The sequence below is a fragment of the Danio aesculapii genome, unplaced genomic scaffold, assembly GCF_903798145.1.
Source record: "Danio aesculapii unplaced genomic scaffold, fDanAes4.1, whole genome shotgun sequence".
NCBI lineage: Eukaryota > Metazoa > Chordata > Actinopteri > Cypriniformes > Danionidae > Danio > Danio aesculapii.
The window spans coordinates 1-63,017 of record NW_026613679.1 but is presented as its reverse complement, the minus strand read 5'-3'; the positions used below and the strand labels follow the sequence as shown (position 1 = coordinate 63,017).

The window sequence follows — 63,017 nt, the reverse complement described above, 5'->3', positions numbered from 1 at the left end:
CACTGATGCAACCCTTTTTCTTAACTCCAGTGATGTTGTGAGATGTTTCGATTAACAAATCTACGCAAGAAAGAATGAAAAGACGTGCATTTGAAAAGACATTGTGCCATAGTCCTATGCCGACCTTTATGTAGCTTAATCCACGTAATGTAATTGGGAAAACACGATTTTAATTATTAGTTGATTATGGATAGCAGCAGATTAACTGATTTTTTTTTTAACTAGACTATAAGTTATTCAGGCAACCTGGTGAAAGGGGTGGTTCTTTTTTTCTTAAAAAATTTTAAGCAGTATTTTTTGCTGGATTAGCTTGTACCAAAAACATTTCCTATAGATTTAGAAAAAAAAAAGAGAATAATACTTATTTTTTCAAATACAAATTTATTACATCACATATCATTAAAAAATATGCTGGTCAAGTTTTAAATTAAAAACTATTGTCATTTATTAGGCAAACACAAACCGACCAGCACATTTAACTTTCCTCAGTCACAATCAAGCAACAGCCAAATGAGGATTCCGCTTGGTCCTAAAGCCTTCCTCGATGGTTATTTTCACAATTTATTGTTAAATATATCAGACAAAATAAGACAAATAAGCCCGTGTATGGGACAAATTCTGGACCTTTGTCAGTGAAGGGTGGGTCTTTTGAACCACCCCTAGGTACGATTAGCCCATCAACTTTACTTTTTTGATGTAAGTCAAGGGCCCTTAAGCAAATTTTGACAGACTTTGTTTTTTTTTTATATTTATTTTTCACCGAAATTAATCGACGATGAAAGTGTGCGCTAAAACAGCCAAATTCGTAGAAACGCAACAATACGCTTCTGTGAACAGATTCGCTTTGACACTAAACAGGTTTTTTCACTTCTTACGTGAAAAAAATCATATGAGCACTAGATTAATTTATATAGTCTACACAGCTATAAACTGCTCTCATCTCGCAGGCTCGTAGCCAGGGGTGGTTCGAAAGACCCACCCCTCACTGAATTTGTACCATACATGAGCTCATTTTGTCCTAATTTGACTGCTATGCCATAATACTGTGACAATGGGCTGGTTTTTAATTTAAAACTTGAACAGCATCATTTTTTTCTAATGATATATGATGTAATAAATTTGTATTTGAAAACTATAGTATTGTTTTCCTTCTAAATATTTAGGAAATGTTTTGGTATCAACATTTGGTATCAAAAATGTGGTGGATGACCATTTGACAAGCTAATCCAGCAAAAAGAAATTGTGCTTAATGTATTAAAATCTCATATTTAAACAGAAAACTAGGTTAATAACTGCAAAAAGCTCTTTTAGGGAAAAAGAACCACGCTGTTCAACAGGTTGGCTGGTCTCCTCATATCGTTATGATCAGTTTTCCATTTGCTGCTTAGTGTTAATTATAAACCCCTATTCATGATTTTTCGAGCCTATTGCAACACAGAGCTCCCGTATTAACAAGTAATGCTTTCTTCCCTGTTCCTGGATTAAAAATTACAACACATGCCATACTGCAGTCTAATTCGACTAGGAAATGTCATTGTCAAAGACAGAAGAAAGTAATCTATCGAAAGGCAGGCATATTTTTATGTTTATTTCTTATTGTTAATAAACTATTATATATTATATATATATATATATATATAATATATATATATATATATATTATATATATATATATATATATATATATATATATTTTTATATATATATATATATATTATAGATATATATATATATTATTTATATATATAATTTATATATATATATATTTATATATTTTTTAATTCGTCTGTTTTTTAAAATAAAATTATTATATATATATATATATATAATATATATATATATATATATATATATATATATATATATATATAATATTATATATATATATATAAAATAGGTGGCTCAGTGGTTAGCACTGTTGCCTTACAGCAAGAATGTCGCTGGTTTGAGTCCCTGCTGGGCCAGTTGGTATTTCTGTGTGGAGTTTGCATGTTCTCCCCGTGTTGGAGTGGGTTTCCTCGAATGCTCCTGTTTCCCCCAGTCCAAACACATGAGCTATATGAATTGGCCATTGTATGAGTGTGACTGAGAGTGTATGGATTTTTCCCAGTACTGGGTTGCAGCTGTTAGGGCATCCTCTGTGTTAAACATATACTGTATAATTTTGAGGTTAATTTCACTGTGGCAACCCCTGATGAATAAAGGGACTAAGCCGAAGGAAAATGAATTGATAATAGTAATAATAATAATAATAATAATAGTAATATAATCAAGCAGCATACATTTTAATCAGCATTTTAAAATGTTTAAAACAAGATGAAACAATATTTTTTTATTTTTAATTTTTTTATTATGCATTAGTAATTTACAAATACAGCAAAAACAGGCAACAAACTAAATTCCAAAGATAATTATAATAATTACAAAAATAAAATAATAATAAATAAATAAAAACAAAAACAAAAGGAAGACATTTAAAGGACGCCAAAAACAGATTCATATAGCTTACAATTGACAGATGAAACAATATAAGAGCAGGTGCAGGAGTTTAAATGACGTATTAAATGCTTTAGAAAGATTCAGGGAACAATAGTGCGATCTACTGGCGAACTTGTAAAGTGCACTTACATGGAGTAAATCTCTGAGCAATTAAATAACGCCACTATGAAACAATATTAGTTTTGACCTTCCTAAATAAAATAACTTGTTACTTTATTTGCCAGACCATTTTTTAGTTAACAGTTGGTTTCGTTTTCTCATCTTCCCATTTTAGCATTTTCTCATATTTTGATGGTTTAATTTAACTAACTTAATTGTACAGTCATTTAAAGCAACTGTAAAAAAAAAAATTCTAAGGGAATGCAGACTCCCAGGGGCAAGATCCATTTTGTTGGGTTTTATTCACCAATGCCAGTACATGCAATCTCTCCACATGTTATCAGACAAAGACAGGAGCGGACTGCTATTCTGAAGCCACATTACTTAAAGAGCTGCTGGTTAGGGTGATAAGGTGCATAGGTCCTCAATGAGGATCTACAAACAGTGGGCAGAGCTTCAGTGAGCATGTCAGAGGGATTTTTACAGCAACCATTTTGCACTTGTCCCATTGGGACAAATATTTTGGCTATTGCTGTTGAATTACTCCTAATTGACTCCTTAATCCACAACACAATTCCCATTTACAAAATCTAATTCGTAAGTTCAAAACACGATTCAAAAATACACAAATCCAATTCGTAAGTTTAAAATATGATTAATAAATGCACAAACCCAAGTAGTAAGTTCAAGACACAATTCATAAACACACAAATCCTATTCATAAGGGTAAAACACGATTCATAAATACACAAGTCTGATTCCTAAGTTCAAAACAGGATTTGTAAATACACAAATCCGATTCGTAAGCTCAAAACACGATTCATAAATACACAAATCTACGGAGACCTGGTAGGGATGTGGGGTGGGGAAAAAAACAGGTGTAATAAAAAAAAAATTGGTTGAAGAAAAAAAACTGCTTGGGAGAAAAAAAACAGAGTGATAGGAAAACATATTTTGAAGTTTTTTTTGCATCTCGCAAAACTGTTTCTCCACAAACACTTCCTGTTTACTTCATTCATGTAAACCCTCCCGTTTTTGCCGAAATTCTCCTGTATTTTACCATTCTATCCCACTATCATCCTATCATTAAGTATTTTCCCATTTTTCTGATATATTTTTAATCTTGAATGCACGCTGAAATTAATATTAAAGTGTCTGCATTCACTTTCTTTACATTAAAGTTGTGCGCCCCTCACATTTCTGCAAAAAATTATTTATACCTTTTCATAGGACAGCACTGCAGAAATGACTCTTTGACACAATGAAAAGTAGTCAGTGTAAAGTTTGTTAAGCAGTGTAAATTTATTGTTTATATAATAACTATATAATTATAAAATAACTAAAAATACAGCCAATAATAGCTGAACCCCTGCCAACAAAAGTGAGTACACCCCTAAGAAAAAAATTGAAATGTTAATATTTTGTGTGGCCACCATCATTCTCCAGCACGGCTTTAATTCTCCTGGGCATGGAGTTGACCAGAGCTTCACAGGTTGCCACTGGAATCCTCTTCCGCTCCTCCATCACAACATCACGGAGGTGGTGGACATTTGACACCTTGTGCTCCTCCAGGTTCCTTTTCAGGATGCTCCAGATGTGTTCTATGGGGTTTAGGTCTGGAGACAAGCTTGGCCAGTCCATCACCTTTACCCTGAGCTTCTTTAGCAAGCCAGTAGTCATCTTGGAGGTGTGTTTGGGGGTCATTATCATGCTGGAACACTGCTTTGCGGCATAGTTTCCGGAGGGAGAAGATCTTGCTCTGCTTAAGTATGTCACAGTACATGTTAGAATTCATGTTTCCCTCAATGAAATGTAGCTCCCCGATGCCAGCAGCATGCATGCAGCCCCACATCCTGACACTCCCACCACCATGTTTAACGGCTGCCACACACGCTTGACACCATCTGAACCAAATAGGTTTATCTTGGTCTCATCAGACCACCGGACATGGTTCCAGTAATCTTGGTCCTTAGTTTGCATGTCTGCAGCAAATTGTGTGCGAGCTTTTTTGTGCAGAAGAGGCTTCCTTCTAGGACGGCAACCACGCAGACCAATTTGATGCAGTGTGTGCTGTAGGGTCTGAGCACATACAGGCTGACCTTCCATCCCTTCAATTTCTGCAGAAATGCTGGAAGCACTCATCCGTCTGTTTTTCAACAGCAATCTTTGGATGTGACGCTGAGAACATGCACTCAGCTTCTTTGGCTGACCATAGCGAGGCCTGTTCTGAAAAGAACCTTTCCTCTTAAAGCGCTGGATGGTCTTGGCCATTGTGCTGCAGAGTGTTGGCTATCTTCTAATAACCTAGGCCATCTTTATGCAAAGCAACAATTTGTTTTCAGGTCTTCTGAGAGTTGTTTGCCATGAGGTACCATGCTGAACTTTCAGTTGCCAGGTTGAGAAAGTGAAAAAGCTTTTATACCAAATTTAACTCACTAACTATCTGGTGACACCTGAGACTCTGTAACTCTGAGTCACATGACACAGGGGAAGGAAAATGACTGACTGTGCTGAATTTGTACATTTTCGCTTAGGGGTGTACTCATTTTTGTTGCCAGGGGTTCAGCTATTATTGCCTGTTTTTTGGTCATTTTGAGGGGACAGTAAATTTACACTGCTAAACGAACTTTACACTGACTACTTTTCATTGTGTCAGAGTCATTTCTGCAGTGTTGTCCTATGAAAAGGTATAAATAAATATTTGCAGAAATGTGAGGGGTGTACACTTTGTGACATACTGTGTGTGTGTATGTAAGTATGTATATGTATGTATATGTATGTATATATATATATATATATATATATATATATATATATATATATATATATATATATATATATATATATATAGATAGATAGATAGATAGATAGATAGATAGATAGATAGAATTTTCCTCCAGCTTATTCCCTTATTCATCTGGGGTTGCCACAGATGAATGAACCGCCAACTTATCCAGCGTATGTTTTACACAGCGGATGCCCTTTCAGCTGCGACCTAGTACTGGGAAACACCCATACATTCTCAGTCTCTCACACACATTCACTACGGCCAATTTAGTTTATTCAATTCATGCAACGAACATGCAATCTCCACACAGAAATGCCAACTGCCCCAGCCGGGACTCGAACCAGCGACCTTCTTGCTGTGAGGTGACTGCTAACCACTGAGCCATCACGCCGCCCATTATTTATATATACATGCACAAAATGTTTTATTTTTACACTATCATTTTATTTATCTATTAGCATTAATAGCAGCTACAATAGCATATTATAGCATTATTAATGATATTTTTTACTTTATCTTCAGTCATTTGTTTTTCATGACAGTAGCTATGTTTCCATCCACCTATTTTTATGCGCATTTTGCATATGCGCATAAAACCGGTTGATGGAAACGCCATGATGCGTATAAAATTTGAAAATGCGCATAAAAGACTTATGTGCATAATTGAGTAGGATAAACTTTTTATTCGATGAGAAAAGATGCACATAAACTACGATGGAAACACTTTTACGCACAAATTTCAGTATGCGCATTAAAAAAGGTCATGTGATTTTGTTATAAGAGATCATGTGATGATGAAAATGTGCATGAATGGACAAACCAGCAGGCTGAGCACACTGTAAACCATCTGAACTGTTGTTTTGGTCATTCTAAAACGCCTTACCGTTTAAGTATTAGTGTTATTATATTAATGACCTCCAGAATCAAGAGCGTCTGTGCTCCGCGTCTGACACCTTCAAAAGCCACCGCGCGTTCATTGCGTGTCAGGATTGCCTTCTGAGGCGCAAGTCATTTATTAGATGAAGAAAGATTGACTCAGCTTCTCCTACCGCAGTAAATTCAGTTTTACTGTTGATATTTGGCGCCAGTTAATCAGGAAATGACGATTTTGTTCACTTTGACTCGTTGGATGGAAACGCTGCTTTATTCGCCTGTCTTCAATGCCATAATCAATTTTTGCGCATAAAGTTCATTCGCATTTTTGGATAGAAACATAGCTAATTACAATTCTAATTAAGTCTATACTTGCATAAAAGGCATCTTTAATTTAAGTTAATTGAGTCCATTCAAGGTTTTTCTTGCACACTGTATTAGGAATTAGAGAATAAAAGTCAGTTTATGAAATAGAAAGGACTGAATGCTTTCTGACCTCATGTGAACTATACTTTTGAGCTCTTTTAAGAGATATACCTGTGTATACCCAGCAGAGGGCAGGATTGAATTTACTATGAGTTGATTACACCTACACAAGTTTACTTTCTCACATCAAAAATATGTGAAAATACACACCTGTATAAACCACATGCCCCTGTAATAATGGCACTAAAACAATGTTAACTCAACATCTGTAATTTCTTTCCAAAATCTCTGACTTTTTATATGGAGCACTTTACAGTTTCATCAGATCCATGCATTAACAAAGGACAGTGAATAAATTTAGAAATTTCCAGAAATTATTTTCATATAAATCCAGAAAAATAAATGTTGTAGGCCTAGTAAAGACATACTACTTTCTTAAAAAATCTCTTTACGCTGATCACAATGCAAAGCTGTTATAGCTATTATTCATCATCATCTGTTAGTATAATAAATTATAATGTGTAATAGTATAAGAAAAAGCTAAAAAGATCACCTAGAAGCCCCATTCAAAGAGCATTCAGAGAGATAAAGGGCTTCTAAAATTATCTGCTGTAAACATGATTGGTTGCGCAATGTTATTCAACAGCAAGGAATGTGACTGCGCGACATTCCTCTCATGGTGACATTCTGAAAATGGGCGTTTTATTTACCACTGATTGTATCTTCTTCAACTTGAATCGTTTTTATAAAGGAATCTGTCAGCACCGAATAATACAGAAGGCGTGAAAGCGGAAGAATGCTAAAATAGCAGTATCCCTCAGGTAGTGATTCAAAAAGTGTCAACACTACTAAGTTTTACTAAAAAAATGCTTTGGCAAAAGAAACCCTGCGTAATGTTACAGACAGAATTCATTTCACTTTTTACACTCTTGAACAATAAGATGACGTGCGTAGTTCTAAAAAGAAATGTAAGGTTATGTAAGATGTCTTCTGTCTTCATTCAAATGAAATCTCCTGTCATTTTAGACCACATGCATGATTATTGAAGGAGACCTATTATGCCCATTTTACAAGATGTAAAAAGTCTCTGATGTCCCTAGAGTGTGAAGTTTCAGCTTAAAATACTACACAAATAATCTTTTTTGTAACTCTGAAACTGCAACTTTTATGATGCGTTTAAATGTGGATAAATCGTCAAGCGCGAGTGAGCTAACTTGTAATTCATTCGCGCATGACGATTCATCCACATCTGGTGAATCATGCGAATAAAGCGGCGAGAGTTGAGTGTTTTGCACATTTGACAGGCTTAACACATGAATCACTCGAGTTGGAAAATCTGACCTCAAGAAAACATTCGTGCTGCATTAACCCACCAGGAGCTTTCTCTTGTAGGGGTGTGATTATGACATAGCACCTGTTGTTGGTGTCCCAAGGGGAAATCCTCTTGCCATCACTTGACAACAGCTCATCAAACTGGGCTCAGCTCAGTCGGAAGTCGGTTCATTATCGGACCGGTCGGACTCAGACATGGCGCTAAACCAATCTAAGCTGTGCCAAAAACAGCTACTATCTCAATAAAATCCATGTTAGCCAGTTAGCAACGAAGCTACAGTCACTGGGCAGACAGAAGCCCCGCCCATTATGCAAATCCGCATCTATTGTGAAGCAAATATGACGTGTGAATGAAGTGTGTAAACTCAATGTTCACATATTTATGCACTTATAGCGTGATTTATTTGTGCGTGCTGCTGCATCTGGTATGAAAACAGCATTAGGCTTTGATCCAAATTGGGCTGTTTTGGTGTATGTTGCTTTAAATTCAAATTAGATTGTGCTCTTTTAAAATGAGGACGGGGCTACAACTGTCTATGTGTCAGCATAGTGGCAGATTCAAAACAGGAATAACGTTATCTTTCTGAAAAGCTGAATAATGTTACTACTGACATCATCTTCAGCAGGTATGTTGTAAAAAATTCTAATGGCGTATGGCTGCTTCTCACTCAAGGCTGTTTATGCTAATGAGGGAGAGATTGTTACTAATGGACGGGTCTTTCCTCCTTTGGTGACACGTACAAACGGAGAATGTCAATGAAAGTGTTTCTGCAGACAGTTTTATACAGTGTATAATAAACACTGTGACAGTGTAATAATAAAGAAATAGAATTAATAATTTTTTATTTTACCATTAGAGTAAATATTTAAATATTGGTTATATTTAAACATTGCTGCCACACAACTGTGTTTAAACCCCTTGTAAAAGGGATTTTTGCATAATAGGTCCCCTTTAAAAGTAAAAACATCACCTTCAGTATAGGGCTGTGCAATTAATCGCAATCGCAAAAAAAATCGCGATTTAAGCACCTGCAATTAAGGTCTAAACCGCATAAGGCTGCAATTTTTATCTTTTATTTATTTCGAATTTTATTCAGAATATGTTCTTGTGCGCATGATTTTAATATGCTAACCAATCAGAGCTGACGCAGCGTACTGGGCAATTAAAGCTAAGCTGAGCAAGAGAAAGATGTTAACCAGCTCACTCCACGCATGACGAAGTTGAGTGGGATAACCGAATAGGTGAGCGGGAGGAAAGAACATAAAATATGGATGCAGGTCAAAATATAAATGATTTGGTGCCAAAGAGAAATTCAACGTCAGCCATTTAGGAGTATTTTGGATTCAGGAGAGAGGATGTGTCACTGAGCATGGTAATTTGCGAGACTTGTGAAATGATTATTCCAACAAAACGAAGCAATACCACAAATCTGTTTCAACTCTTAAAAAGCGTAATAGAATGAGCATGAGCAATACATGTTGACAAAGTCCATGGAAACAAACAAAAGCACACCTCAAAGCCAGTCCGAACAGACTGAACAAGTATCCATTGTTCAAGCATTTGCAAGCGCCGTGCCTTATGAGAAAGGGTCAAAACGGCCAAAGAAATTACAGACGCAATCACCTATCACATATGCAAAGATATGAGGCCTGCGCACATCGTCAGTAAGACAGCTTCCGAAGACTAAAACACTTGACAAAAGATATCAGCTGCCATCTCACACTCTTTTCAAACGATTTGGTATTCCCGAAATGTATGAGAAATGTAAGGGCATTCAACACAAGCTCAAGCAGGTTTACTGAATACTTCGCCATGACCACAGATATGTGGTCCAGCAGAACGAGCCGAGTTTAACGGTCCACTGTATTAATAACAACTTTAAAATGAAAAGTCGATGTTTGCAAACAGCATTCTTCCCAGAAGATCCAACTGGAGAAAATATATCTGAAGGTTTAAAAGAAGCTTAGCATCATGGGGACTTTGTGAAGAGCAACAAGTGTCTATCACCACATTTATTTTATGTTGTTTATTTTAAAGACAATTTTACTACAGTTTTGTTTATTTAACTGTTATTTCATTGTGAAATGTTTTATTATGCACTTCCTGTGCACTGAATACATTTGGAATGTATGTATATAGCTTGTATGAAAAAGCAAAAACACCAGCCAAAATCGCAAATAAAATCGCAATCGCAATATTCGTTCATAAAATGGCAATATGATTATTTTGTCCATATTGCACAGCCCTACTTCAGTACACTGTTTGCAATGTTTAATATCTTATTTTGATTATAGGGTGATTATTATGATTATAAAAGGTGACATTCAGAAGTTTTGTTCCATGTATTATTAACTTTAATTCTGATTGACAAGACTAAGTTGCATGTCATAAATCACAAATGACAAATCTTGAGGTTTCGAGTCAAGCTTGTAATGCAAACAAGCAAGAAAGACTGGTCACGGCAGTGGTTCAGCTTCACAGCTAACAACTCAAGTCCTACAGCAAATAAGTTCAAGATAGATAGTACTTAGCGGAGGTTATGTTAAAAGAAACACTATTTGATTCTGTTTGTTGAAAATAGCTTGCTTTTAAAATAAAGTAAGCCACTACAATTTAATTTTAAACATAACATAAAACATTTACTCAGAATGATATGCCAAGTATGTCTAAAAGAGAGTTTCAGCTAGGGCTGCATGATATTGTAGAAATCTGATATTGTATATTACATTTTTTCTGTGATAAATATTGCGATATGAAAACCGTTTGACAAGTAAGTTTTAATAGCGCTTGGAGTCCAACAGTATTCATGTGTTGAAATTGAATAACCACAATAGAATAAAAATGCTTTTCTTACTTTGTTTGGTCTTGTTTCCAGTCCAAATATCAACACTCTTAAAGCAAGTAAAAATTTACTTTTGTTTTCACCGTCAGAAGAATTAATTCACAATTAAGAGATTTTCCTTAGAACAATCTAAATTATTTGTTAGTGGGATAAGTGAAATAATCTGGTTTTCGCTTTGAAATGTTTATTACATTTCAAATTATATTTGGACTACAAACAAGACTTTTTATATAATTTTTTTTGCATAAATCATATAATTCTATCCAGATACAGAGATTAAATACAATTCTGTAGCTCCTGCTCAACTATAATTCAAACTCAACATTGGATATCTTTTCAATGTGACTATTGTGGTTGCACACATTGCGATATCGATGCTAAAATTATATATTGTGCACCTCTAGTTTCAGCCATCATAAAAGTATATTTGAAATATATTAAATTACATTTAAAATAAAAGTTTCTTTTGACATTAATGGTTTCATATTTCAGATTACTTTCATTTTATACATTAAAATGTGTCCTGTTTTAAGTTTTTTAATGATTATCATGCAATTTCATTGAACAAAATATGCTCACGAAATTAGTTTTGTCACGATACTGGAATTCGGTACCAATCTATACTGAAATTTTAAAATCATCCATTTCCTGCTAACGTTTGAGCGCTGTTGACGTTCTTAAGAGCCGCTGATTTGCCATTGTGTTCACGTGCTCAACAGAAATGACTGTGATTGGCTTTGAAGGTCATCAGTTCAGCCGTGATTCATCAGTGTATCGCTCGTATGTCAGCTTATAGACAAACCAGCTGATCAACGTGACTTTGAAATGCTCCAGTGTCCCTGTATCTGTGGTTACACTTCGTAAACAGCGATGAGTGCAGTGATATGATGACCTTCACGACCAATCACAATCATTTCTGTTGAGCATGTGAACACAGTGGCAAATGAGCACTGTTTAAGAACGCCCTCAACAGCGCTCAAATGTTCACTGGAAATGGACGTTTTTTACATTTTAGTACTGATAGGTACCGAATTCCAGTATAGTGACAACCCTACACTAAATGTAACTCTTCTTTATTTCCCTAAAAGTATCTCAGTCATTCTTCCACAGTGTACATGCAGTCACAACTCTAGCTTCTTGTTGTACATATTGAAGGGGGAGTTTAATTTGCTGTGAAAATGCCACAAATAATAGGCAGAATAATTATTGTTCTGTCCCATCCAGTTGTATTGTGTTCCAATAGCGTAAAAGCGTGTTCCAAAAGCAGTTTGGTTACTTAAGTGACTTTACTGCTAATTGTTCTTCTCAATATATTTATCTTTTTGTAAAACTACAACAAAGAGGGGGAAAGTATGTACATATTTACATTTACTTTAACAAATTAAATTCAACTGGCAGTGCAATTTAACTAATGTACATAGTTTTCTATGCAAATCTTATTAAGCATATGGGGAAAATCTATTAAATAATCGAATATTTTTATCGAATATTAGCAAAATGATCATATTTGTTTTACCACCAGCATAACATGTAAGGCAGTGTTTCCCAACCCTGTTCCTGGAGGCACACCAACAGTACATATTTTGGATGTCTCCATTATCTGACCCATTCATTTCAGGTTTTGGACTCTCTTCTGATGTTATGATAAGATGATTCAGGTGTGTTTGATTAGGGAGAGGTTGAAAATGTGGACTGTTGGTGTGCCTTCAGGAACAGGGTTGGGAAACACTGGTGTAAGGCATTAAAAAGTGTTTGTAGAACAAAATACAAGTGGAATAAAACTGATGATAATCAAACGCCCCTTGAATATTTACAAAAATACAGCTTTAGTAAAAACAGAGCACTTACATATATTTTAATGTTTAAATCAGCCACAGAAATAAAACGCCTATGTTACTCTCGACCGTACAGGGGGATATCAGAGCACCCGAAGGAAACCCACACAAACACGGGGAGAACTTGCAAACAGAGGCTTGAGCCGGGGCTTGAACCAGTGGCCTTCTTGATGTGAGGCGACAGTGTTAACTACTAAACCACCGTGCCACCTAAATAGATCAATCAAATTCATTGAAACCTTAAGATCAAGCTATAACAAGCCCTGACAAAGTATGTTTGCAAGGGAAGACATCATACGCAGTTTGAAATAACATTAAGATTTTATTTAAATTAACATAAATATCTTGTACATTTTGAATAAATATACATTCGTTTTGTAGCTTAACACCAACGTCATCTCCAAATTTCTTGTGCAAATATATATTAAATCCTTCATTTGTTTTTAAATAATCTCTGTTTTACACAATTCATGCCATCTCAATAAATATGTTTACCTGATTAAAATACGATCTCTCATTATTAACACATACTAGACAAAGAAGAGTTATAAATAGTCTTAAACCAGCAGACAGATTAATAAAAGCGATACATATAAAATACTTTCCTGAAAAGGACAACAGCATAACAAGCTGCTGTTAAATAAATAAATTGTGCTCTTGAGAATCAATTCAAGTTTTAAGCTTACATTTATATTGCAATTTCCTTACTTTTATAGCATGCTAAGAATTGTAATTAATACATAGAGATAAATAACATAACATGCTAACTAAATACAGTAGATTATGTCTTGCTGAACATGGAGCATAGTTGATTTATTGTTATGGCATCTAAAAGAAAAACCTCAATAATTTTGCCAATATAATGAACCATGTTACTTGTTGCAAGCTTGATTCAATCTTTAATCCGCTTGATGCTGTGGTTATAGCAGTTGTAGAAGCTGCGGTTGTAGCAATGACTGTAAGAAAAAAGATGAACACATTAGAGAAAATGTAAGGTCGGCTTTCCTTTCATTCCAGCCCAAATGCTATGTATGTTTGGAGACTTAAACTTACCTGAACCGTTGACGGAAACCGTTTGAGGATTGATGTTGAGTGGACTGACCACTCCCGTTCCCACTGCTGCCAGAAGGGTGTCTGATATCTCTTGAACTGTTGGGGATTGCTCAACTACTGTGGTGTTGAAGAGGAGTTGTGTGTTTGTGATGACTGACCCTCGGCTGGAAAGCATAAAAGAGTGTCAAACAGGATTCCTTAAAGGACTTATCAAAATAAGCTCAATATCACAGCAGGCGCAATGATAATACGCAGCTCCTGAAAATAGCCCCCAGCTAGGTAACTTCTAAATGTCTTTGTGGTTCAGTGCCATGCCGTGCCGTGCACAGACTCTCAAATGGGCAGGTGCTCATTCACGCTACATGGGTGGGGGGAGGGGGGGTTCTGCCTACAACCATGGTACATGGCAGCAAAGTTCATTAAATATCACACTGGAATGAAAGTATAGTTACTATTATTCTCAAACATAACTTTTAATCCACATTTAACCACAGAGCATCTTATAACTAGAGCATTTTGTGAGCAAAATATTTAAAATTAATAAATAAATTAAAAATACAGTCTTCAAATAATTGGTATTTTTTTAAAAAGTACGTTTTAAAGACACGATTCATCAGCGGACCGCTCGTATGTCAACTTATAGACAAACCAACTGATCTTCGTGGCTGTGAAACACTCAGTGTCCCTATATCTGTGGTTACACTCAGTAAACAGTGCTGAGTTTGGTGAACTGAGGACCTTCACGGTCAATCACAGTCATTTCTGTTGAGCATGTGAACACAATGGCAAATCAGTGCTGTTTATAAATGGACGTTTTTAAAATTTCAGTATCAATTGGTACCCAATTCCAGTATCGTGACAACACTAACAATTTATTAACCGGTTATTATTGAATCACTCCACGACATATCCAAAAAATATCGTTATTGTAATAATAGTATATGCGATATCCAGAGTTTTTATAAACTAATTTCGAGAGGATCACACGCTTACGATTGGGATGTAGATTGTCCCGCACTAACAATCCCATACCAATCATTGATAGATGAGGTGATTCTTCAAGATGAAGATGGTTAAGGTAATGAAATCAAGCTATTCAAATGTGTTTGGATTTATCTAATTGGCATATCGTGTGATTGTTAATGCGAGACCAGCCGTGGTCAATCAAAAGCTCTGAGAAACCAGGTATATCTTGTGCTGCAACGCTCTAGCTAATAGCAGAGCAGCACCTATGTAGGAAATGGGTTTAAGGATAGTAAAGGCCCATCTGATTGGTCAAATTTAAACAACCTCTGCATGCAACACACATATGCCTGGCTCATAAAATATATAAAAATAATAAAATATATAAATATTGGATTTATCTGATTGGTATATGGTGTGATTGTTATTGCGAGACCAGCCTTGGTCAGTCATAAGGATGTGAACCTCTAGAAATTAGTTTATAAAAAGCTCTCTGAGATATGGATATCGCATATACTATTATTGCGATAATGATATTTTTCTGATTTGTCGTGCAGTGATTCAATGAGCTATGCTAAGCTAAAAGGACTCCTGCTATGAGTCTATTTTCAAGAAGTGGAGTGTTCCTTTAAGATATATAATTAAAAATAATCAGGACAGCATAATTCTGCATTTACCTGAAACTTAACACAATCACTTCGATGAAACCGGGATATTTGGCTCTGTAGATTGGGGTAAGCTGTAACAGAATAAAACCTTAATGAGAATTCATTAAATTTTTTATTGATTGCTGTTGATTTCCGTATCGATTATAGGGGAAAACGAATTATGTCATTGTATTTAAACTTACCTCTGCTGTGACCAGCTGAACTCTCTTCTTGTAAACCTGAGAGGTTTTATCATCGAGTTCGACTGTATATACATCATAAGAGTGGAACACCAAAAATGTTATATACACCGGTATTATTGGTATAGATGTAGTAGTAGTCGTAGTAGTAGTAGTTGTAGATGTTGTAGTAGATGATGTCACTTTAGTTGTGGAAGTCGTTGAGGGTGTTTTTGTTGTTGCTGATGTAGTTGTTGTAGCTGTTGTTGTAGGTGTTGTTGCTGTTGTTGTTGCCACTGTTTTATTTGTTGTTGGTACTGTTGTTGATGTTGCTGGAGTTGTTGCTGCTGGAGTTTGTGTTGTTGTTGTATTTGTTATTGCTGATGTCATAGGTGTTGTTTCTGTTGTATTTGTTGTTGTTGCTGTTGTTGTTGTTGCTGTTGTTGCTGTTGGTGTATGTGTTGTTGCTGTTGTATTTGTTGTTCTTGCTGTTGTTGTCGGTGTTGTTGCTGTTTTATTTGTTGATGTTGCTGCTGTTGTAGGTGTGGTTGTTGTTGTATTTGTTGTTGCTGATGTTGTAGGTGTTGTTGCTGTATGTGTTGTTGCTGTATTTGTTGTTGCTGTTGTTGTAGGTGTCGTTGTTGTTTTATTTGTTGATGTTGCTGGTGTTGTAGGCGTTGTTGCTGTTGGTGTATGTGTTGTTGCTGTTGTATTTGTTGTTGTTGCTGATGTCGTAGGTGTTGTTGCTGTTGGTGTAGGTGTTGTTGCTGCTGGTGTATGTGATGTTGCTGTTGTATTTGTTGTTGTTGCTGATGTTGTAGGTGTTGGTGTATATGTTGTTGTTGTTGTATTTGTTATTGCTGATGTCATAGGTGTTGTTGCTGTTGGTGTATTTGTTGTTGTTGCTGTTGTATTTGTTGTTGCTGATGTTGTAGGTGTTGTTGCTGATGTTGTAGGTGTTGTTGCTGTTGGTGTAGGTGTTGTTGCTGCTGGTGTATGTGATGTTGCTGTTGTATTTGTTGTTGTTGCTGATGTTGTAAGTGTTGGTGTATATGTTGTTGTTGTTGTATTTGTTATTGCTGATGTCATAGGTGTTGTTGCTGTTGGTGTATATGTTGTTGTTGCTGTTGTATTTGTTGTTGCTGATGTTGTAGGTGTTGTTGCTGTTGGTGTATATGTTGTTGTTGTATTTGTTATTGCTGATGTCATAGGTGTTGTTGCTGTTGTATTTGTTGTTGCTGATGTCATAGGTGTTGGTGTAGGTGTTGTTGTTGCTGTTGCATTTGTTGTTGCTGTAGGTGTTGTTGGTGTATGTGTTGTTGTTGCTGTTGAATTTGTTATTGCTGATGTCATAGGTGTTTTTGCTGTTGTTGCTGCAGGTGATGTTGCTGTTGTATTTGTTGTTGCTTCTATTGTTGTAGATGTTGTTGCTGTTGGTGTAGGTGCTGTTGCTGTTGTTGTAATTGTTGTTGGTGCTGTTGTTGCATTTATAACTGTAAGAAAAAACAATCAAATTAATTAGACAGCCATAAGCCATATTCTCCATTGTCATTAATAGCAACTTAGATAAGCAGAGTTAAATATGTAAAAATTAGCGGAGTAAAATTAATACAGTAGTTACCAAATTCAGTATTTGGGACACATCACATTTTGAATGCACATTTTGTATATCATATTGACAATGTTTTAGTTGAAGTAGCTCTCTGCTTGCTATCTTAAATAAGATAATAAGACAAAATGTGAAGTGTGGTGGGACTTTAAGATATTATATATATATATATATATATATATATATATATATATATATATATATATAATTTTTTTGTATAGTCTTGTACTTGATCAACTCTAGTCATCACAGACCCCTATTCATATTCAAGTGTTTTCTCCAATTGGAGATGAAATAACTGGTGTTTGACAAATCATACATTTCTGGTTATTCATATTGCTATGATCAGCTGCTCCTCTGTCTTGACCGAGTTATCAGTGTTGTTTTGGAAAAATGTGAAGCTGATTTGACCATCATTTTCACATGATGCAACGTGTAATTGATACAACATGGTATTCTTATGTGTGGCACTATACTCATATTCATAAGACGAGCTAGATAAAATTAGCCTATACATTATATTAGATCTAGGCTACTGAGCAAATAATGTACCGTTTTGTCAGTATTTGCAATGCATGCCTTAAAACTTACCTGAACCATTGACTGAAAGTGTCTGAGGATTTATGTTCAGTGGGTTCACACTCCCATTTTTCACGGCTGTCATAAGAGTGTCTAAAATCTCCCAAACTGATGGGCCCGATTGTGAGGAGTTGAAAGCTAGTTGTGATATTGTGATGATTGACCCTGGCCTAGAATACATAAAAGATAGTTAAGATTTCTTAATGAACTAAATGGAAACAATCAGCACTGCAACATTGCATACATATTTACCTGAAACCTATGACAATCACTTCAATGAAGGATGGATATTTGGGTCTGAAGACTGGGGTAAGCTGTAACAAAGGAAAATTGGTTGTCACAACTATAAACACTGATGTTCAATGTACTCTAAAAAACTTTGTCTTAGGGTATCTCACCTGGCTTTTAACAAGATGAACTCTGTTCGTGTAATTCTGAGAGTTTGAATCATTGAGGTCAGCTGTATATGTGTCATAAGAGTGGAACACTAGATCTGTTAGATACACAGGTATTTTTGTAGTTGTGGTAATGAGTGCTTTAGTTGTGAATAATCTTGTGATTGTTGTTGTTGCATTAGAGATTGGAGTAGTGCTTGAAGAAGGAGTCACTGAAGCAAAAACAGAAGATGTTCTACTTGATTCTGTGCCTATTCCACCACTTGCGAAAGTTAAGGTGGTTGCTGACAATTCCTTTGTAGGTGATGTGGGCATTGTAGCTGTAGTAAGAGTTTTATTTTCGAAGGCTGTTGTGAACAGAGATGCCAAGGTCAGAGTAGTTGTGGTGGATGTTTCACCAGTAATGGATGAAGAGGGCTGTGTTGTTGTTATAGAAGATACTTCTACAGTAGTGTTATATGTTTCAACTGTGGAGGGCTCTGTTGTTGTTGTAGATGTTACTTCAGTAGGGGTGTATGTTTCAGCAGAAAATGTCATAGAGGACTCTGTTGTTGTTGTTGTTGTTGTAGTTGATGTTAATTCTTGAGTAGTGGTGGATGATTCAGCTGTTGTTGTGGAGGGCTCTGTTGTAGATGTATCTGCAATAGTGGTAAACATTTCTGTAGCAGAGGTTGTGGAAAGTTCTGTTGTTGATGTAAGTGTTACTGCTTCAGTTATAATGGATGCTTCAGCAATAGTTGTTATGTAGGGCTCTGTTGTAATAGCTGTTACTACTTCAGTAGTGGCAAATGTTTCAGCAGGAGTTGTAGTGGAGGCCTCTGTTGTTGTCAATGTTACTACTTCAGTAGTGGTGGACATTTCTGTAGGAGAGTTTGTGGATGGCTCTGTTGTTGTAGACGTTACTGCTTCAGTAGTGGTATATGATTCAGCGGGAGAAGTTATGGAATGCTCCATTGTTGTAGTAAATACTACTTCATCTGTAGTGATGGATGTTTCTGTAGGAGTAGTAGTAGAGGCCTCTGATGCTGTAGATGTTACTTCTTCAATAGTAGTAGATGTTTCAGCTGTTGTTGTTGTGTATGTTTTGGCAAGAGTTGTCATTGAGGCCTCGGTTGTAGTTATATCTTCACTAGTTGTGAATATTTCTGTAGGAGAGGTTATAGAGGGCTCTGTTGTTGTACTAGATTTTACTGCTTTGCTAGTGGTGGATGTTTCAACAATTGTTGTTGAGGTTACTGCTTCAGTAGTGGTGGATGTTTCAGTAGGTGATGTTGTGGAGGCCTCCATTGTTGTAGAAGAAGCTACTTCTTCAGTAGTGATGGATGTTTCAGTAGGAGTTGTTGTGGAGGCCTTTGATGTTGTAGATATTACTTCAATAGTGGTAGATGTTTCAGCTGTTGTTGTGGATTGCTCTGTTTTTGTAGTAGACATTACTTCTGCAGTTGTAGTGTATGTTTCGCTCAGAGTTGTCATGGGGGCCTCAGTTGTTGTAGATATATCTTCTTCAGTAGTTGTAGAAATTTCTGTTGGAGAGGTTGTGGAGACCTCTGTGGTTGTTGTAGATGTTGTTGCTTCAGTGGTGGTGGACATTTCAGTTGTAGTTGTTGTGGAGGGCTCTGATGTTGTAGTAGACATTTCTTCTGCAGTTGTGGTGTATGTTTCGGCAAGAGTTGTCATAGAGGCCTCTGTTGTTGTAAATGTATCTTGTTTAGTAGTTGTGGACATTTCCATAAGAGAGGTTGTGGAGGCCTCTGTTGTAGTAGATGTTACTGCTTCCATAGTGGTGGATGTTTCAGCAATTGTTGTTGGAGTAGATGTCACTGCTTCAGTAGTGGTGGATGTTTCAGCAGTTGTTGTAGTGGAGGGCTCTGAAGTTGTAGTAGACATTACTTCTGCAGTTGTGGTGTATGTTTCGGCAAGAGTTGTCATAGAGGCCTCTGTAGTTGTAAATGTATATTCTTCATTAGTTGTGGAAATTTCTGTAATAGAGGCTGTGAACGCCTCTATTGTTGTGGTGGATGTTACTGCTTTAGTAGTGGTGGATGTTTCAGCAACTGTTGTTGTGGAGGGCTCTGTTGATGTAGTAGATGTTTCTTCTGCAGCAGTGGTAGATGTTTCAGCAGGAGTTGTTGTGGAGGGCTCTGTTGTTGTAGGAGATGTTTCTTCTGCAGTAGTGGTGGATGTTTCTTCAAGAGTTGTTGTATAGGGCTCTGCTGTTGAAGTAGATGCTACTTTTGCAGCAGTGGTGGATGTTTCTTCATGAGTTGTCGTGGAGGGCTCTGTTGTTGTAATGGATGTTACTTCTACAGTAGTGGTGAATGTTTCTTCAAAAGTTGTTGTGGAGGGCTCTGTTGTTGTAGTAGATGTTACTTCTGCAGTAGTGGTGGATGTTTCTTCAAGAGTTGTTGTGGAGGGCTCTGTTGTAGTAGATGTTGCTTCTGTAGTAGTGGTGGATGTTTCTTCATGAGATGTTGTGGAGGGCTCTGTTGTTGTAGTAGATGTTACTCCTGCAGCAGTGGTGAATGTTTTCCCAAGAGTTGTTGTGTAGGGCTCTGTTGTTGTAGTAGATGTTACTTCTGCAGTAGTGGTGGATGTTTCTTCAAGAGTTGTCGTGGAGAGCTCTGCTGTTGTAGTAGATGTTACTTCTGCAGTAGTAGTGAATGTTTCTTCAAGAGTTGTCGTGGAGGGCTCTGTTGTCGTAGTAGATGTTACTTCTGCAGTAGTGGTGGATGTTTCTTCAAGAATTGTTGTGGAGGGCTCTGCTGTTGTAGTAGATGTTACTTCTGCAGTAGTGGTGGATGTTTCTTCAAGAGTTGTCGTGGAGGGCTCTGTTGTTGTTGTAGATGTTACTTCTGTAGTAGTGGTGGATGTTTCTTCAAGAGTTGTTGTGGAGGGCTCTGTTGTTGTAGTAGATGTTACTTCTGCAGTAGTGGTGGATGTTTCTTCAAGAGTTGTTGTGGAGGGCTCTGTTGTAGTAGATGTTACTTCTGCAGTAGTGGTGGATGTTTCTTCAAGAGTTTTCGTGGAGGGCTCTGTTGTTGTTGTAGATGTTACTTCTGCAGTAGTGGTGGATGTTTCTTCAAGAGTTGTTGTGGAGGGCTCTGTTGTAGTAGATGTTACTTCTGCAGTAGTGGTGGATGTTTCTTCAAGAGTTGTCATGGAGGGCTCTGCTGTTGGTGTAGTAGATGTTACTTCTGCAGTAGTGGTGGATGTTTCTTCAAAAGTTGTCGTGGAGGGCTCTGCTGTTGTAGTAGATGTTACTTCTGCAGTAGTGGTGGATGTTTCTTCAAGAGTTGTCATCGAGGGCTTTGTTGGTGTAGTAGATGTTACTTCTGCAGCAGTGGTAGATGTTTCTTCAAGAGTTGTTGTGGAGGGCTCTGTTGTTGTATTAGATGTTACTTCTGCAGTAGTGGTGGATGTTTCTTCAAGAGTTGTCGTGGAGGGCTCTGTTGTTGTAGTAGATGTTACTTCTGCAGTAGTGGTGGATGTTTCTTCAAGAGTTGTTGTGTAAGGCTCCGTTGTTGTAGTAGATGTTACTTCTGAATTAGTGGTGGATGTTTCTTCAAGAGTTGTCGTTGAGGGCTCTGTTGTTGTAGTAAATGTTACTTCTGCAGTAGTGGTGGATGTTTTTTCAAGAGTTGTTGTGGAGGGCTCTGTTGTAGTAGATGTTACTTCTGCAGTAGTGGTGGATGTTTTTTCAAGAGTTGTCGTTAAGGGCTCTGTTGGTGTAGTAGATGTTACTTCTGCAGTAGGGGTGGATGTTTCTTCAAGAGTTGTCGTGGAGGGCTCTGTTGTTGTTGTAGATGTTACTTCTGCAGTAGTGGTGGATGTTTCTTCAAGAGTTGTCATGGAGGGCTCTAGTGTTGTTGTAGATGTTACTTCTGCAGTAGTGGTGGATGTTTCTTCAAGAGTTGTCGTGGAGGGCTCTGTTGTTGTAGTAGATGTTACTTCTGCAGTAGTGGTGGATGTTTCTTCAAGAGTTGTCGTGGAGGGCTCTGTTGTTGTAGTAGATGTTACTTCTGCAGTAGTGATGGGTGTTTCTTCAACAGTTGTTGTGGAGGGCTCTGTTGTAGTAGATGTTACTTCTGCAGTAGTGGTGGATGTTTCTTCAAGAGTTGTCGTCGAGGGCTCTGTTGGTTTAGTAGATGTTACTTCTGCAGCAGTGGTGGATGTTTCTTTAAGAGTTGTTGTGGAGGGCTCTGTTGTAGTAGATGTTACTTCTGCAGTAGTGGTGGATGTTTCTTCAAAAGTTGTCGTCGAGGGCTCTGTTGGTTTAGTAGATGTTACTTCTGCAGCAGTGGTGGATGTTTCTTCAAGAGTTGTCGCGGAGGGCTCTGTTGTTGTTGTAGATGTTACTTCTGCAGTAGTGGTGAATGTTTCTTCAAGAGTTGTCGTGGAGGGCTCTATTGTTGTAGTAGATGTTACTTCTGCAGTAGTGGTGGATGTTTCTCCAAGAGTTGTCGTCGAGTGCTCTGTTGTTGTAGTAGATGTTACTTTTGCAGTAGTGGTGGATGTTTCTTCAAGAGTTGTCATGGAGGGCTCTATTGTTGTTGTAGATGTTACTTCTTCAGTAGTTGCGGATGTTTCTTCAAGAGTTGTTGTGGAGGGCTCTGTTGTTGTATTAGATGTTACTTTTGCAGCAGTGGTGGATGTTTCTTCAAGAGATGTCGTTGAGGGCTCTGTTGTTGTAGTAGATGCTACTTCTGCAGTAGTGGTGGATGTTTGTTCAAGAGTTTTCGTGGAGGGCTCTGTTGTTGTGATAGATGTTACTTCTGCAGTAGTGGTGGCGGTTTCTTCAAGAGTTGTCGTGGAGGGCTCTGTTGATGTAGTAAATGTCACTTCTGCAGTAGTGGTGGATGTTTCTTCAAGAGTTGTCGTGGAGGGCTCTGTTGTTGTAGTAGATGTTACTTCTACAGTAGTGGTGGATGTTTCTTCAAGAGTTGTCGTGAAGGGCTCTGTTGTTGTTGTAGATGTTAATTCTGCAGTAGTGGTGGCTGTTTCTTCAAGAGTCGTCGTGGAGGGCTCTGTTGTTGTAGTAGATGTTACTTCTGCAGTAGTGGTGAATGTTTCTTCAAGAGTTGTCGTGAAGGGCTCTGTTGTTGTTGTAGATGTTAATTCTGCAGTAGTGGTGGCTGTTTCTTCAAGAGTCGTCGTGGAGGGCTCTGTTGGTGTAGTAGATGTTTCTTCTACAGTAGTGGTGGATGTTTCTTCAAGAGTTGTTGTGGAGGGCTCTGTTGCTGTAGTAGATGTTACTTCTACAGTAGTGGTGAATGTTTCTTCAAGAGTTGTTGTGGAGAGCTCTGTTGTTGTTGTAGATGTTACTTCTGCAGTAGTGGTGGATGTTTCTTCAAGAGTTGTAGTCCAGGGCTCTGTTGTTGTAGTAGATGTTACTTCTGCAGTAGTGGTGGCTGTTTCTTCAAGAGTTGTCATTGAGGGCTCTGTTGTTGTGGTAGATGTTACTTCTGCAGTAGTGGTGGCTGTTTCTTCAAGAGTTGTTGTGGAGGGCTCTGTTGTTGTAGTAGATGTTACTTCTGCAGTAGTGGTGGATGTTTCTTCAAGAGTTGTCGTGGAGGGCTCTGTTGTTGTTGTTGTAGATGTTACTTCTGCAGTAGTGGTGGCTGTTTCTTCAAGAGTTGTCGTGGAGGGCTCTGTTGTTGTATTAGATGTTACTTCTACAGTAGTGGTGGCTGTTTCTTTAAGAGTTGTTGTGGAGGGCTCTGTTGTTGTAGTAGATGTTACTTCTGCAGTAGTGGTGGCTGTTTCTTCAAGAGTTGTCGTTGAGGGCTCTGTTGTTGTGGTAGATGTTACTTCTACAGTAGTGGTGGCTGTTTCTTTAAGAGTTGTTGTGGAGGGCTCTGTTGTTGTAGTAGATGTTACTTCTGCAGTAGTGGTGGCTGTTTCTTCAAGAGTTGTCGTGGAGGGCTCTGTTGTTTTTGTAGATGTTACTTCTACAGTGATGGCGGATGTTTCTTCAAGAGTTGTTGTGTAGGGCTCTGTTGTTGTAGTAGATGTTACTTCTGCAGTAGTGGTGGATGTTTCTTCAAGAGTTGTCGTCGAGGGCTCTGTTGGTGTAGTAGATGTTTCTTCTACAGTAGTGGTGGATGTTTCTTCAAGAGTTGTTGTGGAGGGCTCTGTTGCTGTAGTAGATGTTACTTCTGCAGTAGTGGTGAATGTTTCTTCAAGAGTTGTCGTGGAGGGCTCTGTTGTTGTTGTAGATGTTACTTCTGCAGTAGTGGTGGATGTTTCTTCAAGAGTTGTCGTTGAGGGCTCTGTTGTTGTGGTAGATGTTACTTCTGCAGTAGTGGTGGCTGTTTCTTCAAGAGTTGTTGTGGAGGGCTCTGTTGTTGTAGTAGATGTTACTTCTGCAGTAGTGGTGGATGTTTCTTCAAGAGTTGTCGTGGAGGGCTCTGTTGTTGTTGTTGTTGTAGATGTTACTTCTGCAGTAGTGGTGGATGTTTCCTCAAGAGTTGTTGTGTAAGGCTCTGTTGTTGTATTAGATGTGACTTCTGCAGTAGTGGTGGATGTTTCTTCAAGAGTTGTTGTGGAGGGCTCTGTTATTGTAGTAGATGTTACTTCTGCAGTAGTGGTGGCTGTTTCTTCAAGAGTTGTTGTTGAGGGCTGTGTCGTTGTAGTAGATGTTACTTCTACAGTAGTTGCGGATGTTTCTTCAAGAGTTGTTGTGTAGGGCTCTGTTGATGTAGTAGATGTTACTTCTGCAGTAGTGGTGGATGTTTCTTCAAGAGTTGTCGTTGAGGGCTCTGTTGTTGTAATAGATGTTACTTCTGCAGTAGTGGTGAATGTTTCTTCAAGAGTTGTCAGGGAGGGCTCTGTTGTTTTTGTAGATATTACTTCTACAGTAGTGGCGGATGTTTCTTCAAGAGTTGTTGTGTTGGGCTCTGTTGTTGTAGTAGATGTTACTTCTGGAGTACTGGTGGTTGTTTCTTCAAGAGGTGTCGTCGAGAGCTCTGTTGGTGTAGTAGATGTTACTTCTACAGTAGTGGTGAATGTTTCTTCAAGAGTTGTTGTGGAGGGCTCTTTTGCTGTAGTAGATGTTACTTCTGCAGTAGTGGTGATTGTTTCTTCAAGAGTTGTCGTGGAGGGCTCCGTTGTTGTTGTAGATGTTACTTCTGCAGTAGTGGTGGATGTTTCTTCAAGAGTTGTAGTCCAGGGCTCTGTTGTTGTAGTAGATGTTACTTCTACAGTAGTGGTGGATGTTTCTTCAAGAGTTGTTGTGTAGGGCTCTGTTGTTGTATTAGATGTTACTTCTGCAGCAGTGGTGGATGTTTCTTCAAGAGTTGTCGTTGAGGGCTCTGTTGTTGTAGTAGATGCTACTTCTGCAGTAGTGGTGGATGTTTCTTCAAGAGTTGTCGTTGAGGGCTCTGTTGTTGTAGTAGATGTTACTTCTACAGTAGTGGTGAATGTTTCTTCAAGAGTTGTTGTGGAGGGCTCTGTTGCTGTAGTAGATGTTACTTCTGCAGTAGTGGTGAATGTTTCTTCAAGAGTTGTCGTGGAGGGCTCCGTTGTTGTTGTAGATGTTACTTCTACAGTAGTGGTGAATGTTTCTTCAAGAGTTGTTGTGGAGGGCTCTGTTGCTGTAGTAGATGTTACTTCTGCAGTAGTGGTGGATGTTTCTTCAAGAGTTGTAGTCCAGGGCTCTGTTGTTGTAGTAGATGTTACTTCTACAGTAGTGGTGGATGTTTCTTCAAGAGTTGTTGTGTAGGGCTCTGTTGTTGTATTAGATGTTACTTCTGCAGCAGTGGTGGATGTTTCTTCAAGAGTTGTCGTTGAGGGCTCTGTTGTTGTAGTAGATGTTACTTCTGCAGTAGTGGTGGATGTTTCTTCAAGAGTTGTCATGGAGGGCTCTATTGTTGTTGTAGATGTTACTTCTACAGTAGTTGCGGATGTTTCTTCAAGAGTTGTTGTGTTGGGCTCTGTTGTTGTAGTAGATGTTACTTCTGCAGTACTGGTGGATGTTTCTTCCAGAGTTGTTGTCGAGGGCTCTGTTGGTGTAGTAGATGTTACTTCTACAGTAGTGGTGGATGTTTCTTCAAGAGTTGTCATGGAGGGCTCTGTTGCTGTAGTAGATGTTACTTCTGCTGTAGTGGTGGATGTTTGTTCAAGAGTTGTCGTGGAGGGCTCTGTTGTTGTGGTAGATGTTACTTCTGCAGTAGTGGTGGATGTTTCTTCAAGAGTTGTCGTGGAGGGCTCTGTTGATGTAGCAGATGTTACTTCTGCAGTACTGGTGGATGTTTCTTCAAGAGTTGTCGTGGAGGGCTCTGTTGGTGTAGTAGATGTTACTTCTACAGTAGTGGTGGATGTTTCTTCAAGAGTTGTTGTGGAGGGCTCTGTTGCTGTAGTAGATGTTACTTCTGCAGTAGTGGTGATTGTTTCTTCAAGAGTTGTCGTGGACGGCTCTGTTGTTGTTGTAGATGTTACTTCTGCAGTAGTGGTGGATGTTTCTTCAAGAGTTGTAGTCCAGGGCTCTGTTGTTGTAGTAGATGTTACTTCTGCAGTAGTGGTGGATGTTTCTTCAAGAGTTGTTGTGTAGGGCTCTGTTGTTGTAGTAGATGTTACTTCTGCAGTAGTGGTGGATGTTTCTTCAAGAGTTGTCGTTGAGGGCTCTGTTGTTGTGGTAGATGTTACTATTACAGTAGTGGTGGATGTTTCTTCAAAAGTTGTTGTGGTGGGCTCTGTTGTTGTAGTAGATGTTACTTCTGCAGCAGTGGTGGATGTTTCTTCAAGAGTTGTTGTGTAGGGCTCTGTTGTTGTAGTAGATGTTACATCTGCAGTAGTGGTGATTGTTTCTTCAAGAGTTGTCGTGGACGGCTCTGTTGTTGTTGTAGATGTTACTTCTGCAGTAGTGGTGGATGTTTCTTCAAGAGTTGTTGTGGAGGGCTCTGTTGTTGTAGATGTTACTTCTGCAGTAGTGGTGGATGTTTCTTCAAGAGTTGTCGTGGAGGGCTCTGTTGATGTAGTAGATGTTACTTCTGCAGTAGTGGTGGATGTTTCTTCAATAGTTGTTGTGGAGGGCTCTGTTGTTGTAGTAGATGTCACTTCTGCAGTAGTGGTGGATGTTTCTTCAAGAGTTGTTGTGGAGGGCTCTGTTGTAGTAGATGTTACTTCTGCAGTAGTGGTGGATGTTTCTTCAAGAGTTGTTGTGGAGGGCTCTGTTGTTGTAGTAGATGTTAATTCTGCAGTTGTGGTGGATGTTTCTTCAAGAGTTGTCGTGGAGGGCTCTGTTGATGTAGTAGATGTTACTTCTATAGTAGTGGTGGATGTTTCTTCAAGAGTTGTTGTGGAGGGCTCTGTTGTTGTAGTAGATGTTACTTCTGCAGTAGTGGTGGATGTTTCTTCAAGAGTTGTCGTTGAAGGCTCTGTTGTTGTAGTAGATGTTACTTCTGCAGTAGTGGTGGATGTTCCTTCAAGAGTTGTTGTGGAGGGCTCTGTTGTAGTAGATGTTACTTCTGCAGTAGTGGTGGATGTTTCTTCAAGAGTTGTTGTGGAGGGCTCTGTTGTTGTAGTAGATGTTACTTCTGCAGTAGTGGTGGATGTTTCTTCAAGAGTTGTCGTCGAGGGCTCTGTTGGTGTAGTAGATGTTACTTCTACAGTAGTGGTGGCTGTTTCTTCAAGAGTTGTTGTGTAGGGCTCTGTTGTTGTTGTAGATGTTACTTCTGCAGTAGTGGTGGATGTTTCTTCAAGAGTTGTTGTGGAGGGCTCTGTTGTTGTTGTAGATGTTACTTCTGCAGTAGTGGTGGATGTTTCTTCAAGAATTGTTGTGGAGGGCTCTGCTGTTGTAGTAGATGTTACTTCTGCAGTAGTGGTGGATGTTTCTTCAAGAGTTGTCGTGGAGGGCTCTGTTGTTGTTGTAGATGTTACTTCTGTAGTAGTGGTGGACGTTTCTTCAAGAGCTGTTGTGGAGGGCTCTGTTGTTGTAGTAGATGTTACTTCTGCAGTAGTGGTGGTCGTTTCTTCAAGAGTTGTCGTCAAGGGCTTTGTTGGTGTAGTAGATGTTACTTCTGCAGTAGTGGTGAATGTTTCTTCAAGAGTTGTCGTGGAGGGCTCTGTTGTTGTTGTAGATGTTACTTCTGCAGTAGTGGTGGATGTTTCTTCAAGAGTTGTTGTAGAGGGCTCTGTTGTTGTTGTAGATGTTACTTCTGCAGTAGTGGTGGACGTTTCTTCAAGAGCTGTTGTGGAGGGCTCTGTTGTTGTAGTAGATGTTACTTCTGCCGTAGTGGTGGATGTTTCTTCAAGAGTTGTTGTGGAGGGCTCTGTTGTTGTAGTAGATGTTACTTCTGCAGTAGTGGTGGCTGTTTCTTCAAGAGTTGTTGTGGAGGGCTCTGTTGTTGTAGTAGATGTTACTTCTGCAGTAGTGGTGGATGTTCCTTCAAGAGTTGTTGTGGAGGGCTCTGTTGTAGTAGATGTTACTTCTGCAGTAGTGGTGGATGTTTCTTCAAGAGTTGTTGTGGAGGGCTCTGTTGTTTTTGTAGATGTTACTTCTACAGTAGTGGCGGATGTTTCTTCAAGAGTTGTTGTGTAGGGCTCTGTTGATGTAGTAGATGTTACTTCTGCAGTAGTGGTGGATGTTTCTTCAAGAGTTGTCGTCGAGGGCTCTGTTGGTGTAGTAGATGTTACTTCTGCAGTAGTGGTGGATGTTTCTTCAAGAGTTGTCGTCGAGGGCTCTGTTGTTGTAGTAGATGTTACTTCTGCAGTAGTGGTGAATGTTTCTTCAAGAGTTGTTGTGGAGGGCTCTGTTGTTGTTGTAGATGTTTCTTCTGCAGTAGTGGTGGATGTTTCTTCAAGAGTTGTTATGGAGGGCTCTGTTGTTGTCGTAGATGTTACTTCTGAAGTATTGGTGGATGTTTCTTCAAGAATTGTTGTGGAGGGCTCTGTTGTTGTTGTAGATGTTACTTCTGCAGTAGAGGTGGATGTTTCTTCAAGAGTTGTCATGGAAGGCTCTGTTGTTGTAGTAGATGTTACTTCTGCAGTAGTGGTGGGTGTTTCTTTAACAGTTGTTGTGGGGGGCTCTGTTGTAGTAGATGTTACTTCTGCAGTAGTGGTGGATGTTTCTTCAAGAGTTGTAGTCCAGGGCTCTGTTGATGTAGTAGATGTTACTTCTACAGTAGTGATGGATGTTTCTTCAAGAGTTGTTGTGGAGGGCTCTGTTGTTGTAGTAGATGTTACTTCTGCAGTAGTGGTGGATGTTTCTTCAAGAGTTGTCGTTGAGGGCTCTGTTGTTGTAGTAGATGTTACTTCTGCAGTAGTGGTGGATGTTCCTTCAAGAGTTGTTGTGGAGGGCTCTGTTGTAGTAGATGTTACTTCTGCAGTAGTGGTGGATGTTTCTTCAAGAGTTGTCGTCGAGGGCTCTGTTGGTGTAGTAGATGTTACTTCTGCAGTAGTGGTGGATGTTTCTTCAAGAGTTGTCGTCGAGGGCTCTGTTGTTGTAGTAGATGTTACTTCTGCAGTAGTGGTGAATGTTTCTTCAAGAGTTGTCGTGGAGGGCTCTGTTGTTGTTGTAGATGTTTCTTCTGCAGTAGTGGTGGATGTTTCTTCAAGAGTTGTTGTGGAGGGCTCTGTTGTTGATGTAGATGTTACTTCTGAAGTAGTGGTGGATGTTTCTTCAAGAATTGTTGTGGAGGGCTCTGTTGTTGTTGTAGATGTTACTTCTGCAGTAGAGGTGGATGTTTCTTCAAGAGTTGTCATGGAGGGCTCTGTTGTTGTGGTAGATGTTACTTCTACAGTAGTGGTGGCTGTTTCTTCAAGAGTTGTTGTGGAGGGCTCGGTTGTTGTAGTAGATGTTACTTCTGCAGTAGTGGTGGATGTTTCGTCCAAAGTTGGTGTGGCAGTTGAGTATGTAGTTGTAGTTTCAGCATTTGATATTTCTAATAAAAGGACATGTTGATTAGATTCTTTAGAATTTGAGAAGGCTTTGACAAAATAATTAACATTTTCAAGTAATTTTAATAACATTTTAATAATTTACATAAAAAAATAGAAATAAAAAAATCATTATTTAAGTACTATTTGTTGCTCTAAAACTAAATTTTATTTGATTATTTTATTTTATTTTTTATCAGAGTGTTTTCTGTTTCAGACAAAAACAAACCAACACATTTTTCATATTGAGATTTTCAAAGTGCCTTAAGACCTACCTGTTCCATTAACGTAAACAGAATTAGAAGTTATGTTTAGGTTATTTAGAGTTTGTGTGTCGTTCAATAATGCATTGCCAATTTCATAATCTGATGGTACAACATCTGTACTGTTGAAAAGAAGATCAACATCTGTATCGACTGATCCTTTCCTGGAAAATATTATTTAGAAACATAATACTAGCATTAGAAAATATTAAGGAATACTTTTTAAATATGCCAACCTGACCATTAATCCATTATTATAAGCAGCATTGAAATATAGTGTATTTACCTGAATTTTTTAACAATGGCCCCTTGGAAAGACTTAAACCACCGTTTTAAAATGACGTCAAGCTGTAACATAATACAAATAATTACAGTAAGAACTTATATGTTTGTTGTTTATATTAGAACATAAAAAAAGGATGCTGATATAATATTCACTTAAATATATAAAACAGTATACTACACTATATAATGTATACAATACACTAAAACAAATACACTATGGTGAATGGAGCATTTTAGTCTTTACTCACAATTTTTTTAACAAATGAAGCCCTTTCATTGAAAGCAGGAGAGCTGTTATCATTGAAGCCGTCTATAAATAAATCTTGAGAGCGGAAATACAGCGTTATTACTACTACATTTTCAGATACTGTATTTGCAGTAGTAGGGAGAAATGTTGTTTTTGTTGTAGTAGTTATTTCTGCTGCTGTAGTGGTGGATGTTACTTCAGGAGTTGTTGTGGAGGGCTCTGTTGTAGTAGATGTTATTTCTGCAGTAGTGGTGGCGGTGTCTTCAGGAGTGTTTGTGGAGGGCTCTGTTGTTGTAGTAGACGCTTCAGAAGTGGTATATGTTTCAGCTGTTGTTGTGAAGGACTCAGTTGTTGGTGTTGCTGATGTTGCTTCAGTGGTGGTGTACATTTCAGCAGTAGTGGTGGATGCTTCTTCAAGAGTTGCCGTGGAGGGCTCTCTTGTTGTGGTAGATGTTACTTCTGCAATAGTGGTGGCTGTTTCTTCCAGAGTTGTGGAGGGCTCTGTTGTTGTTGTAGATGTTACTTCTGCAGTAGTGGTGGATGTTTCTTCAAGAGTTGTCGTGGAGGGCTCTGTTGATGTAGTAGATGTTACTTCTGCAGTAGTGGTGGATGTTTCTTCAAGAGTTGTCGTGGAGGGCTCTGTTGATGTAGTAGATGTTACTTCTGCAGTAGTGGTGGATGTTTCTTCAAGAGTTGTCGTGGAGGGCTCTGTTGATGTAGTAGATGTTACTTCTGCAGTAGTGGTGGATGTTTCTTCAAGAGTTGTTGTGGAGGGCTCTGTTGTGGTAGAAGATGTTTCCTCTGCAGTAGTGGTGGATGTTTCTTCAAGAGTTGTCGTGGAGGGCTCTGTTGTTGTTGTAGATGTTACTTCTGCAGAAAATGTAGATGTTTCTTCAAGAGTCGTTGTGGAGGGCTCTGTTGGTGTAGTAGATGTTACTTCTGCAGTAGTGGTGGTCGTTTCTTCAAGAGTTGTCGTGGAGGGCTCTGTTGATGTAGTAGATGTTACTTCTGCAGTAGGGGTGGATGTTTCTTCAAGAGTTGTCATAGAGGGCTCTGTTGTTATTGTAGATGTTATTTCTGCAGTAGTGGTGGATGTTTCTTCTAGAGTCGTGGAGGGCTCTGTTGTTGTTGTAGATGTTACTTCTGCAGTAGTGGTGGATGTTTCTTCAAGAGTTGTTGTGGATGGCTCTGTTGTTGTAGTAGATGTTACTTCTGCAGTAGTGGTGGATGTTTCTTCAAGAGTTGTCGTGGAGGGCTCTGTTGATGTAATAGATGTTACTTCTGCAGTAGTGGTGGATGTTTCTTCAAGAGTTGTCGTGGAGGGCTCTGTTGATGTAATAGATGTTCCTTCTGCAGTAGTGGTGGATGTTTTTTCAAGAGTTGTCGTGGAGGGCTCTGTTGTTGTTGTAGATGTTACTTCTGCAGTAGTGGTCGATGTTTCTTCAAGAGTTGTCGTGGAGGGCTCTGTTGTTGTTGTAGATGTTACTTCTGCAGTAGTGGTCGATGTTTCTTCAAGAGTCATTGTGGAGGGCTCTGTTGGTGAAGTAGATGTTACTTCTGCAGTAGTGGTGGTCGTTTCTTCAAGAGTTGTTGTGGAGGGCTCTGTTGATGTAGTAGATGTTACTTCTGCAGTAGTGGTGGATGTTTCTTCAAGAGTTGTCATGGAGGGCTCTGTTGTTGTAGATGTTACTTCTGCAGTAGTGATGGATGTTTCTTCAAGAGTCGTTGTGGTGGGCTCTGTTGTTGTAGTAGATGTTACTTCTGCAGTAGTGGTGGTCGTTTCTTCAAGAGTTGTCGTGGAGGGCTCTGTTGTTGTTGTAGATGTTACTTCTGCAGTAGTGGTCGATGTTTCTTCAAGAGTTGTCGTTGTGGAGGGCTCTGTTGGTGTAGTAGATGTTACTTCTGCAGTAGTGGTGGTCATTTCTTCAAGAGTTGTTGTGGATGGCTCTGTTGTTGTAGTAGATGTTACTTCAAGAGCAGTGGTGGATGTTTCTTCAAGAGTTGTCGTGGAGGGCTCTGTTGATGTAGTAGATGTTACTTCTGCAGTAGTGGTGGATGTTTCTTCAAGAGTTGTCGTGGAGGGCTCTGTTGGTGTAGTAGATGTTCCTTCTGCAGTAGTGGTGGATGTTTCTTCAAGAGTTGTTGTGGATGGCTCTGTTGTTGTAGTAATTGTTACTTCAAGAGCAGTGGTGGATGTTTCTTCAAGAGTTGTCGTGGAGGGCTCTGTTGATGTAGTAGATGTTACTTCTGCAGTAGTGGTGGATGTTTCTTCAAGAGTTGTCGTGGAGGGCTCTGTTGTTGTAGTTGATGTTACCTCTGCAGTAGTGGTGGATGTTTCTTCAAGAGTTGTCATGGAGGGCTCTGTTGTTGTTGTAGATGTTACTTCTGCAGTAGTGATGGATGTTTCTTCAAGAGTTGTTGTGGAGGGCTCTGTTGATGTAGTAGATGCTACTTCTGCAGTAGTGGTGGATGTTTCTTCAAGAGTTGTCATGGAGGGCTCTGTTGTTGTAGATGTTACTTCTGCAGTAGTGATGGATGTTTCTTCAAGAGTCGTTGTGGAGGGCTTTGTTGTTGTAGTAGATGTTACTTCTGCAGTAGTGGTGGTCGTTTCTTCAAGAGTTGTCGTGGAGGGCTCTGTTGTTGTAGTAGATGTTACTTCAAGAGCAGTGGTGGATGTTTCTTCAAGAGTTGTTGTGGATGGCTCTGTTGTTGTAGTAGATGTTACTTCAAGAGCAGTGGTGGATGTTTCTTCAAGAGTTGTCGTGGAGGGCTCTGTTGATGTAGTAGATGTTACTTCTGCAGTAGTGGTGGATGTTTCTTCAAGAGTTGTTGTGGAGGGCTCTGTTGTTGTAGTAGATGTTACTTCTGCAGTAGTGGTGGATGTTTCTTCAAGAGTTGTCGTGGAGGGCTCTGTTGGTGTAGATGTTACTTCTGCAGTAGTGGTCGATGTTTCTTCAAGAGTCGTTGTGGTGGGCTCTGTTGTTGTAGTTGATGTTACTTCTGCAGTAGTGGTGGTCGTTTCTTCAAGAGTTGTCGTGGAGGGCTCTGTTGTTGTTGTAGATGTTACTTCTGCAGTAGTGGTGGATGTTTCTTCAAGAGTTGTTGTGGATGGCTCTGTTGTTGTAGTAGATGTTACTTCAAGAGCAGTGGTGGATGTTTCTTCAAGAGTTGTTGTGGATGGCTCTGTTGTTGTAGTAGATGTTACTTCAAGAGCAGTGGTGGATGTTTCTTCAAGAGTTGTCGTGGAGGGCTCTGTTGGTGTAGATGTTACTTCTGCAGTAGTGGTCGATGTTTCTTCAAGAGTCGTTGTGGTGGGCTCTGTTGTTGTAGTTGATGTTACTTCTGCAGTAGTGGTGGTCGTTTCTTCAACAGTTGTCGTGGAGGGCTCTGTTGTTGTTGTAGATGTTACTTCTGCAGTAGTGGTGGATGTTTCTTCAAGAGTTGTTGTGGATGGCTCTGTTGTTGTAGTAGATGTTACTTCAAGAGCAGTGGTGGATGTTTCTTCAAGAGTTGTCGTGGAGGGCTCTGTAGTTGTAGTAGATGTTTCTTCTGCAGTAGTGGTGGATGTTTCTTCCAGAGTTGTTGTGGCAGTTGCGTATGTAGTCGTTGTTTCAGCATTTGATATTTCTAATAAAAGGACATGTTGATTAGATTCTTTTGATGTTGAGAAGGTTTTGACAAAATAAATTAACATTTTCAATAAATTTTTAATAACATTTTAATAGTTTACATTTTCAAAAATAGAAATAAAAAAAAATCATTATTTTAGTATATTCAAAGTACCATTAGACCTACCTGTTCCATTAATGTAAACAGAATTAGAAGTTATGTTTAGGTAATTTAGAGTTTGTGTGTCGTTCAATAATGCATTGCCAATTTCATAATTTGATGGTACAACATCTGTACTGTTGAAAAGAAGATCAACATCTGTATCGACTGATCCTTTCCTGGAAAATATTATTTAGAAACAGTAAATTAGCATCAGAATATATTAAGGAAAACTTTTTTTAATATGCCAACATGACCAATAATCCATTATTATAAGCAGCATTAGAATATACTGTATTTACCTGAATTTTTTGACAATGGCCCTTCGGAAAGACTTAAACCACTGTTTGAAAATGACGTCAAGCTGTAACATAATACAAATAATTACAGTAAGCACTTATATGTTTGTTGTTTATATTAGAATTTAAAAAATAATGCAGATATATTATTCACTTAAATATATTAAAAAGTATACTACACTATATATTGTATACACTACACTAAAACAAATACACTATGGTGAATGGAGCATTTTAGTCTTTACTCACAAGGTTTTTAACAAATGAAGCCCTTTCATTGAAAGCAGGAGAGCTGTTGTCTTTGAAGTCGTCTATAAATAAATCTTGAGAGCGGAAATACAGCGTTATTACTACTACATTTTCAGATACTGTATTTGCAGTAGTAGGGAGAAAATGTTGTATTTGTTGTAGTAGTTATTTCTACTGCTGTAGTGGTGGATGTCACTTCTGGATTTGTTGTGGAGGGCTCTGTTGTAGTAGATGTTACTGCTTCAGTAGTGGTGTATGTTTCAGTAGGGGTTGTCGTGGAGGCCTCCATTGATGTTTTAGTAGATGCTTCAGTAGTGGTATATGTTTCAGCTGTTGTTGTGATTGACTCAGTTGTTGGTGTTGTTGATGTTACTTCAGTAGTGGTGTACATTTCAGCAGTTGTTGTGGGGGGCTCTGTTGGTGTTGTTGATGTTACTGCTGCAGTAGTGGTGGATGTTTCTTCAGGAGTTGTTGTGGAGGGCTCTATTAATGTAGTAGAGGTTATTTCTGCAGTATTTGTTGATGATTTTTCAGGAGTTGTCGTGGATGTCTCTGTAGATGTGACTGCTTCAGTAGTTGAATTCATTTCTTCAGGAGTTGTTAGGGATGCCTCTGTTGTAGATGTTACTGCTTCAGTAGTGGTGTATGTTTCAGTAGGAGTTGTTGTGGAGGGCTCTGTTGTTGTTGTAGATGTTACTTCTGCAGTAGTGGTGGATGTTTCTTCAAGAGTTGTCGTGGAGGGCTCTGTTGATGTAGTAGATGTTACTTCTGCAGTAGTGGTGGATGTTTCTTCAAGAGTTGTCGTGGAGGGCTCTGTTGATGTAGTAGATGTTACTTCTGCAGTAGTGGTGGATGTTTCTTCAAGAGTTGTCGTGGAGGGCTCTGTTGATGTAGTAGATGTTACTTCTGCAGTAGTGGTGGATGTTTCTTCAAGAGTTGTTGTGGAGGGCTCTGTTGTTGTTGTAGATGTTACTTCTGCAGTAGTTGTCGATGTTTCTTCAAGAGTCGTTGTGGAGAGCTCTGTTGGTGTAGTAGATGTTACTTCTGCAGTAGTGGTGGTCGTTTCTTCAAGAGTTGTCGTGGAGGGCTCTGTTGATGTAGTAGATGTTACTTCTGCAGTAGTGGTGGATGTTTCTTCAAGAGTTGTTGTGGAGGGCTCTGTTGTTGTTGTAGATGTTACTTCTGCAGTAGTGGTGGATGTTTCTTCAAGAGTTGTTGTGGATGGCTCTGTTGTTGTAGTAGATGTTACTTCAAGAGCAGTGGTGGATGTTTCTTCTAGAGTTGTCGTGGAGGGCTCTGTTGATGTAGTAGATGTTACTTCTGCAGTAGTGGTGGATGTTTCTTCAAGAGTTGTTGTGGATGGCTCTGTTGTTGTAGTAGATGTTACTTCAAGAGCAGTGGTGGATGTTTCTTCAAGAGTTGTCGTGGAGGGCTCTGTTGATGTAGTAGATGTTCCTTCTGCAGTAGTGGTGGATGTTTCTTCAAGAGTTGTCGTGGAGGGCTCTGTTGTTGTAGTTGATGTAACTTCTGCAGTAGTGGTGGATGTTTCTTCAAGAGTTGTCGTGGAGGGCTCTGTTGTTGTTGTAGATGTTACTTCTGCAGTAGTGGTGGATGTTTCTTCAAGAGTCGTTGTGGAGGGCTCTGTTGGTGAAGTAGATGTTAATTTTGCAGTAGTGGTGGTCGTTTCTTCAAGAGTTGTTGTGGAGGGCTCTGTTGATGTAGTAGATGTTACTTCTGCAGTAGTGGTGGATGTGTCTTCAAGAGTTGTCATGGAGGGCTGTGTTGTTGTAGATGTTACTTCTGCAGTAGTGATGGATGTTTCTTTAAGAGTTGTTGTGGAGGGCTCTGTCGTTGTGGTAGATGTTACTTCTGCAGTAGGGGTGGTCGTTTCTTCAAGAGTTGTCGTGGAAGGCTCTGTTGTTTTTGTAGATGTTACTTCTGCAGTAGTGGTGGATGTTTCTTCAAGAGTTGTTGTGGATGGCTCTGTTGTTGTAGTAGATGTTACTTCAAGAGCAGTGGTGGATGTTTCTTCAAGAGTTGTCGTGGAGGGCTCTGTTGATGTAGTAGATGTTACTTCTGCAGTAGTGGTGGATGTTTCTTCAAGAGTTGTCGTGGAGGGCTCTGTTGATGTAGTAGATGTTACTTCTGCAGTAGTGGTAGATGTTTCTTCAAGAGTTGTCGTGGAGGGCTCTGTTGGTGTAGATGTTACTTCTGCAGTAGTGGTCGATGTTTCTTCAAGAGTCGTTGTGGTGGGCTCTGTTGTTGTAGTAGATGTTACTTCTGCAGTAGTGGTGGTCGTTTCTTCAAGAGTTGTCGTGGAGGGCTCTGTTGTTGTTGTAGATGTTACTTCTGCAGTAGTGGTGGATGTTTCTGCAAGAGTTGTTGTGGATGGCTCTGTTGTTGTAGTTGATGTTTCTTCTGCAGTAGTGGTGGATGTTTCTTCCAGAGTTGTTGTGGCAGTTGAGTATGTAGTCGTTGTTTCAGCATTTGATATTTCTAATAAAAGGACATGTTGATTAGATTCTTTTGATGTTGAGAAGGTTTTGACAAAATAAATTAACATTTTCAATAAATTTTTAATAACATTTTAATAGTTTACATTTTCAAAAATAGAAATAAAAAAAAATCATTATTTTAGTATATTCAAAGTACCATTAGACCTACCTGTTCCATTAATGTAAACAGAATTAGAAGTTATGTTTAGGTAATTTAGAGTTTGTGTGTCGTTAAATAATGCATTGCCAATTTCATAATTTGATGGTACAACATCTGTACTGTTGAAAAGAAGATCAACATCTGTATCGACTGATCCTTTCCTGGAAAATATTATTATTATTATAGAAACAGTAAATTAGCATCAGAATATATTAAGGAAAACTTGCCAACATGACCAATAATCCATTATTATAAGCAGCATTGGAATATACTGTATTTACCTGAATTTTTTGACAATGGCCCTTCGGAAAGACTTAAACCACTGTTTGAAAATGACGTCAAGCTGTAACATAATACAAATAATTACAGTAAGCACTTATATGTTTGTTGTTTATATTAGAATTAAAAAAATAATGCAGATATATTATTCACTTAAATATATTAAAAAAGTATACTACACTATATATTGTATACACTACACTAAAAACAAATACACTATGGTGAATGGAGCATTTTAGTCTTTACTCACAAGGTTTTTAACAAATGAAGCCCTTTCATTGAAAGCAGGAGAGCTGTTATCATTGAAGTCGTCTATAAATAAATCTTGAGAGCGGAAATACAGCGTTATTACTACTACATTTTCAGATACTGTATTTGCAGTAGTAGGGAGAAATGTTGTATTTGTTGTAGTAGTTATTTCTACTGCTGTAGTGGTGGATGTCACTTCAGGAGTTGTTGTGGAGGGCTCTGTTGTAGTAGATGTTACTGCTTCAGTAGTGGTGTATGTTTCAGAAGGTGTTGTCGTGGAGGCCTCCATTGATGTTTTAGTAGATGCTTCAGTAGTGGTATATGTTTCAGCTGTTGTTGTGATTGACTCAGTTGTTGGTGTTGTTGATGTTACTTCAGTAGTGGTGTACATTTCAGCAGTTGTTGTGGGGGGCTCTGTTGGTGTTGTTGATGTTACTGCTGCAGTAGTGGTGGATGTTTCTTCAGGAGTTGTTGTGGAGGGCTCTATTAATGTAGTAGAGGTTATTTCTGCAGTATTTGTTGATGATTTTTCAGGAGTTGTCGTGGATGTCTCTGTAGATGTGACTGCTTCAGTAGTTGAATTCATTTCTTCAGGAGTTGTTAGGGATGCCTCTATTGTTGTAGATTTTACTGCTTCAGTAGTGGTGTATGTTTCAGTAGGAGTTGTTGTGGAGGGCTCTGTTGTTGTTGTAGATGTTACTTCTGCAGTAGTGGTGGATGTTTCTTCAAGAGTTGTCGTGGAGGGCTCTGTTGATGTAGTAGATGTTACTTCTGCAGTAGTGGTGGATGTTTCTTCAAGAGTTGTTGTATATGGCTCTGTTGTTGTAGTAGATGTTACTTCTGCAGTAGTGGTGGTCGTTTCTTCAAGAGTTGTCGTGGAGGGCTCTGTTGTTTTTGTAGATGTTACTTCTGCAGTAGTGGTGGATGTTTCTTCAAGAGTTGTTGTGGATGGCTCTGTTGTTGTAGTAGATGTTACTTCAAGAGCAGTGGTGGATGTTTCTTCAAGAGTTGTCGTGGAGGGCTCTGTTGATGTAGTAGATGTTACTTCTGCAGTAGTGGTGGATGTTTCTTCAAGAGTTGTCGTGGAGGGCTCTGTTGATGTAGTAGATGTTCCTTCTGCAGTAGTGGTGGATGTTTCTTCAAGAGTTGTCGTGGAGGGCTCTGTTGGTGAAGTAGATGTTACTTTTGCAGTAGTGGTGGTCGTTTCTTCAAGAGTTGTTGTGGAGGGCTCTGTTGATGTAGTAGATGTTACTTCTGCAGTAGTGGTGGATGTTTCTTCAAGAGTTGTCATGGAGGGCTCTGTTGTTGTAGTAGATGTTTTTTCTGCAGCAGTGGTAGAAGTTTCAGCAAAAGTTGTTGTTAAGGGCTCTGTTGTAAAAGATGTTGCTTCTGCAGTAGTGGTGGTTGTTATAACAGTAGTTGATGTGGAGGGCTCTGTTGTTGTAGTAGATGTTTCTTCTACAACAGTGGTGGATGTTTCAGCAATAGTTGTTGTGGAGGCCTCTGTTGTTGTAGTAGATGTTTCTTCTGCAACAGTGGTGGATGTTTCAGCAATAGTTGTTGTGGAGGCCTCGGTTGTTGTAGTAGACGTTTCTTCTGCAGCAGTGGTAGATGTTTCAACAGAAGTTGTTGTGGAGGCCTCTGTTATTGTAGTAGATGTTTCTTCTGCAGCAGTGGTAGATATTTCAGCAATAGTTGTTGTGGAGGCCTCTGTTGTTGTAGTAGATGTTTCTTCTGCAACAGTGGTGGATGTTTCAGCAATAGTTGTTGTGGAGGCCCCGGTTGTTGTAGTAGACTTTTCTTCTGCAGCAGTGGTAGATGTTTCAGCAGAAGTTGTTGTATAGGACTCTGTTGTTGTAGTAGACGTTTCTTCTGCAGCACTGGTAGATGTTTCAGCAGAAGTTGTTGTATAGGACTCTGTTGTTGAAGTAGACATTTCTTCTGCAGCAATGGTAGATTTTTCAGCAAAAGTTGTTGGTAAGGGCTTTGTTGTAAAAGATGTTGCTTCTGCAGTAGTGGTGGCTGTTTCAACAGGAGTTGATGTGGAGGCCTCTGTTGTTGAAATAGATGTTACTTCGACAGTAGTCAGAGATGTTTTTTCAAGAGTAGTTGTGCGTGTCTCTGTTGATGAAGTAGATGTTACGTCTGTAGTAGTGGTGGAGGTTTCTTCAAGAGCTGTTGAGGCGGGCTCCGTTGTCATAGTTAATGTTACTACTTCAAAAGTGTTAGTTGTTTCAACTGGAGTTGTTTTGAAAGCCTCTGTTGAAATAGATGTTACTTCTGCAGTAGTCAAGGTTGTTTCTTCAAGTGTTGTTGTGGAGGGCTCTGTTGTTACAATAGATTCTACTGCCTCAGTAGTGGTGGATGTGTATTCAAAAGATGTTGTTGAAGGCTTTGTTGTTGTAGTAGATGTTACTCCTTCCGTAGTGGTAGTTGTTTCAACAGGAGTTGATGTGGAGGACTCTGTTGTTGAAATAGATGTTACTTCTGCAGTAGTCGATGTTTCTTTAAGAGTTGTTGTGGAGGGCTCTGTTGTAGTGGTTGATGTTACTGCTTCGGTAGTAGTGGATGTGTCTTCAAAAGTTGTTGATGGCTCTGTTGTAGATGTTACTTCTATTGTACTGGTGGATTTTTCAATAGTAATTGTTGAGGGCTCTGTTGTTATAATAGATGTTACTTCTGCAGTAGTTAGGGATGTTTCTTCAACAGTTGTTGAAGAGGGCTCCATTGGTGCAGTAGATGTTACTGCTTCAGTAGGGGTTGTTGTTTCAACAGTTGTTGCTTTGGAGGGCTCTGTTGTTGTAATAGATGTTACAGAAGTGGTGGATGTTTCAGAAGGAGTTGTTGTTGAGAACTCTGTTGTAGTAGATGTTTCTACTTCAGTAGTGGTAGTTGTTGGTTCAGTAATCGATGATATTTCTGATAGAAAAAATATATTTGTTAAACTTTTTGAGTTTAAGATGGCTTTGACAAAAAGGTAAATAATAATTTACATTTTCAGAAATTATTTATTACAAATAGTCATTCCATGTAAGACATAAAAACATTTTCTTTTCATATTGAAATTTTTTTCATAAAACTTACGTGTTCCATTAATGTCAAACGAATTAGATGTTATGTTTAGGTCATTTAGAAATTGTGTGTTGTTCAATAGTGCATTGCCAATTTCATAATTTGATGGCACAACATCTGTACTATTGAAAAGAAGATCAACTTCAGTGTCGACTGATCCTTTCCTGGAAAATATTGTTTAGAAATATTGTATTAGTGTTATAAAATATTGAGAACACTTTCTCAAAGCTGGCCATCAATACATTATTCACAAGATTTAAAGTAGTTTGGTAAAATATCCATAATCAGTGTACATGAAATAAGCCACATTGAAATATAGAGTATTTACCTGAATTTCTTGACGATGGCTTCTTGGAAAGACTTAAACCACTGTTGCAAAAGCTTATGAAACTGTAACCAATACAAAATAATACAGTTAAGCCAGATACATCTTTTGTTCATATGTAAAGTCTTTTAAAATAATACAGTGATTTTTATTCACTTAAATGCACTATATAAAACAGAACACTGTATACTGTACACACTATACTCTAAAAACAATACACCATAGTGAATGGAGAATTTTTGTCTTTACTCACAAGTCCTTCAACAAATGATGCCCTTTTCTGGAAAGCGGGAGAACTGTTATCATTGAAGTCATCTATGAATGTATCTTGGGAGGTGAAATACAGGGTTATTACTACTACATTTTTAGATACTGTATTTGCAGTAGTAGAGAGAGATAGTGTCTTTGTTGTTGTAGATGTTACTGCTTCAGTAGTGGTGGTTGTTTCACTAAGAGTTGTTGTGGAGGGCTCTATTGTTGTAGTAGATGTTACTGCTTCAGTAGTGGTGGGTGTGTCTTTAAAAGTTGTTGTTGAGGGCTCTAGTGTAGTAGTAGATGTTATTTCTGTTGTACTGGTGGATTTCTCAACAGGAATTGTTGAGGGCTCTGTTGTTATAATAGATGTTACTTCTGCAGTAGTTGAGGATGTTTCTTCAAGAGTTGTTGTGGAGGACTCTGTTGGTGTAGTAGAAGTTGCAGCTGCAGTAGTTGTAGATATTTCAGCAGGAGTTGTTGTTGATGATTCTGTTATAGTAGTAGATGTTAATTCTACTGTAGTAGTAGTTGTTTCTTCAAGAGTTGTTGTGGAGGACTCTGTTGGTAAAGTAGATGTTACTTCTATGGTACTAGTAAACATTTCTTCAGGAGTTGTTGTGGAAGGCTCTGTTGTTGTAGTTGTTTCTGCTGCAGTAGTGGTGGATGTTTGAGCAGGCATTGTTGTGGGTGTTGAGTATTCAGTTGTGGATGTTTCTTCTAGAGTTGTTGTGGAGAACTCTGTTGGTGTAATAGATGTTACAACTGAAGTGGTGGATGTTTCAGCAGGAGTTGTTGTTGAGGGCTCTGTTATAGTAGTAGATGTTAATTCTACTGTAGTAGTGGTTGTTTCTTCTAGAGTTGTTGTGGAGAACTCTGTTGGTGTAATAGATGTTACAACTGAAGTGGTAGATGTTTCAGCAGGAGTTGTTGTTGAGGGCTCTGTTATCGTAGTAGATGTTAATTCTACTGTAGTAGTGGTTGTTTCTTCTAGAGTTGTTGTGGAGAACTCTGTTGGTGTAATAGATGTTACAACTGAAGTGGTAGATGTTTCAGCAGGAGTTGTTGTTGAGGGCTCTGTTATCGTAGTAGATGTTAATTCTACTGTAGTGGTGGATGTTTCTTCAAGAGTTGTTGTGGAGGGTTCTGTTGTTGTAGTAGAAGTTACTGCTGCAGTAGTTGTAGATATTTCAGCAGGAGTTGTTGTTGATGATTCTGTTATAGTAGTAGATGTTAATTCTACTGTCGTAGTGGTTGTTTCTTCTAGAGTTGTTGTGGAGGACTCTGTTGGTGAAGTAGATGTTACTTCTATGGTAGTAGTAGACGTTTCCACAGGAGTTGTTGTGGAGAGCTCTGTTGTTGTAGATGTTTCTGCTGCAGTAGTGGTGGATGTTTGAGCAGGCATTGTTGTGGGTGTTAAGTATTCAGTTGTGGATGTTTCTTCTAGAGTTGTTGTGGAGGACTCTGTTGGTGTAATAGATGTTACAACTGAAGTGGTGGATGTTTCAGCAGGAGTTGTTGTGGAGGGCTCTGTTATAGTAGTAGATGTTAATTCTACTGTAGTAGTGAATGTTTCTTCAAGAGTTGTTGTGGAGGGTTCTGTTGTAGTAGATGTTAATTCTTCTGTAGTAGTGGATGTTTCTTCTAAAGTTGTTGTGGAGGACTCTGTTGGAGTAGTAGATGTTACTGCTATGGTAGTAGTAGATGTTTCCACAGGAGTTGTTGTGGAGGGCTCTGTTGTTGTAGATGTTTCTGCTGCAGTAGTAGTGGATGTTTGAGCAGGAGTTGTTGTTGAGGGCTCTGTTATAGTAGTAGATGTTAATTCTACTGTCGTAGTGGTTGTTTCTTCAAGAGTTCTTGTGGAGGACTCTGTTGGTGAAGTATATGTTACTTCTATGGTAGTAGTAGATGTTTCCACAGGAGTTGTTGTGGAGAGTTCTGTTGTAGATGTTTCAGCTGCAGTAGTGGTGGATGTTTGAGCAGGCATTGTTTTGGGTGTTGAGTATTCAGTTGTGGATGTTTCTTCTAGAGTTGTTGTGGAGGACTCTGTTGGTGTAATAGATGTTACAACTGAAGTGGTGGATGTTTCAGCAGGTGTTGTTGTGGAGGATTCTGTTGCTGTAGTAGATGTTACTGCTATGGTAGTAGTAGACGTTTCTTCAGGAGTTGTTGTGGAAGACTCTGTTGGTGTAGTAGATGTTACTGCTATGGTAGTAGTAGACGTTTCCACAGGAGTTGTTGTGGAGGGCTCTGTTGTTGTAGATGTTTCTGCTGCAGTAGTGGTGGATGTTTGAGCAGGCATTGTTGTGGGTGTTGAGTATTCAGTTGTGGATGTTTCTTCTAGAGTTGTTGTGGAGGACTCTGTTGGTGTAGTAGAAGTTGCAGCTGCAGTAGTTGTAGATATTTCAGCAGGAGTTGTTGAGGGCTCTGTTATAGTAGTAGATGTTAATTCTACTGTAGTAGTGGATGTTTCTTCAAGAGTTGTTGTGGAGGGTTCTGTTGTTGTAGTAGAACTTACAGCTGCAGTACTTGTAGATATTTCAGCAGGAGTTGTTGTTGATGGTTCTGTTATAGTAGTAGATGTTAACTCTTCTGTAGTTGTGGATGTTTCTTCTAAAGTTGTTGTGGATGACTCTGTTGGTGTAGTAGATGTTACTGCTATGGTAGTAGTAGACGTTTCCACAGGAGTTGTTGTGGAGGGCTCTGTTGTTGTAGATGTTTCTGCTGCAGTAGTGGTGGATGTTTGAGCAGGGGTTGTTGTTGAGGGCTCTGTTATAGTAGTTGATGTTAATTCTACTGTAGTAGTGGTTGTTTCTTCAAGAGTTGTTGTGGAGGACTCTTTTGGTGAAGTATGTGTTACTTCTATGGTAGAAGTAGACGTTTCTTCAGGAGTTGTTGTGGAGGGCTCTGTTGTTGTAGATGTTTCTGCTGCAGTAGTGGTGGATGTTTGAGCAGGCAGTGTTGTGAGTGTTGAGTATTCAGTTGTGGATGTTTCTTCTAGAGTTGTTGGGGAGGACTCTGTTGGTGTAATAGATGTTACAACTGAAGTGGTGGATGTTTCAGCAGGAGTTGTTGTTGAGGGCTCTGTTATAGTAGTAGATGTTAATTCTACTGTAGTAGTGGATGTTTCTTCAGGAGTTGTTGTGGAGGACTCTGTTGGTGTATTAGATGTTACTTCTATGGTAGTAGTAGACGTTTCTTCAGGAGTTGTTGTGGAGGGCTCTGTTGTTGTAGATGCTTCTGCAGCAGTAGTGGTGGATTCTTCTAGATTTACTGTGGAGGACTCTGTTAGTGTAGTAAATGTTACAACTGAAATGGTGGATGTTTCAGCAGCTGTTGTTGTGGAGGATTCTGTTTCTGTAGTAGATGTTACAGCTATGGTAGTAGTAGACGTTTCCACAGGAGTTATTGTGGAGAGCTCGGTTGATGTAGATGTTTCTGCTGCAGTAGTTGTAAATGTTTGAGCAGGTGTTGTTGTGGGTGTTGAGTATTCAGTTGTTGGCTCAGTAATGGGTGATATTTCTGACAGACAATAAAAAATATTTAGTCGTTATGAATTTGAGATGGCTTTCACAAAAAAAATAAGTAATGATTTTACATTTTCTGAAATACTAATTTCAAATAGTCATTACGCTGAAACAAGGTTTTATTTGACAGTTCATTTTTTCATGCTGGTTTCAGTGGAAGACATTTTTTTTTACATTTAAATTTTTTCATAAGACTTACGTGTTCCATTAATGTCAACTGAATTAGCAGTTGCGTTTAGGTCATTTAGAAATTGTGTGTTGTTCAATATTGCATTGCCAATTTCATAATTAGATGGCACAACATCTGTACTGTTGAAAAGAAGATCAACTTCAGTGTTGACTGATCCTTTCCTGAAAAATAATATTTAAAATCATATTAGTGTCATGAAATATTCACTTTCTCAATACTGCAACCTGATCATTAATAGATTATTCAAAAGATTTAAAGTAGTTTAATAAAATATCTATAAGCAGTGAATATGAAATAAGCCGCATTGAAATATAGTGTATTTACCTGAATTTCTTGACGATGGCTTCTAGGAAAGACTTAAACCATCCTTTCAAAAGCTCATGAAACTGTAACCAATACAAATTATTACAGTTAAGCCAGATACACTTTTTGTTCATATGTAAAGTCTTTTAAAACAGCACAATGACTTTTAGTCACTTAAGTACATTATATAGAACAGTACACTGCATACTGTACACACTATATTCTAAAAACAAATACACTATAGTGAATGCAAAATTTTTTGACTTTACTCACAAGTTGCTCAACAAATGAAGCCCTTTTCTTAAAAGCGGGAGAACTGTTATCATTGAAGTCATCTATAAATGTATCTTGGGAGGTGAAAAACAGCGTTTTTACTACTACATTTTCAGATACTTTATTTGCAGTAGTGGTGAGAGATGTTGTTTCTGTTGTTGCAGATGTTACTGCTGCAGTAGTGGTGGATTTTTCAATAAGAGTTGTTGAGGGCTCTGTTGTAATAGTAGATGCTACTTCTGAAGTAGTGGTGAACGTTTCAGCAGGAGTTGTTGTTGAGGACTCTGTTGTAGTAGATGTTACTGCTGTGGAAGTGGTGGATGTTTCTGCATTAGTTGTTGTGGTGGGCTCTGTTGTAATAGTAGATGCTACTTCTGAAGTAGTGGTGAATGTTTCAGCAGGAGTTGTTGAGGACTCGGTTGTTGTAGTAGACGTTACTGCTGTAGTAGTGGTAGATGTTTCAGGAGTGGTTGTTGTGGAGGGCTCTGCTGTAGTAGATGTGACAGCTGCAGTAGTGGTGGATATTTCAGTGTACCTTGTTGTTGGTAGCTCTGTTACAGTAGTAGATGTTAAATCTATTGTAGTAGATGTAAATTCTACTGTAGTGGTGGATGTTTCTTCAAGAGTTGTGGAGGGCTCTGTTTTCATAGTAGGTGTTACTGCTTCAGTAGTGGTTGATGTTTCAGCAGGACTTGTTGTGGAGGATTCTGTTGCTGTAGTAGACTTTATTGCAAAGCTAGTAGTAGATGTTTCTACAGAAGTTGTTGTAGAGAGCTCTGTTGTTGTAGATGTTTCTGCTGTGGTAGCGGTGGATGTTTGAGCAGGTGTTGTGGGTGTTGAGTATTCAGTTGTGGATGTTTCTTCAAGAGTTGTTGTGGAGGACTCTGTTGGTGTAGTAGATGTTACTGCTGCAGTAGTGGTGGATTTTTCAATAAGAGTTGTTGAGGGCTCTGTTGTAATAGTAGATGCTACTTCTGAAGTAGTGGTGAATGTTTCAGCAGGAGTTGTTGTTGAGGACTCGGTTGTAGTAGATGTTACTGCTGTGGATGTTTCTGCATTAGTTGTTGTGGTGGGCTCTGTTGTAATAGTAGATGCTACTTCTGAAGTAGTGGTGAATGTTTCAGCAGGAGTTGTTGAGGACTCGGTTGTTGTAGTAGACATTACTGCTGTAGTAGTGGTAGATGTTTCAGGAGTGGTTGTTGTGGAGGGCTCTGCTGTAGTAGATGTGACAGCTGCAGTAGTGGTGGATATTTCAGTGTAACTTGTTGTTGGTAGCTCTGTTACAGTAGTAGATGTTAAATCTATTGTAGTAGATGTAAATTCTACTGTAGTGGTGGATGTTTCTTCAAAAGTTGTGGAGGGCTCTGTTTTCATAGTAGATGTTACTGCTTCAGTAGTGGTTGATGTTTCAGCAGGACTTGTTGTGGAGGATTCTGTTGCTGTAGAAGACTTTATTGCAAAGCTAGTAGTAGATGTTTCTACAGAAGTTGTTGTAGAGAGCTCTGTTGTTGTAGATGTTTCTGCTGTAGTAGCGGTGGATGTTTGAGCAGGTGTTGTGGGTGTTGAGTATTCAGTTGTGGATGTTTCTTCAAGAGTTGTTGTGGAGGACTTTGTTGGTGTAGTAGATGGTACAACTGAAGTGGTGGATGTTATAGTAGTAGATGTTAATTCTAATGTAGTAGTGTATGTTTCTTCAAGAGTTGTTGTGGAGGGTTCTGTTGTTGTAGTAGAAGTTACAGCTGCAGTAGTTGTAGATATTTCAGCAGGAGTTGTTGTTGATGGTTCTGTTATAGTAGTAGATGTTAATTCTTCTGTAGTAGCGGATGTTTCTTCAAGAGTTGTTGTGGAGGACTCTGTTGGTGTAGTAGATGTTACTGCTATGGTAGTAGTAGACGTTTCCACAGGAGTTGTTGTGGAGGGCTCTGTTGTTGTAGATGTTTCTGCTGCAGTAGTGGAGGATGTTTGAGTAGGCATTGTTGTGGGTGTTGAGTATTCAGTTGTGGATGTTTCTTCAAGAGTTGTTGTGGATGACTCTCTTGTAGTAGATGTTTCTGCTGCAGTAGTGGTGGATGTTTGAGCAGGAGTTGTTGTTGAGGGCTCTGTTGTTGTAGATGTTTCTGCTGCAGTAGTAGTGGATGTTTGAGCAGACATTGTTGTGGGTGTTGAGTATTCAGTTGTGGATGTTTCTTCTAGAGCAGTTGTGGAGGACTCTATTGGTGTAGTAGATGTTACTGCTATGGTAGTAGTAGACGTTTGCAGGGGAGTTGTTGTGGAGGGCTCTGTTGTTATAGATGTTTCTGCTACAATAGCGGTGGATGTTTGAGCAGGTGTTGTTGTGAGTGTTGAGTATTCAGTTGTGGATGTTTCTTCAAGAGATGTTGTGGAGGACCCTGTTGTCATAGATGTTACCGATTCAGTAGTGGTTGATGTTTCAACAGGAGTTGTTGTGGAAGATTTCTGTTTGTGTAGTAGATTTTACTGCTATGGTAGTAGTAGACGTTTCCACAGGAGTTGTTGTGAAGGGCTCTGTTGTTGTATATGTGTCTGCTGCAGTAGTGGTGAACGTTTGAGCAGGTGTTGTTGTGGGTGTTGAGTATTCAGTTGTTGGCTCAGTAATTGATGATATTTCTGATAGAAAAAAATGTTTATTGAGTTGTTTTGAGTTTAAGATGTTTTTGACAAAAAATGTAAACAATGATTTTCCATTTTCTGAAGTACTAATTTCAAATAATCATTACTCTGAAACAAGGTTTTATTTGTCAGTTTCTTTCTTTCATACTGGTTTTCATGTAAGACATTTATTTTTTTCACATTGAAGTAAGACTTACGTGTTCCATTAATGTCAACTGAATTAGCAGTTGCATTTAGGTCATTTAGAAATTGTGTGTTGTTCAATATTGCATTGCCAATTTCGGAATTTGATGGCACAACATCTGTACTGTTGAAAAGAAGATCAACTTCCGTATTGACTGATCCTTTCCTGAAAAATATTGATTAGAAATATCATATTAGTGCTATGAAATATTTAGAACCCTTTCTCAATATTGTAACCTGTCCAAAAATCCATTAATCACAAGATTTTATGTTGTTTCACAAAATATTTATAAGCAGTGTGAATAAAATAAGCCACATTTAAATACAGTGTATTTACCTGAATTTCTTGACAATTGCTTGTAGGAAGGACTCAAACTGTTTGAAAATGTTGACGAACTGTAACCAATACAAATTATTATAGTTAAGCCACATATGCCTAATTTATTACAGTTAAGCCACATACATTTGTTGTTCATATGTAAACGCTTTTAAAACAGCACAATGACTTTTATTCAACAAAATTCGCTGAACACAACAGTACACTGTATGTATACTGTATACACTACACTAAAAACAAAACACTATGGTGAATAGAGAATTTTTGTCTGTACTCACAAGTCCTTCAACAAATGAAGCCCTTTTCTTGAAAGCGGGAGAACTGTTATCATTGAAGTCATCTATAAATGTATCTTGGGAGGTGAAAAACAGTGTTATTACTACCACATTTTTAGATACTTTGTTTGCAGTAGTAGAGAGAGATGTTGTCTTTGTTGTAGTAGATGTTACTGCTGTGGTGGTGCTGGATGTTTCTGCATTAGTTGTTGTGGTGGGCTCTGTTGTAATAGTAGCTGCTACTTCTGAAGTAGGGGTGAATGTATAAGCAGGAGTTGTTGTTGAGGACTCTGTTGTTGTAGATGTTACTGCTGCAGTAGTGGTGGATGTTTCAGGAGTGGTTGTTGTGGAGGGCTCTGCCGTAGTAGATGTGACAGCTGCAGCAGTGGTGGATGTTTCTTCAAGTGTTCTTGTGTAGGGCTCTGTGGTCATACTAGATGTTACTGCTTCAGTAGTGGTTGATGTTTCTGCAGGACTTGTTGTGGAGGATTCTGTTGCTGTAGTAGACTTTATTGCAGCGCTACTGGTAGATGTTTCTACAGAAGTTGTTGTGGAGAGCTCTGTTGTTGTAGATGCTTCTGCTGCAGTAGCGGTGGATGTTTGAACAGTTGTTGCGGGTGTTGAGTATTCAGTTGTGGATGTTTCTTCAAGAGTTGTTGTGGATGACTCTCTTGTTGTAGTAGATGTTTCTGCTGCAGTAGTGGTGGATGTTTCAACAAGAGTTGTGGAGGTCTCCCTTGTTGTAGTAGAAGTTACAGCTGCAGTAGTGATGGATGTTTCAGCAGGAGTTGTTGTTGAGGGCTCTGTTATAATAGTAGATAATAATTCTACTGTAGTAGTGGATATTTCAGTAGGGGTTTTTGATGGCTTTGTTGCAATAGTAGATGTTAATTCTACTGTAGTGGTGGATGTTTCTTCTAGAATTGTTGTTGATGGCTCTGTTGCCATAGTAGATGTTATTGCTTCAGAAGTGGTTGATGTTTCAACAGGAGTTGTTGTTGAGGATTCTGTTGCTGTTGTAGATGTTACTGTTATGGTACTAGTTGGTCGTTTCCACAGGAGTTGTTGTGGAGGCCTCTGTTGTTGTAGATGTTTCTGCTGCAGTAGCAGTGGATGTTTTAGCAGGTGTTGTTGTGAGTGTTGAGTATTCAGTTGTGGTTGTTTCTTCAAGAGTTGTTGTTGAGGACTCTCTTGTTGTAGTAGACATTACAGTTGAAGTACTGGTGGATGTTTCAGCAGCAGTTGTTGTGGATGATTCGCTTGTTGCTGTTGTAGATGTTTCTGCTGCAGTAGTGGTGGATGTTTCTGTAAGAGTTGTTGTTGAGGGCTCTGTTATAATAATAGATGTTAATTCTACTGTAGTTGTGGATGTTTCTTCAAGAGTTGTTGTGGAGGACTCTGTTGGTGTAGTAGATGTTACAACTGAAGTAGTGGTGGATGTTTCAGCAGGAGTTGTTGTGGAGGATTCTGTTGCTGTAGTAGATGTTACTGCTATGGTAGTAGTAGACGATTCCACAGAAGTTGTTGTGGAGGACCCTGTTGTCATAGTAGATGATACTGATTCAGTAGTGGTGGATGTTTCAGCAGGAGTTGTTGTGGAGGATTCTGTTTGTGTAGTAGATGTTACTGCTATGGTAGTAGTAGATGTTTCCACAGGAGTTGTTGTGGAGGGCTCTGTTGTTGTAGATGTTTCTGCTGCAGTAGTGGTGGATGTTTGAGCAGGCATTGTTGTGGGTGTTGAGTATTCAGTTGTGGATGTTTCTTCTAGAGTAGTTGTGGGGGACTCTGTTGGTGTAATAGATGTTACAACTGAAGTAGTGGTGGATGTTTCAGCAGGAGTTGTTGTGGAGGATTCTTTTGCTGTAGTAGATGTTACTGCTATGGTAGTAGTAGACGTTTCCACAGGAGTTGTTGTGGAGGACCCTGTTGTCATAGTAGATGATACTGATTCAGTAGTGGTGGATGTTTCAGCAGGAGTTGTTGTGGAGGATTCTGTTTGTGTAGTAGATGTTACTGCTATGGTAGTAGTAGATGTTTCCACAGGAGTTGTTGTGGAGGGCTCTGTTGTTGTAGATGTTTCTGCTGCAGTAGTGGTGGATGTTTGAGCAGGCATTGTTGTGGGTGTTGAGTATTCAGTTGTGGATGTTTCTTCTAGAGTTGTTTTGGGGGAGTCTGTTGGTGTAGTAGATGTTACAACTGAAGTAGTGGTGGATGTTCCAGCAGGAGTTGTTGTGGAGGATTCTGTTGCTGTTGTAGATGTTACTGCTATGGTAGTAGTAGACGTTTCCACAGGAGTTGTTGTGGAGAACCCAGTTGTCATAGTAGATGTTACTGTTTCAGTAGTGGTTGATGTTTCAACAGGAGTTGTTGTGGAGGATTCTGTTGCTGTAGTAGATGTTACTGCTATGGTAGTAGTAGACGTTTCCACAGGACTTGTTGTGGAGAGCTCTGTTGTTGTAGATGTTTCTGTTACAGTAACGGTGGATGTTTGAGCAGGCATTGTTGTGGGTGTTGAGTATTCAGTTGTGGATGTTTCTTCTAGAGTTGTTGTGGAGGACTCTGTTGGTGTAGTAGATGTTACTGCTATGGTATTAGTAAACGTTTCCATAGGAGTTGTTGTGGAGAGCTCTGTTGTTGTAGATGTTGCTGCTGCAGTAGTGGTGAATATTTGAGCTGATGTTGTTGTGGGTGTTGAGTATTCAGTTGTTGGCTCAGTAATTGATGATATTTCTGATAGACAAAAAATGTTTATTGAGTTGTTTTCAGTTTAAGATGTTTTGACACATTTTTTCACATTGAAACATACTTTTTCACATTGAAATAAGACTTACGTGTTCCATTAATGTCAACTGAATTAGCAGTTGCGTTTAGGTCATTTAGAAATTGTGTGTTGTTCAATATTGTATTTCCAATTTCTGAATTTGATGGCACAACATCTGTACTGTTGAAAAGAAGATCAACTTCCGTATTGACTGATCCTTTCCTGAAAAATATTGTTTAGAAAAATCATATTAGTGCTATGAAATATTCAGAACACTTTCTCAATATTGCAGCCTGTCCAATAATCCATTAATCACAAGATTTTATGTTGTTTCGCAAAGTATTTTTAAGCAGTGTGAATAAAATAAGCCACATTGAAATACAGTCTATTTACCTGAATTTCTTGACAATGGCTCGTATGAAGGAATCAAACCGTTTGAAAATGTTGACAAACTGTAACCAATACAAATTATTACAGTTAAGCCACATACGTTTGTTGTTCATATATAAACGCTTTTAAAACAGCACAATGACTTTTATTCACCAAAATTCGCTGAACACAACAGTACACTGTATACTGTATACACTGCACTAAAAACAAATACACTATAGTGAATAGAGAATTTTTGTCTTTACTCACAAGTCCTTCAACAAATGAAGCCCTTTTCTTGAAAGCGGGAGAACTGTTATCATTGAAGTCATCTATAAATGTATCTTGGGAGGTAAAAAACAGTGTTGTTACTACTACATTTTCAGATACTGTATTTACAGTAGTAGAGGGAGATGTTGTCTCTGTTGTTGTAGATGTTACTGCTGCAGTAGTGATGGCTGTTTCAGCAGGAGTTGTTGTGGTGGACTCTGTTGTAGTAGATGTTACTGCTGTGGTAGTGGTGGATGTTTCTGCATTAGTTGTTGTGGTGGGCTCTGTTGTAATAGTAGATGCTACATCTGAAGTAGTGGTGAATGTATAAGCAGGAGTTGTTGAGGACTCTGCTGTTGTAATAGATGTTACTGCTGCCGTAGCGGTGGATGTTTCAGGAGTGGTTGTTGTGGAGGGCTCTGCTGTAGTAGATGTGACAGCTGCAGTAGTGGTGGATATTTCAGTGTAAGTTGTTGTTGTTGATGGGTCTGTTACAGTAGTAGATGTCAAATCTACTGTAGTAGTGAATGTTTCTTCAAAGTTTGTTGTTGACTCTACTTCTGCATTAGTGGTGGATGTTTCTTTAAGAGTTCTTGTGGAGGGCTCTGTTGTCATAGTAAATGTTACTGATCCAGTAGTGGTTGATGTTTCAGCAGGACTTGTGGAGGATTCTGTTGCTGTAGTAGACTTTATTGCAATGTTAGTAGTAGATGTTTCTACAGAAGTTGTTGTGGACAGCTCTGTTGTTGTAGATGCTTCTGCTGCAGTAGCGGTGGATGTTTGAGCAGTTGTTGTGGAGGACTCTCTTGTTGTAATAGATGTTTCTGCTGCAGTAGTGGTGGATGTTTCAGCAGTTGTTGTTGTTGAGGGCTCTGTTATTATAGTAGATATTTCAGTAGAAGTTGTTGGTGGCTTTGTTGTAATAGTAGATCTTGATTCTACTGTAGTGGTGGATGTTTCTTCAAGAGTTGTTGTTGAGGGCTCTGTTGCCATAGTAGATGTTACTGCTTCAGTAGTGGATGATGTTTCAACAGGAGTTGTTGTGGAGGAATCTGTTGATGTAGTAGACTTTACTGCAACACTATTAGTAGATGTTTCTGCCTCAATAGCGGTGGATGTTTCAGCAGAAGTTGTTGTTGAGGACTCTCTTGTTGTAGTAGATGTTACTGCTGTCGTAGTGGTAGATGTTTCAGCAGGAGTAGTTGTTGAGGACTCTCTTGTTGTAGTAGATGTTACTGCTGTGGTAGTGGTAGATGTTTCAGCAGGAGTAGTTGTTGAGGACTCTCTTGTTGTAGATGTTTCTTCTGCAGCAGTAGTAGATGTTTCAGCAGGAGTCGTTGTGGAGGGCTCTGTTGTAGTTGTTAATGCTGTTGAGGATGTTAATGCTGCAGCAGTGGTGGATGTTTCAGGAGGAGTTGTTGTGTAAGGCTCTGTTGTACTTGATGTTACTGCTGCTCTAATGGTGGATGGTTCAGTTGTTGTTGTGGAGGGCTCCGTTGTAGTTGATGTTATTGCTACCGTAGTCGTGGATGGTTCAGTTGTTGTTGTGGAGGTCTCTGTTGTTGTTGTTATTGCTACCGTAGTGGTGGATGGTTCAGTTGTTGTTGTGGAGGTCTCTGTTGTTGTTGTTGTTGTTGTAGATGTTAATGCTATAGCAGTGGTGGATGATTCAGGAGGGGTTGTTGTGAAGGCCTCGGTTATAGTTGATGTTACTGCTGCGGTAGTGTTGGATGGTTTCGCTGTTGTTGTCAATGGCTCAGTTGTTGTAGATGCTTCTGTTGCAATATTGGTTGATGTTTCAGGAGGAGTTGTTGTGGAGAGCTCTGTTGTTGTAGTAGATGTAATTTCTGCAGCAGTGGTGGATGTTTCAGCTGTTGTTGTTGGGGGTTCTGTTGTTGTTACTGCTAAAGTAGTGGTTGATGTTTCAGCATGAGTTGTGGATGGCTCATATGTCGTAGAAGATGTTATTGCAGCAGTAGTGGTGGATGTTTCAGTAGGAGTTGTTGTGGAGGGCTCTGTAGTTCTAGTAGATGTTATTTCTGCAGCAGTGGTGAATGTTTCAGCTGTTGTTGTTGATGGCTCTGTTGTCGTAGTTGATGTTATTGCTACAGTAGTCATGGATGTTTCAGGAGGAGTTGTTGTGGAGGTCATTGTTGTAGTAGTTGTTACTGCTGCAGTAGTGGTGGATGTTTCAGCAGGAGTTGTTGTCGAAGGCTCTGTTGTTGTAGATGGTTCTGTTGCAATAGTGGTTGATATTCCAGGAGGGGTTGTTGTGGAGGGCTCTGTTGTTGTAGTAGATGTTATTTTTGCAGCAGTGGTGGATGTTTCAGTTGTTGTTGTTGTTGTGGAGGGCTCTGTTGTTGTAGTAGATGTAAGTTCTGCAATAGTGGTTAATGTATCAGCAGGACTTGCTTTGGCTGTTGAGTATTCCGTTATTGATTGAGCAGTTGTTTCTTGATAGAAAAAAAAGTTTTTAATTAGTTACATAATTTAGATGGAAATGATGAATAAAATATCGCATTTGCATATAAATGTCATGTAGTAAATACTAAACAAGCTTAGTTTAATGTAATATTAGAGTCCTTTTTTTTATGTATTTTTGTCATTGTTTACATTCTTATTTATTTATATGGGATACTTTTTGATATTTTTATTTTAGTTGTTGTAAGACTTACCTGTGCCATTAACTTCAACAGAAGCAGAAGTTACGTTCAGGGCACTGACAATATTTGGGTCGGTTAGTAATGTGTTGGTAATTTCAGCATTTGAAGGCACACTCTCTGAACCATTGAAAACCAGGTCTACTATATTATAGGTTGACCCCTTCCTGAAAAATAGTGTTTGTAAACATTAAATTAGTTTACCAGCATAATGTGATTTTTATCCTAATATATTTTACTGAAAAAAGTGCATTAATGTCCTCTTTCTCTTTTTTTCTCTCACAGTTTCAAACACACATGAATGGGACATTTATAAATTGCATTGCAATATAGTAAATTTACCTGAATTCTACAGCAATAACATCTAGCAAGGATTTGTAGGATTTGTAACCATTTTTAAGCTGTAACAAAACACAGGCAGTTATAATAAACACTTATAAGTTTGTTAAACAGATTTTAAGTGTTAAAAAATAAATGTAATGGCAGCTCATTCCCTCAGTGATTATACAGTGAATTCAGAATTTCAGGTTTAACTCACAAGGTTTTGAACACGTGCAGCCCTTTCTTTGAAAGCAGTAGAAGTTTTATCACTGAGTTCATCTATAAATGTATCTTCAGAGCGAAACACAAGAGTTATTGATACTTCATTTCCAGGTGCTCTATTGGCATTAGTTGTGAATAATGAAGTGGAGGGTTTTGTTGTTGTAGTAAATGTTAATACTGCAGTAGTGGTGGATGGTTCAGCAGGAGTTGTTGTGTACAGCTCTGTTGTTGTAGTAGATGTTGTTGTAGTAGATGTTACTGCTCCAGTAGTGGTAGATGTTTCAGCAAGAGTTGTTGTGTATGGCTCTGTTGTTGTAGTAGATGTTGTTTTAGATGTTATTGCTGCAGTAGTGGTAGGTGTTTCAGCAATTGTCGTTGTGGAGGGCTCTGTTGTTGTAGTAGATGTTACAGCTGCAGTAATGGTGGATGTTTCAGCAAGAGTTGTTGAGGGCTCTGTTGTTGTAGTAGATGTTACTTCTGCAGTCGTGGTGGATGTTTCAGCTGTTGTTGTTGATGGTTCTGATGTGGTAGTAGATGTTATTGCTACAGTAGTCATTGATGTTTCAGGAGGAGTTGTTGTGGAAGGCTTTGTTGTTGTAGTAGATGTTATTGTTGTTGTTGTTGTAGATGTTCCAGCAAGAGTTGTTGAGGGCTCTGTTGTTGTAGTAGATGTCACTTCTGCAGCAGTGGTGGATGTTTCAGCTGTTGTTGTTGAGGGTTCTGTTGTTGTTACAGCTACAGTAGTGGTTGATGTTTTAGCATGAGTTGTGGATGGCTCATCTGTCGTAGAAGATGTTATTGCTGCAGCAGTGGTGGATGTTTCAGCTGTTGTTGTTGATGGCTCTGTTGTCATAGTTGATATTGCTACAGTAGCCGTGGATGTTTCAGGAGGAGTTGTTGTGGGGGTCATTGTTGAAGTAGTTGTTATTGCTGCAGTAGGGGTGGATGTTTCAGCAGGAATTGTTGTCGAAGGCTCTGTTGTTGTAGATGGTTCTGTTGCAATAGTGGTTGATGTTCCAGGAGGGGTTGTTGTGGAGGGCTCTGTTGTTGTAGAAGATGTTATTTCTGTAGCAGTGGTGGTGGGTTCAGCTGTTGTTGTGGAGGGCTCTGTTGTTGTAGTAAGTGTTATTTCTGCAGCAGTGGTGGATGTTTCAGCTGTTGTTGTTGAGGGTTCTGTTGTTGTTACAGCTACAGTAGTGGTTGATGTTTTAGCATGAGTTGTGGATGGCTCATCTGTCGTAGAAGATGTTATTGCTGCAGCAGTGGTGGATGTTTCAGCTGTTGTTTTGGAGGGCTCTGTTGTTGTAGTAGATTTTATGTCTGCAGCAGTGGTTGATGTTTCAGGAGGAGTTGTTGTGGAGGGCTCTGTTGTTGTGGTAGATGTTATTTCTGTAGCAGTGGTGGTGGGTTCAGCTGTTGTTGTGGAGGGCTCTGTTGTTGTAGTAGATGTTAGTTCTGCAATAGTGATTAATGTATCAGCAGGACTTGCTTTGGCTGTTGAGTATTCAGTTGTTGGTTGAGCAGTTGTTTCTTGATAGAAAAAAAAAGTTTTTAATTAGTTACATATTTCAGATGGAAATGATGAATAAAATATCACATTTGCATATATATGTCATGTAGTAAATACTAAACAAGCTTAGTTTAATGTAATATTAGTTTTTGAAAAAGTATTTTTGTTATTGTTTACATTCTTATTCATTTATATGGGATACTTTTTGATATTTTTATTTTAGTTGTTGTAAGACTTACCTGTGCCATTAACTTCAACCGAAGCAGAAGTTACGTTCAGGGCACTGACAATATTTGGGTCAGTAAGTAGTGTGTTGGTAATTTCAGCATTTGAAGGCACACTCTCTGAACCATTGAATACCAGGTCTACTATATTATAGGTTGACCCCTTCCTGAAAAATAGTGTTCGTAAACATTAAATTAGTTTACCAGCATAATGTGATTTTTATCTTAATATATTTCACAGAAAAAAAGTGCATTAATGGCCTCTTTCTCTTTTTTCTCTCACAGTTTCAAACACACATGAATGGGACATTTATAAATTGCATTGCAATATAGTAAATTTACCTGAATTCTACAGCAATAACATCTAGCAAAGATTTGTAGGATTTGTAACCATTTTTAAGCTGTAACAAAACACAGGCAGTTACAATAAACACATAGGTTTGTTGAACAGGTTTTAAGTGTTAAAAAATAAATGTAATGACAGCTCATTCCCTCAGAGATTATACAGTGAATTCAGAATTTCAGTCTTAACTCACAAGGTTTTGAACACGTGCAGCCCTTTCTTTGAAAGCAGTAGAAGTTTTATCACTGAGTTCATCTATAAATGTATCTTCAGAGCGAAACACAAGAGTTATTGATACTTCATTTCCAGGTGCTCTATTGGCATTAGTTGTGAATAATGAAGTGGAGGGTTTTGTTGTTGTAGTAGATGTTAATGCTGCAGTAGTGGTGGATGGTTCAGCAAGAGTTGTTGTGTACGGCTCTGTTGTTGTAGTAGATGTTGTTGTTGTAGTAGATGTTAATGCTGCAGTAGTGGTGGATGGTTCAGCAAGAGTTGTTGTGTACGGCTCTGTTGTTGTAGTAGGTGTTGTTTTGGATGTTACTGCTGCAGTAGTGGTAGGTGTTTCAGCAAATGTTGTTGTGGAGGGCTCTGTTGTTGTAGTAGATGTTGTTGTAGTAGATGTTACATCTGCAGTAATGGTGGATGTTTCCATGGGAATTGTTGTGGACGCCTCTGTTGTAGTTGTAAATGCTATGGTTGTAGATGTTAATGCTGCAGCAGTGGTGGATGTTTCAGCTGTTGTTGTTGAAGGCTCTGTTGTCGTAGTAGATGTTATTGGTACAGAAGTCATGGATGTTTCAGGAGGAGTTGTTGTGGAAGGCTTTGTTGTTGTAGTAGATGTTGTTGTTGTTGTTGTTGTAGTAGATGTTCCAGCAAGAGTTGTTGAGGGCTCTGTTGTTGTAAATGTTGTTGTAGTAGATGTTGTCGTAGATGTCACTTCTGCAGCAGTGGTGGATGTTTCAGCTGTTGTTGTTGAGGGTTCTGTTGTTGTTACAGCTACAGTAGTGGTTGATGTTTTAGCATGAGTTGTGGATGGCTCATCTGTCGTAGAAGATGTTATTGCTGCAGCAGTGGTGGATGTTTCAGCTGTTGTTGTTGATGGCTCTGTTGTCGTAGTTGATATTGCTACAGTAGTTGTGGATGTTTCAGGAGGAGTTGTTGTGGAGGTCATTGTTGTAGTAGTTGTTACTGCTGCAGTAGTGGTGGATGTTTCAGCAGGAGTTGTTGTCGAAGGCTCTGTTGTTGTAGATGGTTCTGTTGCAATAGTGGTTGATATTCCAGGAGGGGTTGTTGTGGAGGGCTCTGTTGTTGTAGAAGATGTTTTTTCTGCAGCAGTGGTGGATGTTTCAGCTGTTGTTGTGGAGGGCTCTGTTGTTGTAGAAGAAGTCATTACTGCAGCAGTGGTGGATGTTTCAGCTGTTGTTGTGGAGGGCTCTGTTGTTGTAGAAGATGTTATTTCTGCAGCAGTGGTGGATGTTTCAGCTGTTGTTGTGGAGGGCTCTGTTGTTGTAGAAGATGTTATTTCTGCAGCAGTGGTGGATGGTTCAGTTGTTGTTGTTGTGGAGGGCTCTGTTGTTGTAGTAGATGTAAGTTCTGCAATAGTGATTAATGTATCAGCAGGACTTGCTTTTGCTGTTGAGTATTCAGAGGTTGGTTGAGCAGTTGTTTCTTAATAGAAAAAAAAAAGTTTAATTAGTTACATATTTCAGATGGAAATGATGAATAAAATATCACATTTGCATATATATGTCATGTAGTAAATACTAAACAAGCTTAGTTTAATGTAATATTAGTTATTTTTTTGAAAAAGTATTTTTGTCATTGTTTACATTCTTATTCATTTATATGGGATACTTTTTGATATTTTTATTTTAGTTGTTGTAAGACTTACCTGTGCCATTAACTTCAACAGAAGCAGAAGTTACGTTCAGGGCACTGACAATATTTGGGTCAGTTAGTAGTGTGTTGGTAATTTCAGCATTTGAAGGCACACTCTCTGAACCATTGAAAACCAGGTCTACCATATTATAGGTTGACCCCTTCCTGAAAAATAGTGTTTGTAAACATTAAATTAGTATAACAGCATAATGTGATTTTTATCCTAATATATTTTACTGAAAAAAGTGCATTAATGTCCTCTTTCTCTTTTTTTCTCTCACGGTTTCAAACACACATGAATGGGACATTTATAAATTGCATTGCAATATAGTAAATTTACCTGAATTCTACAGCAATGACATCTAGCAAGGATTTGTAGGATTTGTAACCATTTTTAAGCTGTAACAAAACACAGGCAGTTACAATAAACACTTATAAGTTTGTTGAACAGGTTTTAAGTGTTAAAAAAATAAATGTAATGACAGCTCATTCCCTCAGAGATTATACAGTGAATTCAGAATTTCAGGTTTAACTCACAAGGATTTGAACACGTGCAGCCCTTTCTTTGAAAGCAGTAGAAGTTTTATCACTGAGTTCATCTATAAATGTATCTTCAGAGCGAAACACAAGAGTTATTGATACTTCATTTCCAGGTGCTCTATTGGCATTAGTTGTGAATAATGAAGTGGAAGGTTCTGTTGTTGTAGTAAATGTTAATACTGCAGTAGTGGTGGATGGTTCAGCAAGAGTTGTTGTGTACAGCTCTGTTGTTGTAGTAGATGTTGTTGTTGTAGTAGATGTTAATGCTGCTGTAGTGGTGGATGGTTCAGCAAGAGTTGTTGTGTATGGCTCTGTTGTTGTAGTAGATGTTGTTGTTGTAGTAGATGTTAATGCTACAGTAGTGGTGGATGGTTCAGCAAGAGTTGTTGTGTACGGCTCTGTTGTTGTAGTAGATGTTGTTTTGGATGTTTCTGCTGCAGTAATGGTAGGTGTTTCCGCAAATGTTGTTGTGGAGGGCTCTGTTGTTGTAGTAGATGTTGTTGTAGTAGATGTTACATCTGCAGTAGTGGTGGATGTTTCCATGGGAATTGTTGTGTACGGCTCTGTTGTAGTTGTAAATGCTGTTGTTGTAGATGTTAATGCTGCAGCAGTGGTGGATGTTTCAGCTGTTGTTGTTGAAGGCTCTGTTGTCGTAGTAGATGTTATTGCTACAGTAGTCATGGATGTTTCAGGAGGAGTTGTTGTGGAGGGCTCTGTTGTTGTAGTAGATGTTACCTCTACAGCAGTTGTGGATGTTTCCATGGGAATTGTTGTGTACGGCTCTGTTGTAATTGTAAATGCTGTTGTTGTAAATGTTAAAGCTGCAGCAGTGGTGGATGTTCCAGAAGTTGTTGTGAAGGTTTCTGTTGTTGCCGTTGTAGATGTTTCTGCTGCATTACTGGTGGATGTTTCAGCAGGAGTTGTTGTCGAAGGCTCAGTTGTTGTAAATGCTTCTGTTGCAATAGTGGATGATGTTTCAGGAGGAGTTGTTGTGGAGGGCTCTGTTGTTGTAGTAGATGTTTCTTCTGCAGTAGAAGTGGATGTTTCAATTGTTGTTGTGGTGGGCTCTGTTGTCGTAGTGGATGTTATTTCTGCAGCAGTGGTTGATGTTTCAGGAGGAGTTGTTTTGGAGGGCTCTGTTGTTGTAGTAGATGTTAGTTCTGCAATAGTGATTAATGTATCAGCAGGACTTGCTTTGGCTGTTGAGTATTCAGTTGTTGGTTGAGCAGTTGTTTCTTGATAGAAAAAAAAAGTTTTTTAATTAGTTACATATTTCAGATGGAAATGATGAATAAAATATTGCATTTGCATATATATATATATATGTCATGTAGGAAATACTAAACAAGCTTAGTTTAATGTAATATTAGTTTTTGAAAAAGTATTTTTGTCATTGTTAACATTCTTATTCATTTATATGGGATACTTTTTGATATTTTTATTTTAGTTGTTGTAAGACTTACCTGTGCCATTAACTTCAACAGAAGCAGAAGTTACGTTCAGGGCACTGACAATATTTGGGTCGGTTAGTAATGTGTTGGTAATTTCAGCATTTGAAGGCACACTCTCTGAACCATTGAAAACCAGGTCTACTATATTATAGGTTGACCCCTTCCTGAAAAAAATTATTTGCAAACATTAAATTAGTATCACTGCATAATATGATTTTTATCTTAATATATTTCACTGAAAAAAGTGCATTAATGGCCTCTTTCTCTTTTTTCTCTCACAGTTTCAAACACACATGAATGGGACATTTATAAATTGCATTGCAATATAGTAAATTTACCTGAATTCTACAGCAATGACATCTAGCAAGGATTTGTAGGATTTGTAACCATTTTTAAGCTGTAACAAAACACAGGCAGTTACAATAAACACATAAGTTTGTTGAACAGGTTTTAAGTGTTAAAAAATAAATGTAATGACAGCTCATTCCCTCAGAGATTATACAGTGAATTCAGAATTTCAGTCTTAACTCACAAGGTTTTGAACACGTGCAGCCCTTTCTTTGAAAGCAGTAGAAGTTTTATCACTGAGTTCATCTATAAATGTATCTTCAGAGCGAAACACAAGAGTTATTGATACTTCATTTCCAGGTGCTCTATTGGCATTAGTTGTGAATAATGAAGTGGAAGGTTCTGTTGTTGTAGTAGATGTTAATGCTGCAGTAGTGGTGGATGGTTCAGCTGTTGTTGTAAAGGCCTCTGTTGTTGTAGTGGATGTTACTGCTGCTGCATTGGTGGATGTTTCTTCAAGAGTT

General features: G+C 38.7%; 3 protein-coding genes across 3 annotated transcripts; all 3 read right to left on the bottom strand.

Annotated features, from left to right (window-relative positions):
* Positions 1 to 16,092: 16,092 nt before the first annotated feature.
* Positions 16,093 to 35,205, bottom strand: LOC130220179 (mucin-2-like). The gene is made up of 8 exons (XM_056452558.1): positions 35,106 to 35,205; positions 34,860 to 34,921; positions 34,585 to 34,736; positions 31,460 to 34,416; positions 18,124 to 18,159; positions 17,998 to 18,039; positions 17,738 to 17,895; positions 16,093 to 17,030 (listed from the first exon to the last, which is right to left on the bottom strand). Exons 4-8 carry the CDS (start codon positions 33,278 to 33,280, stop codon positions 16,184 to 16,186), a joined length of 2,904 nt encoding a protein of 967 aa, XP_056308533.1. The 5' UTR covers positions 33,281 to 34,416; positions 34,585 to 34,736; positions 34,860 to 34,921; positions 35,106 to 35,205; the 3' UTR covers positions 16,093 to 16,183.
* Positions 35,206 to 35,635: 430 nt separating this feature from the next.
* LOC130220178 (mucin-2-like) lies at positions 35,636 to 50,088 on the bottom strand. Its single transcript, XM_056452557.1, has 11 exons — positions 49,966 to 50,088; positions 49,382 to 49,440; positions 43,625 to 43,782; positions 41,939 to 42,837; positions 41,689 to 41,750; positions 41,373 to 41,524; positions 38,290 to 41,207; positions 38,042 to 38,103; positions 37,770 to 37,921; positions 35,936 to 37,601; positions 35,636 to 35,669 (listed from the first exon to the last, which is right to left on the bottom strand). The coding sequence occupies exons 1-11, from the start codon at positions 50,086 to 50,088 to the stop codon at positions 35,636 to 35,638; spliced, it is 6,285 nt and encodes a 2,094-aa protein (XP_056308532.1).
* Positions 50,089 to 50,623: 535 nt separating this feature from the next.
* On the bottom strand, positions 50,624 to 60,360 carry LOC130220177 (mucin-2-like). Its single transcript, XM_056452556.1, has 11 exons — positions 60,228 to 60,360; positions 58,530 to 58,924; positions 58,336 to 58,394; positions 58,009 to 58,160; positions 56,255 to 57,789; positions 56,059 to 56,117; positions 55,732 to 55,883; positions 53,057 to 55,509; positions 52,811 to 52,869; positions 52,488 to 52,639; positions 50,624 to 52,386 (listed from the first exon to the last, which is right to left on the bottom strand). The coding sequence occupies exons 1-11, from the start codon at positions 60,358 to 60,360 to the stop codon at positions 50,696 to 50,698; spliced, it is 6,840 nt and encodes a 2,279-aa protein (XP_056308531.1). The 3' UTR covers positions 50,624 to 50,695.
* Positions 60,361 to 63,017: the final 2,657 nt, after the last annotated feature.

Excerpts from the sequence above, each read along its gene's own strand:
- LOC130220179 (XM_056452558.1), bottom strand. The coding sequence starts at position 33,280 with ATGACAACTCTTGAAGAAACATCCACCACTACTGCAGAAGTAGCATCT. Across the intron at positions 18,040-18,123 it reads TTCATCTTGTTAAAAGCCAG|CTTACCCCAGTCTTCAGACC; the intron begins GTGAGATACCCT and ends CCTTTGTTACAG. Across the intron at positions 17,031-17,737 it reads ACTTTCAGTCAATGGTTCAG|TTATAAATGCAACAACAGCA; the intron begins GTAAGTTTTAAG and ends TTTTTCTTACAG.
- LOC130220178 (XM_056452557.1), bottom strand. The coding sequence starts at position 50,088 with ATGACCACAGAGCCCTACACAAGAACACTTGAAGAAACATCCACCACT. Across the intron at positions 37,602-37,769 it reads TGTTTACATTAATGGAACAG|AAATATCAAATGCTGAAACA; the intron begins GTAGGTCTAATG and ends TCCTTTTATTAG. Across the intron at positions 35,670-35,935 it reads ACCACTACTGCAGAAGTAAC|TCACATCTACAGAGACATCC; the intron begins ATCTACTACATC and ends CTACTGAAGCAG.
- LOC130220177 (XM_056452556.1), bottom strand. The coding sequence starts at position 60,360 with ATGGTAGACCTGGTTTTCAATGGTTCAGAGAGTGTGCCTTCAAATGCT. Across the intron at positions 58,395-58,529 it reads CTGCACGTGTTCAAAACCTT|CTTAAAAATGGTTACAAATC; the intron begins GTGAGTTAAGAC and ends GTTTTGTTACAG. Across the intron at positions 52,387-52,487 it reads AGTTGACATTAATGGAACAC|AAATATCATCAATTACTGAG; the intron begins GTAAGTCTTATT and ends TTTGTCTATCAG.